At 41.8% G+C, this 64,833-nt stretch overlaps 2 protein-coding genes across 2 annotated transcripts in view; one reads left to right on the top strand and one right to left on the bottom strand.

Annotated features, from left to right (window-relative positions):
* Positions 1 to 11,077, top strand: part of LOC108711698 (intercellular adhesion molecule 3) — a 17,040-nt gene extending 5,963 nt beyond the window's left edge. The window contains exons 3-6 of the mRNA XM_018253668.2: positions 1,299 to 1,616; positions 7,384 to 7,668; positions 8,544 to 8,810; positions 10,136 to 11,077. Coding sequence (XP_018109157.1) covers positions 1,299 to 1,616; positions 7,384 to 7,668; positions 8,544 to 8,810; positions 10,136 to 10,251 — 986 coding nt within the window. The 3' untranslated portion in view covers positions 10,252 to 11,077. The remainder of the gene's footprint in view (positions 1 to 1,298; positions 1,617 to 7,383; positions 7,669 to 8,543; positions 8,811 to 10,135) is intronic.
* Positions 11,078 to 20,526: 9,449 nt separating this feature from the next.
* On the bottom strand, positions 20,527 to 59,350 carry LOC108711697 (intercellular adhesion molecule 5). The gene is made up of 8 exons (XM_018253666.2): positions 58,726 to 59,350; positions 45,240 to 45,518; positions 42,605 to 42,922; positions 39,931 to 40,218; positions 30,336 to 30,599; positions 26,565 to 26,807; positions 23,088 to 23,351; positions 20,527 to 21,445 (listed from the first exon to the last, which is right to left on the bottom strand). Exons 1-8 carry the CDS (start codon positions 58,802 to 58,804, stop codon positions 21,228 to 21,230), a joined length of 1,953 nt encoding a protein of 650 aa, XP_018109155.1. The 5' UTR covers positions 58,805 to 59,350; the 3' UTR covers positions 20,527 to 21,227.
* Between the last annotated feature and the right edge of the window lie 5,483 nt (positions 59,351 to 64,833).

The raw sequence follows: 64,833 nt of genomic DNA, 5'->3' as shown, positions 1-64,833 counted from the left end.
TCAATCCGACGAAAAACGCTGATGGAGCTCTACTCTTATATGCCTTTGGGCTGGAGGGGGGTGGACAAATAAGTCCCCCGAGCCCTGCGGCCTTACCTCCTGCAGTCCTTTTGGGCCTGTCCTAGTCCCGGGATGAATTCCTGAAGAAACCAAAGGATTGCTTTGTGCCTTTTGGCCAAACCCAAGTCCAAGAGCTTTTATGGGTGTAGCCTTTTTTAAGGCTAAGGCACTTTTTGCACTTGGGTGATGGAGTACTTTCAGGTTTAATAAAAAAAAAAATTAGTCATACTGAACTCTTTTACCCAGATGAAGGGAGTGTTGGGCAACTACACCTATCTGCTGCCATGTAGAATGAACAACAGGACCCCAGAGGTTCTTGCAAATAAAACAAAAGAGGTTTTGTTGAAGCCACAAAACAGTAATAACAATAAACAGTATGGTATCTGGAAACCTGTTATCAAGAAAGCTCCAAATTGCGGAGAGGCTTCCATAGACTCTATTGTATCCAAATAATCCAAATTTTTAAAAATGATTTCCCTTTTCTCTGTAATAATAAAACAGTATCCAAAGTAAGATATAATTAATCATTATTGGGAGCAAAACCAGCCTATTGGGTTTATTTAATGTTTACATGATTTTCTAGTAGACTTAAGGTATGGAGATCCTGATTACAGAAAGATACGTTATTCAGAAAACCCCAGGTCCCAAGTATTCTGGATATCTGGTCCCTTACCTGTAATAACAATAATAATAATAGTAATAATAATAATAATAATAATAATAATAATAATAATAATAATAACAACAGATTAATGAGGTAGTGTTGTTGATGTTAGATACAGTCTCAGGTAGAGCAGAGCAAAGTGACACCACTGTGGAGACACTGGGTAGATAATTGTTGGCCTGGTGATAATGTCTTGAGGTAGTCCAGGAGCAATTGTGAGGACATGCCTTTAAGGCTACCAGCTAGTGATCCTGATCTCTTCAGCAGAAATGGTTGAGGGAGTAAAATACTAAGCTTGAATCCCTATTCAGTGCTGCAGTCCCTTCACTTTACTGGGCCTTGTCGACACCAGGTTCCCTAAACACATCCATGTGGGTCTGAAGATGGAGGCCAAAAAGGAAGAACCTCCCCTTTCTCATCACTATATTAAAGTGTTACAGGAGGTGGTCACTACCATGTATATGTAAATAAGATATAGAGGAATGTGCCTCTTCTGTCTAGCCCTAATTCTTCTCCTCGTTACTTGGGGACAACCCACTCTCTCCTCTTCTACTTTTTCTTGATATCATTCCAGAGATTCCCCGTTTGGTGACAGCAGACATGGAGGACAATCTGGAAGAAGGGAAATCATACAATGTCACTTGTACTGTACATGGAGTTGCACCTATTCAGAACCTCATGGTCACAGTTTTGAGAGGGGAAGAAGTGATTCACCAGAAAACATTTGAGGATGACTCTCGAGTTGGCAACATTACACAAGTAGTCACATATCCAATCACAGCTCAGAGAAGTGACAACATGAAGAATTACTCCTGCCAGGCCACCCTTGCACTGGGAACAGTCATTGGGAAAGTTACAGTAAAGTCATCCAGTGTCAATGTTAGGACATTCGGTGAGTACAAACATGGTGGAGGGACAGTGCTTCGGCTTTATAATATTCTTTCCTCTTCCCAAAATGAAAATCAGACCAGTTCAACATTGTGTTAATAGTTAGTGATGGGCGAATTTCTGCGTTTCGCGTCTGGCGAATAAATTCTCGGAACTCCCGGAAAAATTTCCCGGCGAAGATTCCCAGGTGTCAAAAAATTTTGGATGCGCCTTTCGAAAAGTCGATTGCGTCGAAATCGCTGCGTGTCAACACTATTCGGACGCCCATTGACTCTAATGCCGGTGTCAAAATTGACGCAAGCGACTTTTCAGGCTTCAATTTTTTGACGCAGTTTCGCAAATTTTTCGGCAAATCGAAACGGGAGAAATTCGCCCATCACTATTAATAGTGTATTAATGAATTTTCTTTGTTCCTGAATTATTTTTACTTCTAATCCCACTGCATTTCCCTCACTGATATAATGGGCTCCGAAAAAACACTATATTTTCTCTATAAGAAAAACCATTTGTATGATATAACTGTACACTATAGTTTTGGCACTCTGACGGTATTTTTAGTAGTACCATTTTGACCTCGTGTAAGACAAAACTCAGTAAAGGAAAACCTTTAGTAATAGTCAGGCAATTTATTCATACATAATACAACATAACAGTTTTGTCTGGGTAAGCTGTTGGAGTAACACACAGAATGTCAGCCAAGGACTTACCAAAGACCCACCTCTTGGTCCAGGCGTTATATAGCTTTCAGAAGGCATTTACAGTAATTGTGACAAGGGGTTCACGGAAATACCATACATGGTCTGGCGAGGAGACTTACTGGCATATATATTATACATTCCTGTAAGATGTGCAGTTTTGCAACATAAGAGTTTCCTGGTTCCAACTGTCCACAGCCTCGAAAACATCTGTTGGCTAAACAAAGCCATTGTGATACAGACAGCTATTGAGCAACACTTCTGCAAAAGGGCATAAGAGACATGCTGACACTATGCTGACACTCTTCTAAGTAACAGAGTGGAGATCATTTATTTGTATATTTGTATTTGCCTAGTATAAGTTATATGAGTGACCATTGTCCACAGTAGACCATTAGCCCTTATAGTCCATCCTGCCTTGGGCCCTATAGCGTTATGGCGTCATAGAGGGCGGGGGTGACAACTATCAACCCTCTGACACTAGCCATTCGTCCGTCTTAGGAATTAGACCGTTCCAGATATATATTATAATAACAACTCTTACCTAGCTATATAGAACCCCACACTAATCTAAACATAACATGACACCATTTCTTTTTAAAAAGCAAGTGGTTGGGAAAAACCTCTTAACTAGAAGACTAAATAAAAAAGTGAATTTTCTCCAAAATCTGTTATTAGCTTGCCTATGACATCCACCAAGACAACTCCATTTTATATTAATATATTTATATTTTTTCCCTATTAATAACTGTGTAAGGAATACTCACTGCCGCCGCTCTGGTCTGACATCCTCCATCTTTGCCGGCTTATTTTGTTCAAAAACAAAATTGACACTATCAGAAGGGACATTACACTATTCAACCCCCCTAGACCTCCACACTCCCCAGTCTCTCCTGTGCTCCTTCACCCCTGTCACTGATGAGGAAGTCTCAAAGCTTCTGGCCTCTTCTCACCTTACCACCTGCCCGCTTGATCCAATTCCCTCAAAACTTCTGCGCAATACCAATCCTTGTCTAATCAAAGCCTTAACTCACCTATTTAATCTCTCACTCTCAACTGGACTGTTTCCTTCTCAACTAAAACATGCTCTTGTCACCCCCATTCTGAAAAAACCCTCTCTTGATCCCTCCAATCTTGACAACCTCCGACCTATCTCTCTGCTCCCTTTCATCTCTAAACTACTTGAGCGCCTAGTCTACAACCGACTTACCTCATTCCTCTCTGACAATAACCTGCTGGACCCCCTACAATCTGGTTTTAAGCCACAACACTCCACGGAAACTGCCCTGACTCGACTAACTAATGACCTTTTAACCGCTAAAGCCAACAATCATTTCTCACTACTAATACTGCTTGATCACTCAGCTACATTTGACACTGTAGATCACCCTCTCCTCCTCCAGTCCCTCCAGTCGCTTGGCCTTCGTGACACAGCCCTGTCCTGGTTCTCTTCTTACATCACCAATCGTTCCTTCAGTGTCTTCTACAATGGAGTATCATCTTCTCCCCTACCTCTTTCTGTTGGAGTTCCTCAAGGCTCTGTCCTGGGACCATTACTATTCTCCCTCTATACTTCCTCCCTTGGCAAATTAATAAATTCGTATGGTTTCCACTACCACCTCTATGCTGACGATACTCAGATCTATCTCTCATCTCCTGATCTCAACCCAGAACTCCTAACTCGCGTCTCCTCCTGCCTGTCCGCTATCTCTACCTGGATGTCGCAACGCTACCTTAAATTAAACCTCTCTAAAACTGAAATGTTTCTCTTTCCTCCAACTAACACCAGTAACATCCCGGAAGTATCCATCATAGCTAACAATTCCACTATCACCCCCTCTCCCCAGGCCCGGTGCCTTGGGGTTATCCTAGATTCTGCCCTGTCATTCACTCCTCATATCCAGTCACTTATTAAATCATGTCACTTCCACCTAAGGAACATATCCAAAATATGATCATTTATCACCCAAGACGCCGCCAAAATTCTTATTCACTCTCTCATCATATCGCGTCTAGACTACTGTAACTCTCTTTTAATTGGCCTCCCCCCTCCAGAGACTGTCACCTCTCCAGTCCATAATGAACACTGCTGCGAGGCTCATACACCTCAGCAACCGCTCCTCCTCTGCCTCGCCATTCTGTCAATCCCTGCACTGGCTTCCATTACCTTTCAAAATCAAATTCAAATTAATGACACTGACTTTCAAAGCACTTCATAACTCTGCCCCACCCTACATCTCTGAACTCATCTCTATATACTCATCCACTCGCTTACTACGCTCCACTACTGACCTGCTACTCAACTCTTCTCTCATTACCTCCTCACATGCTCGCATTCAAGACTTTGCAAGGGCTGCACCCCTCCTCTGGAACGCTCTCCCAGGGTCTGTCCGACTTTCTCCCAACCTTTCTGCTTTCAAGAATCTGAAAACGCACTTCTTTCGAGAAGCCTCCCCTCACTCTGCTTAACTACCAAACGCAACACCACATACAATACCACATTTCTCACCCACTTAATTCGATCTTGCCCACTCCCACACCTTGTGTATTACTCTCTTCCCTTTAGACTGTATGCCTATGCATAGAGCCTTCCTCACCTTTTTGTCACCAGTGATCCCATGCGGTCCGATCCATCACCAGCATCATAGCGTCTTGACGCCAGCATCAGTATGAAAGCCAGTATCACAACGCCAACGTCATGACCTCATCACATCGGTTTTGACGCAAAAAGAGACCTATATAAGATTCCAGGACACTTCAGACTTTGCCCAAATATAGGTTCCACTTGTGTGTTCCTGGGTGTGATCTACTGTTATTCTAATGGATTCCTGTGTATTGACTTGTATCTGCCTGGATTGACCCTTTTGCCTGGACTTTGTTTACTCCTTTGCTTAACCCCTTTGGATACCTCGAACTGTTCTGGACTGTGCTTCCTCCTTGGTCCACAAATCCCTTTCGGAGCCTTTGGGCCCTGACAATAACATTGGGATCGACCCAGGGGCGCTCCACCAATGAGACGAGTTGAGCCACTCGCCTGAGGCGTCAGCGCCCCCCCCTAGTTGCCAGGGGCGGCAAAAATGCCGCTCCTGGTAACTAAGAGCCAAATTTCCGGTTTTCAACGAAAATGCACTCTCTGCAGTAGCGACGTGCACCTCCAGCGCTTAAAAGGTGAGCGCCGTGAGGAGGGGTGGGGGTGGCAAAGGAAGGCCGCCTCAGATGGGGAAGAGGCATGGATCGCCGCTGGATAGACCATCATTTTTACTGGCCAGGCCCGTAAAATACCGGCCAGGTGGAAACCCTAGTCTAGAGCTGCCCAGCCCTAAATTCTTCTCATCTGAAGCTCTGGTTGTTTTGTTATGTACTGGCTTCTATTACAAGTCTTCCTTCCCATGATGCATACCCAGTCCAAAAACTGGACTCCATATATATATATACAAATCTCCAACTGGTCCCACTCCAGAAAACGTAGTATTTATTTCAAATGCATAGAAACGATGACACATTCAGTGCATATATGCAAAATGTTCATAGCATGTCTGTAGAAAATTCTGTATAATGTTCTGTGCCGTTCCGCAATAGCAGTGAGTAATAAAGTTCGTCTTGTAACTTATCTGTACAGAGTTACGAATCGTTGCGACGTTTCGGGGGCATCTCGCACCCTTTCTCAAGCTCAAACCTGCTAGGAAAGAAGACGGAAGTGACATACATGGTTGCCATGGAGACCCGCTCTATATCTTTGCGTGCCTACATGGGAATCAAAGACGTACACTCACATTTTAGTTTCTATAGAGTATTGCATGGCAACCAGTCGTAATACTACCTATAAGAGATCTGAGAAATAAAAGATCTAGGCTGCTTACATCCATATTTACATGTTCACATAAACCTGGTGTGTCCTTTCTATAGGGAATGATGGAAATCAAAGTCCCTATTTAGTCCTTTCGGAAATAATGAGTTGAATCTGTGTATCTACTGGAACTCAGCTTTTTTTAAGGGCCAGAACTCGATCACCTCCTATTTTTAAAGGTGGAATATGTTGGATAATTCGATACCTGAGGTCGTCAGCCGAATTTGCCACTTCTAAGCAGTGTCTAGACACTGGCAAAGTTTTATTCCTGGTGTTGATGGTTGATCTGTGTTGGGAGAACCAATCACGCATTCGCCAGGCGTATTTTTGCCAGGGCTACGCAAATTCACTAAAATTTGAAGTTGCGCTCAGGGGAAGCGTAAGGTTGCGAAGTTGCGCTAGCGTTAATTCGCCAAGCAAAGCGAAGTTACGCTAGCGATGCTTAATTTGCATACGGCGCCAAATTGAAGTTACAATGGAGGTATATGAAGCAGAACTACACAAGCCTGGGAAACCTTCAAAACAGCAAATAACATTTTTATTTTGCCCTACACATGTGCCCACTGTATAGTTAAGTTGCCATGAGTCAGGAAATGTAGGGGGGAAGGAGGGGAGCCCCAAAAATTTTTTCGATCTTTTTCAGCCTATCACCCATAAAAAAAGAAAAAACGCCAGCGTTTTTTGGGACTTTTTTGAAAGCAATCCCTATTATCTACTCTATTGCACTTTGCCTGGTCTGAGGCGGCGAAGGAAGTCTGGCGTAAAAGGCAGCGTTCAGAAAAATGCGCGCGTCAGTGAATTTGCGTAGTTACGTCTGTTGCGCAAATTCGTCAGGTGTAAGGGTGCTAAGTAACACTAGCGAATTTACGCCAGCGTCCGTTAGTGAATCGGCGAATTAACGAAAATGCGCTATGCTAGCGAATTAACGCTGGCGTTAGGCGCTTCGTCCTTTAGTGAATTTGCCCCTAGGTGTTTATCTCCATTCCCCAGCTTTGTTCCTGTTAAGTATAGCACCAAGTAGAGCCTCTTGTAGGCTGGTAGTCCACATAGGGCTACCAAATAACCAATTATAGGCCATATTTTGGAACTCAGGAGACTTTTTCATGTTTGTGTTGCTCCCCAACTCTTTTTACATTTGAATGTGGCTCACGGTTAAAAAAAGGTTGGGGACCCCTGCTTTAGGCAATAAACCTCTACGACTTGTCTATATGTTATATTCTGCATTTTAGGACTACCAAAAGCACCAAAAACTAAGACTAGTCGATGGATAGAGATTGGAACTGAGCTCATTTGTGAAGTCTTCAATGCTTTCCCCCCTGATGATGTGACAGTGACAATGCTCTTCAACAATATATCCCTTAATGTGAATAAAAGCAAGAAGGTTGATGGCACAGTGATAGGACTCGCTACGATACCTCCCGGGTATTTCCCTTCCGCTAACTCTTATCAACTTCATTGCAAAGCTGAACTTCTGGGTCTGTCTACTGAAGAAACTATGGATATTTACATCTATGGTAAGTTACCAACAATAATGATTTCTCAGGGTGTGACTTCCTCTTCTTTACAGACTTTATTGCTGTGAGTATACACAGAGTAAAGCTGGCCATAGACAAACTGATAAAATCATACGAAACATTATTTGGTGCACGTATGTATCTCGGGATGCCATCTGACCTGATTTTTTTCATCTGGATTTTTGGAAGGGATTTCCAATTTAGGAAATCTGGACAGGACATTGAAGTGAATGACATGGCGATCAGTCAATCAATGATCGGTTTGTCATCAGTCCTGCCCCTGACATCACCCACCCCACCCCCAATGTCAGCTGCCCTGCCCCTGACTTCACTCGCCCGCCCCCCTACAACATTGACCAACCCACTGTCCGTTTTCACCAAAAAAAAAAAATGTGGCAACTCTATGGGGGTTATTTACTGAACTCAGAATGCAAAAATCACAAAAAATGTGTGATTTTTTTTTTTTTTTATAAAATCACAATTTTTTTCAGAATTTATTAAACCCAGAGGATGGAAAAGTCCGGATCTGAAAATCCGGCATCTCAGACCTGTCGAGGTTGCATATAAGCCAATGGGAGAAGTCCCGAAGATGTTTTGATGTGTGCTGGGTTTCGTGCAATACCTCAAACTTTTTGGAGCTTTCAGGCAAAAAGCATATGAAATCAGAGTTTTCGGGTGGAAAATCCCCAAAAAATTGTGAAAATCAGACTTTTTCCCGCAAAGCAAATTTTAGGGAAAATTAATTAATAATAAAGCATAAAAAAACCGAGCGGATTTGATTGGCGGTTTGTAGCAGAAAATATTGGGATATATTTAGACTATTATAAAAAACACCCCTGTATGTATCATAACCCTTTATTTTCTTTTCCCTTCAGAGTCTGCAAAAATCAATCTCACTCTCCTTAATACTGAAGTGCTTTTGGGTGGAACCATAAGAGTCTCCTGCGTGCTAACCAATGATCATCCAGATCAATACAGTATAGTCATTAGTTTAAATGGGGAACACGTCTGTGAAAACCCAAAGTGGGACTGTAATGCGACTATTAAGGAAACATCCTCAATGGCAAATGTTACCTGTAAAGCTTTCCTTAAAATGAATCAGACCATCACCTATACGACTCAGCAATCTATCACTGTCAATGGTAAGTATCTATTAAAGGGGAACTCAAGACAACATTCATGAATTCAGCATTGTCACAGATTTCAAAGTTATTTATAAACGTTATTGCAGTTGAAAGCAGAATCTTTGTGGCCTGTGCTATCATTTGCATTGCTCAAGCTGGATAAATGAACCAATAACAATATAACAATAAACAGCTCTCCTCCAGCCACAACCCCCCCACGTTCCCATAATGCCTTGCAAGTTCTGTGAGCCTCAATTCAAGTTAATGTAAAATTGTTAAGAGCACTCTTCTATGTATTTTCCAGTTGCAGCTGTATTTTTTGTCTACTTTTTTCTTTTCTGAACAATTTTACATTAAAGGGATCCTGTCATCGGAAAACATGTTTTTTTCAAAACACATCAGTTAATAGCGCTACTCCAGCAGAATTCTGCACTGAAATCCATTTCTCAAAAGAGCAAACAGATTTTTTTATATTCAATTTTGAAATCTGACATGGGGCTAGACATTTTGTCATTTCCCAGCTGCCCCTGGTCATGTGACTTGTGCCTGCACTTTAGGAGAGAAATGCTTTCTGGCAGGCTGCTGTTTTTCCTTCTCAATGTAACTGAATGTGTCTCAGTGGGACATGGGTTTTTACTATTGAGTGTTGTTCTTAGATCTACCAGGCAGCTGTTATCTTGTGTTAGGGAGCTGCTATCTGGTTACCTTCCTATTGTTCTTTTGTTTGGCTGCTGGGGGGGGGGAAGGAGGGGGTGATATCACTCCAACTTGCAGTACAGCAGTAAAGAGTGATTGAAGTTTATCAGAGCACAGGTCACATGACTTGGGGCAGCTGGGAAATTGACAATATGTCTAGCCACATGTCAGATTTCAAAATTGAAAATAAAAAAATCTGTTTGCTCTTTTGAGAAATGGATTTCAGTGCAGAATTCTGCTCGAGCAGCACTATTAACTGATTAATTTTGAAATTATTTTTTTTGACAGTATACCTTTAAATTGTTTTGAGGGTTTATGTTTCCTTTAAAACTGGTGATTCAACTTTAAGTTAAAGGGATCCTGTCATCGGAAAACATGTTTTTTTCAAAACTCATCAGTTAATAGTGCTGCTCCAGCAGAAAACCCTTGACATAAGCGCAACTTGTTGAATTCGGCTGGGCCCTGCCGCCCCTGAATTCCTGACCCCCTAGGCCTGGCCTTGCCACAAATCCGGGCCTGGTTTCCTACTGTCCCATTGTACTAATCCTATTGTCCCTCCACCTGTTAACTACTGACCTATTTATCTGTCTCTTTTATATGTGTCTTCTGTGTAAATCTAAAATAACAAATGTATTTTATTTTTGCAGGTAAAAAGACATGGGCCTACATATATATTAAGGCTAGTGTATTTATTGGATTGACAGTAGCAGCATTCGTAGGGACAGCTGGGATAGTCGTATATCTGTGCAAAAGGAAAGGATAAAAGGCTTCCTACAGAATAACAAACCAGCAGGACCCTCTAATGGAGAACAGACTCAACAACCAGTTGAAAACCATAAAGGGAATCAATTTAGAATGATGTACAGTCATTTATTTTTGTAGTAAGGAAAGGGAATTCAGCATGTAACCCTATGAAGAGAGCATCGGCCCTGGGGAATGTTCTTACCGGGAGAGAAACAGGAGACAATTATCCCTGGGCTTCATTTTCTACCGCGCAAGAACTAAGAAGTTGTGAACATGGAGAAGCTTCAATCTTCCTGTTTTCCCTGTGTAGCTCCAGCAATAACAAAAACCATTGATATGTCTTATTAATACACCAGGCAAAAAGTATGTTCAGCCCAAACCCTATTCACAGGGGCAATAGCTTCCTATATCTTTTATTTCATATATATGTATAATATTCATGGGGTGCCATTATTACCCAGTGCCCCCAATTGTATAGAATTTGCTAATGAATATCATGATCCCATTACCCAATCATGTTGGAAATATAACTGACAGTGTTTATCAGCATTCTGGTTGACAATGAGTTCTACTACATATATGAGACCTGTTATCCAGAATGCTCGAGATCTGGGGTTTTCCAGATAAGGGATCTTTCTGTAATTTGCGTATCTTACATCTACTATAAATATTAAATAAACCCAATAGGCTGGTTTTGTCTCCAATAAGGATTAATTATATCTTAGTTGGGATCAAGTACAAGCTACTGTTTTATTATTACAGAGAAAAAGGAAATCATTTTTAAAAATTTTGGATTATATGGGAGTCTATGGGAGAGGGCTTCCCCGTAATTTGGAGCTTTCTGGATAAAAGGTTTCGGGAACACACTCCCTTAGTCAAAGGCTTGCAAAATGAATCGTACATGTGCATTATATACAATTAGTCTATGGCGACCCCTGTTGGTCGTCATCATTATTACTGCTAAAAACATTGTTTATTTGTTTCAATAAAAATGGAAATGCTCTGTTAAAATTGAAATCATAAAAAGGGGGAAGATTATGTGCTTTGGATACTTTGTATAGTGGTTACTTGAAGTGTTGACCTCTATGTTGGTTCAAATACTTTTTATTAAAATGAATATAAAACTAATTGACCCCCTTTTTATGTTTTCAATTTTAACAGAGCATTTCCATTTTTATTGAAACAAATAAACAATGTTTTTAGCAGTTATAATGATGACGGCCAACAGGGGTCGCCATAGACTAATTGTATATAATGCACATGTACGATTCATTTTGCAAGCCTTTGACTAAGGGAGTGTGTTCCCGAAACGCGTAAGGCCATGTATCTCTGCAAAATCTTGCAATAAAAACCTGCCTTTTACCGGAGTGCCGTCCGCCTGTTCGTTTATCATATACTGTAGTTTCACCTGAATGTAGAAATATATACAGGTATGGGACCTGTTATCCGAATGCTCGGGACCTGGAGTTTTCCGGATAATGGATCTTTCCGCAATTTGGATCTTCATACCTTGAGTCTACTAAAAAAGCATTTAAACATTAAACCCAATTGTTTTGCCTCAAATAAGGATTAATTATATCTTAGTTGGGATCAAGTACTCGAACCTTATGCTCCAGGCTCCCAGCACTTGCACCCCTGGTACTGGATGGAGACCAAAGATAAAAAGCATGTGCTCCCCCTCATTATAATCTATGGTCTAGAACTGATCATGACTGGGGGCAGCTGGGAAATTGACAATATGTCTAGCCCCATGTCAGATTTCAAGATTGAATATAAAAAAATATGTTTGCTCTTTTGAGAAATCGATTTCAGTGCAGAATTCTGCTGGAGTAGCACTATTAACTGACTCATTTTTTAAAAATGTTTTTTTCCCATGACAGTATCCCTTTAAGGCAATATTGGCAGCAAAACTAAAGGGTAGCCGCCTGCTTGGCCCTACAAACATAGATAGATTGCACTGGGACCGATAAAGATTTTTTAACTTGGCCGATCAATTTTCTGACAGATGTCGGACGAAAAATCGTAAGACGTTTGATTGCTCGAATCCCACTAACCGCACGATAATTTGATGGATTGGTCGGACTTCGCTAAAATCAGTCGCTCGGCAAAGAAAAATCTTTGTGTCTATGGGGACCTTAAGGCTGAAGCTGTAAGCTGACACTTTTCTAGAAACTTAAGGGGAAACTCAAGAGGGAAATGAACTGTACATTCAGCTACTAATATTTAAGATCATGGTATAACTGGCCTTTAATAAAGTAATCCACTGGCTGGTGACATATCTTACATATCACATATCGCTGCTAATGTAAAGCATGTGCAAAGGGTAAAACAGTTGATTTTTGCTGCATTACTTAGCCTGAAGCCCATATAATTGATTTAAGCTTGTAAAGGTCTTTCATGAGCAGCTTAATCAGAAAGAAATGCCCAGGATTAATGGCAGATCATTTTAAGATAGGAAAGCAGCCAATCGGGTCATCAGTTGGTGCTAATTTCAGTTTGTGGCCAATAATGATTTTCATGAGCCAGATAAACAGCAGAAGGCTTATTCTATTGGAAACTGGCATGAACTGTATGATACACTGACCTGTTTCGGTGCAGAACGAGGCAGGGAGTAGTGATGTGCAGGTCCAGAAATTCTCAACCTGCACCTGACCCTAAAACAACTTGTGAGGACCTGCACCTGACCCAGCCCACGGTTCCACATTTTAAGGATTTTTAGGATTTTAGGATCACTCTTGCCTGCCCCATCTCTGATGTCACAAAGGTGGCGGGCCAGGGTGGCGAGCGTCTATAAATAGACGCAAAAGGCATTGGGGTACTGTTGGGTCGAGGATGGGACGGAAGCCCGAACCTGCCTGACCCATAGGCTTCGGGCCGACCCCAGTAGTGGTGGAACTACTGGGGGTACAGGGCGGGGGTGCTATCACCAGGGCCATCAGGTCTGCCGGTGGTTTGCGCGAATGCAAATCAGACGAAAAGGCCCCATACCCTGTAGTTGCGTTACTGGCCGGCCCGCACATTCAGGGCTGCCTTCATGGGGGCACAAGGGGTACTGTTTTACCAGGCATGGGGCTAAAGGAGGGGGTGGCTGTGCTGCACTTTCGAAATAGCTGGGCCCCCCTTTAGAGCGCCGAAGCCGTGCCGCACCTGCCGAAGTCCCGAAAAGCCGAAGTCCCGCAGAGTCGAAGTCCCGAAGTGTCAAAGTCCAGAAGTGTCAAAGTCCCGAAGCTGCGAAAAGACCCAAAGTCACAAAAGGAGCCGAAGTTAAGCCATGAGTTCAGTTCTATTTTATTTAACCCCTGGCCACCAATGTATTATTTTAATATTATTTTAATACTCTATATGTTTTTTTCAAAATATTCAATGGGGGCCCCAATGTTTCTTTTTAACTTGTAAGGAGGGGCCCTGTTGCCAATGTTTTTTTTAAAAAACTTTTATGCAGGGCCCTGGCGCTAACATTTTTTTTTTTACGTATGGGGGACCCTGACTACCAATGATTTTTTAAAAACTTTTATGGGGGCCTCTAGCGCCACAGTTTTTTTTAACTTATAAGGGGGCCGTCGTCACCATTAATGGATTTTTATAACCTGTGTGCAGAGGGCGATTTTCCTGTTTTTAGTGCTGACGTCTGTGTGGCCTTTTTACTGTGGTGTGGGGTGGGCAGGATCCGGGGTGCGGTTTGGGGGCTCAAGGCCCCGTGATTTCTAATGGTCGGCCCATCACTAGCAGGGAGGCCTGGGAACAGGGCCGGATTTAACGAAGCGGCGCCCCAAGGCCGCACGATCCATATCCTTCCTGCTTCCGGTTGTGCCGTCCTGTGTCCGCAGGGTCCTAGCGCCGGCTGTGGCGCTCGCTGAGGCAGAAGCGCTGGGGAGCGTTAAGTCCCCAGTGCTTTAAAGATGCGGCTGGGTGGCGTGCCGCCCCAAAAATTTCGCCGCCCTAGGCCCGGGCCTATGTGGCCTCGCCACAAATCCGGGCCTGCCTGGGAATAGATTTGAAGAAAGTGAATCAGAAGGAAATAAAAAATGAAAATATTCGAAAGCAGTGATTTTAGCTTTGTAACAGAAATGTTTATTTATAATAAAAAAAAAATACCGAATGCAGCACATACAAACCATATGTACAAGGAAGGCACACATACAGAAATGAGAAAGAGACATCCCCCTGCCTCCTTATTTATTCACATTTCTATAGAATTGCGCTATAAGTGACTGTACTTTACTCCCTGGAGCCTAAATATAAAGGCACAGCAAACCCTAGAAAGGACATGTAATTATTCCTATAATAATAAAATTACTGATGTCTGCCCTTCTCTTCTTCCTACTTGTGGGCTGAATACCACGTAATGATAAATCCAGGGACAGGGTATACAGGGACAACCGGCAATGTAATAATCTTCTACTGGGCCCTTTTATTCAACTGAAAAATCACAGTCTGGTGCAGTTATGTCCTTCTACTGAGCACAGAGATGCCACCGCACTTAACAAATATCAATACTATGCAAAAAAGTAGGGATGCACCGAATCCAGGATTTGGCCAGGATTCGGCCTTTTTCAGCAGGATTTGGATTCGGCCGAATCCTTCTGCCTGGCTGAACCGAATCCGAATCCTAATTTGCATATGCAAATTAGGGGTGGCGAGGGAAATCACGTGACTTTTTGTCACAAAACAAGGAAGTAAAAAATGTTTTCCCCTTCCCACCCCTTATTTGCATATGATTCAGTTCGGTATTGGGCCGAATCTTTCGCAAAGGATTCAGGGGTTCGGCGCATCCCTACAAAAAATGTTTGACCATAACAGCATGAAACAGTAACCAATAAAACCTGAGTTTCCAAAACTGCAGTTTTGCTAAATAAGTAACATACCAGTTAGTAGGTTTTCTTGCTAAAGTAAAAAACAGTAGGGAAGTAGTTAAAGGGACAGTGTCCTCTCATGATCACACAAGCATCATCCAATGGGCTAACAGAAAAACAATGTTAATATCATTGGATGTGCATAACAATGTGGCAGCCCCAGTGATTCTTTCGGGTTCTTCTCTCTTAAAAATTAAAAGATATATACATAATAAATGCACTTTAGCAAACACACATACTTGTAATACATACAATAAATAAAGAACTATCTCTGTACACTGTGAATACAGAATATTTCAGCTTTTCAACAGGCAGAATGGGCATATAATACTAAAGGGGTTGTTCAGCTATACATTAACTTTAGTATGACGTAGAGAGTGATATTCTGAGGCAGTTTGCAATGGGTTTTCATTTTTTATTATTTGTGGCTTTTGAGTTATTTAGCTTTCTATTCAGCAGCTCTCCAGTTTGCAATTTCATAAATCTGGTTGCTAGGGTCAAATTACTCTAACAACCATGCATTGATTTGAATAAGAGACTGGAATATGAATAGGAGAGGGACTGATTAGAAAGAGCAGTAATATAAAAGTAACATTAACAATACATTTGTAGCCTTACAGAGCATTTGTTTTTAGATGGGGTCAGTGACCCCAATTTGAAAGCTGGAAAGAGTCTGAAGAAGGCAAATAATTAAAAAACTATAATAATTAAATAATGAAGACCAATTGAAAAGTTGTTTAGAATTAGTGTGATATAAAGGGCGGCTGTCATGATAATCCCAGTCTAATTGCTGTCTGTTGTGTATTTAAAGGAACAGTAACGTCAAAAAATAAAAGTGACTTAAAGTAATAAAAATAGAATGCAGTGTTGCCCTGCACTGGTAAAACTGCTGCGTTTGCTTCAGAAACACTACTATTGTTTATATAAATAAGCTGCGGTGTAGCAATGGCGGCAGCCATTCAATGGAGAAATGGCTCAGGTTACACAACAGATAGCAAATAAGCTCTGTCTGTCGAATGCTGTTATCTGTTATCCATTAGTTAACCTGTGCCATTTAGCCGTTTTTCAATTTCCGCCATTGCTCCACAGCAGCTTGTTTATATGAACTATAGTAGTGTTTCTGAAGCAAACAGATCAGTTTTACCAGTGCAGGGCAACACTATATGATATTTTCATTACTTAAAACACTTACTTTCAAACACTTAAATTTTTTGGTGTTACTGTTCCTTTAAAGGAACAGTAACAACAAAAAAGTTTTTTAAAGGAGAAGGAAAGGTTAAGCCTTATCAGAAAGGTCCACCTAAATATACCAGCAGGCCCAGACTTGTGGAGAGGCCACCAAGGCCCAGGCCTAGGGCAGCAGGCTTTTAGGGGGGTGGCATGCTGCCCAACCACACCCACACTGTTTCAGAAACACTAGGGATGAGCAGGAGATACAATAGTTTTTTAATCTCCCATGCTCCAATCCCTATTGCTTTGGTCCCAATGATGAAAATCGAGCAAATAAAAGAGAGGGGATAGGGGCGACAAACGACAGTGGGCCTTGGGGGCCCGCTATGAAAATCTGGCCCTGTATACCAGTAAAGCCTCAAAGTAATGCTGCTCTGAGTCCTCTGTCAAAAGAAACAAAGCATTTCTTTCCTTCTATTGTGTACTCATGGGCTTCTGTATCAGACTTCCTGTTTTCAGCTTAAACCTCCTTGCCCCGGGCGTGAGCATGCTCAGTTTGCTCCTCTCCTTCCCCTCCCTTCTTCTCTGTAATCTGAGCCCAGAGCTATAAGTGAGCAGGGAGAGACTAGGGCAGGAAGTGATGTCACACCAAGCTAATATGGCAGCTGCTATCCAAAACAACCAGAGAGCTACTAGAGCTGTTTACTTAGGTATGGTAAACATTCTACAGAATAAATATAGCATTCTAGCTTGGACTATTGTGGCTAATCTATTGGCAATAAACTGCCTCCATAGCTTTTCTTCTCCTTTAAAGTAATTAAAATATAATGCAGTGTTGCTCTGCACTGGTAGAACTGATGTTTTAGCTTCAGAAACACTACTATTATTTACATAAACAAGCTGCTGTGTAGCAATGACCATTAAAGTACAGGATACACAGTAGATTCTCTCTGTAGCATCCCATTGTATTCTAGTACAGAGCTTGTCTGTTATCTGTAAGTAGCCTGTGCTTTTTCTCCTTTTTTTAGCTTAAATGGCTGCCCCCATGGTTACACAATAGCCTGTTTACATAAACTATAGTTGTCTTTCTAAAAAAACCAAAAAACGTTTATTTGTTGGTGTTATTGTTCCTTTAAACTATCTGAACATATATAAGTGCTTATTCTGATTAACTGTCTTGCTAGGTTAAGTTTTGAAAGGTGAAGTAGCCTTTTGGCATTTTGTTTTTTTAGTTTTCAAAATATTAGCTATTATTAAACAACATCGCCATCTGCAGGTCATTATGGGTATAGACACGGGTGTAATTATCATATGCGCACTCAAGGGCCCATGTCTAGGGCTGCAGATTTGGATCCCTCGGATGCCTATATGGTAAAAAAAAAACCTGCTGCTGGATGATCCTATATACTAATCGAAGGCCTATCTATGTCCCGAGTGGAGGGGAGGCAGATGCGCACGCAACTTCGGTTAGGATCTATGAGATGCGCGCGCAACTTCAGCCGAAAGACATAGATGCGGCCTTCGATTAGCAGATGTGCTGGAAGGTTAGGATCAGAACAGGTTAGGATCGGGGAGGCAGATGCGCTGGAAGATTAGGATCTAGGGAGGCAGATGCGCTCACCGTCTCCTTCTGCCTCCCGCCGCCTCTTCTTTCCTGCTCACTCAGGCGGCGACCGCTGGAAGGTTAGGATCTAGGGAGGCAGATGCGCTCACCGTCACACTAGGGGAACCGGTTGCGTACCTGCACGAAAGTCTGTATAAGCGTCGGCCATCTTGCTACTCCTCTGCGACTTTGTCATCCGCCCACTGCCAAATCCGCCCACTAAAGTCTGTATAAGCGTCGGCCATCTTGCTACTCCTCTGCGAGTTTGTCATCCGCCCACTAAAGTCTGTATAAGTGTCGGCCATCTTGCTACTCCTCTGCGAGTTTGTCATCCGCCCACTAAAGGCTGTATAAGCGTCGGCCATCTTGCTACTCCTTTGCAAGTTTGTCTAATGGCGGCGCTAGCGTCACTCTAGGAGGGGAACCGGTTGCGTACCTGCGTGGGTGGCCATTTTTAGCAAAACGGGCTATATTATCTCCAAAAAATATTGATGTTGACATGATAAACAACCAAGTGATTGCATTACTTCCTGGACAAAGCTGTACTGACTGTATTGATTCTGAAGACGAAAGTGAGAAACTTAATTTCCCATTAGAATATTTAAACACTATCAACCCTGCTGGATTACCACAACACAATCTTATACTCAAAGTAGGAACAATAGTCATGCTGTTAAGAAACCTTAACACTAAGCAAGGTTTATGTAACGGTACACGGTTGGTTGTGAAGAGCATGAGACAAAATGTTATCAAGGCAGAAGTGCTTACAGGATCCCATAGCGGTGATACTGTTTTGATTCCCAGAATTGACCTTACCAGTTCTGACCAGGAATTACCTTTTAAACTTAAACGACGACAATTCCCCATTAAGGCTGCATTTGCCATGACAATCAACAAATCACAAGGACAAACATTGGATAAAGTCGGCATTTACCTATCTGAGCCTGTGTTTGGTCATGGTCAACTTTATGTTGCATTTTCAAGAGTGCAGCGTTCATCTGATGTTAAAGTCAAGATTTTAAGTACACCTCACCAGGGAGAACTCATTCAAGGACAGGAGAACATTTTCACAAAAAATGTTGTTTATAAAGAAATTTCTCAGTAACACTTTACTACCAATAAACTCAAAATTTAAGAATTCTAATAGCAGATAGGTAATAACAAGCAATAGGCACAGATTCACTCTACATCCCCACAAATTAGCGTCGCCAGTTGCTGCCTGGGGATGCCGAGTGAATCAGCACCCATCGCATTTTGCTGCCTCACTGTTGTTACCATTCTTTCATTAACGATTCTTTAGAGAATCGGGGGTTTACTGGTTTCCTACTAAATCTGGCAGCAGGGGTGGAGGGAAGGGGTTCATCAATCGGCACACGGTGGAAGTGGCATCACGTGCTGACGTCACATGGGGGGTGATTGCAATGCCTAGGCCAGCACTGGCCCTGAATGGGCTACTGGCTACAGACTGACAAAAGAAAGTTTAGTCAGCTTGTAGTTTATTTCCTGAGTAAAGAAGCAGAGGTGATAGTCCATCCTATACAGACATAGATCCTGAAGTAGGGGGCTATTCTTTAGGGGTAAGTTATCACTTCACAGAAGTTCAACACTGGCAAATCTTGATGCAGCATCATGAAACTGTCATACAGGAATGGGACACCTTATCTGGGCCTCAAAAAAGCCGGAGCAGATTTGCCCCAATATGCATACCTCCCAACATTTCGGAAGTAAAAAGAGGGACAAAAATTTTTGTAGCGCGGCAAATTTTTTTGACCACATCCATTTTTGTGGCCACACCCCGTTATTACCATGTTCATTTTACAAAGTTTGGCAGGTTATAAAAGTTTGAAAATATTTCTCCTTATCTAAACTGTTAAAATTACTTATTTTCTTATCTCAAAATTGTTACAAAGTATCTTAGTTGCACCTGTTAGCTGTACTGGCCTCTCTGCCAAAAGCCAATTAAGTTAGAACTTTTGGACACAATAAAGATCTTTACACTTTGAATTGGTGCCTGCTGGAAGTCTGCGTTCATTAAGTGCCTGCTCCTTTTAACATTTTGGTTCATCCGCCCCCTATGCTGAGGGCTCAGAGCAGTGCACCTGGGCCACTTCCCTTACGTGGTGAGTAATTTGTTTACCACATTGAAGTACCCACACTTCAGATGACTTCTTGTAAGTTAGAAATGTTGTTTCTTTTTCTGGCTGTTCAGTGCAGAGAAAAGAGGGACTTTCCAGTACAAATGATGGACTGCAGGCTGTTAAAAGAGGGACTGTCCCTCCAAAAAAGGGACAGTTGGGAGGTATGCACTGTGCACATGATCAGTCCCAAGTCTCTGGCTAAAGCTATCATGTAGTAGTTGAACCATACCTCCCAACATTTTGGAAATAAAAAGAGAGACAAAAAATTATTTTGCATGTAGTGCAGCAATTTTTGACCACACCCATTTTGTGGCCGCACCCCCTAATTACCATGTTCATTTTACAAAGTTTGGCAGGTTATAAAAATGTGAAAATATTTCTCCTTATCTAAACTGTTAAAATTACTTATTATCTTATCTCAAAATTGTTATAAAGCATCTTAGTTGCACCTGTTAGCTGTACTGGCCTCTCTGCCGAAAGCCAATTAAGTTAGAAACGTTGTTTCTTTTTCTGGCTGTTCAGTGCAGAGAAAAGAGGGACTTTCCAGTACAAATGAGGGACCTCAGGTTGAGCTGTCAAAAGAGGGACTGTCCCTCTGAAAAAGGGACAGTTGGGAGGTATGCAATATGTATGGAGGAGACAGTGTTTACTCTAATGGTAACATCACACTTGGCTAATATAAATTGAGATGGAACAAAACTGAAAACTCTTACTAAGGACTATCCAGGTTTGACCACTTGACTGATATAAATGAAAATCACGCTAAATACAATGTGTCCTTTAAACTGTCAGTGCAGTTTGAACAATGAAAAGATCCTCCTATGAAGACAAACACAGCCATGAAACATAACGTAACATTATGGGGTGGAAATAATATATATATAGACGGTGACATTCACTGACGAAATGAAAACCATAATACCCGGAGACACAATGATACTGATATGGAGGAGGAAGAGATTTTTCAGTGCACTTGACTTTCTCCTATTTCCTGTGGATTGCCAGGGATTGCGCAGACAGATTATGGCTCCTCTCAGTACAGGTGATTAAGTCCCTTTAAGATTGATACGGCCACTCTAGCCCTTTTAAAAATGGAAGTCCTATTAATGGGGATATTTGGCTTCAAATGAACTTCAGTTCAGCAGGTAGCACCACTGTATCCATTTATATAACCACAGGCAACTTGTACTGGTCTCCAGTCTTGGAATAGCCGCCCCACTATCAATGAGAGTTATACAGTCCCAGTATCTTTCCCATAACCTTCAGTGGAGTTACAAGGTGCCTTTATTGGGTCCATCTCCTCTTCTTGTAGCTTCTCTTGTTTTGGCCTCCATAAGCTGTAAAAGCCCTTTTTGCCATTTTTCCATTTTCTACACCATAAGCTTATTATTATTGCAAGAAGCAACACGCCGCCTATGGTACATAGGATGATTACTAGCAGAGCATTATCTGCATAGGAGGAAAAAAAAACAACATAAAGGTAAATAAAAAAATATTCTAAGGTATTACACACTGCTCATAATGTGTTTTGGGAAGGGAGTGTGACTGTGGGATAGCAGGTATAGTAGGGAGAGATGGTGTCTATAGTAACAGTGGATAATAGTCTCTGGGAAGGGAGTGTGACTGTGGGATAGCAGGTATAGTAGGGAGAGATGGTGCCTATAGTAACAGTGGATAATAGTCTCTGGGAAGGGAGTGTGACTGTGGGATAGCAGGTATAGTAGGGAGAGATGGTGTCTATAGTAACAGTGGATAATAGTCTCTGGGAAGGGAGTGTGACTGTGGGATAGCAGGTATAGTAGGGAGAGATGGTGTCTATAGTAACAGTGGGATAATAGTCACTGGGAAGGGAGTGTGACTGTGGGATAGCAGGTATAGTAGGGAGAGATGGTGCCTATAGTAACAGTGGATAATAGTCTCTGGGAAGGGAGTGTGACTGTGGGACAGCAGGTATAGTAGGGAGAGATGGTGTCTATAGTAACAGTGGATAATAGTCTCTGGGAAGGGAGTGTGACTGTGGGATAGCAGGTATAGTAGGGAGAGATGGTGCCTATAGTAACAGTGGATAATAGTCTCTGGGAAGGGAGTGTGACTGTGGGATAGCAGGTATAGTAGGGAGAGATGGTGTCTATAGTAACAGTGGATAATAGTCTCTGGGAAGGGAGTGTGACTGTGGGATAGCAGGTATAGTAGGGAGAGATGGTGCCTATTGTAATAGTGGGATAATAGTCTCTGGGAAGGGAGTGTGACTGTGGGATAGCAGGTATAGTAGGGAGAGATGGTGCCTATAGTAACAGTGGATAATAGTCTCTGGGAAGGGAGTGTGACTGTGGGACAGCAGGTATAGTAGGGAGAGATGGTGTCTATAGTAACAGTGGATAATAGTCTCTGGGAAGGGAGTGGTGACTGTGGGATAGCAGGTATAGTAGGGAGAGATGGTGCCTATAGTAACAGTGGATAATAGTCTCTGGGAAGGGAGTGTGACTGTGGGATAGCAGGTATAGTAGGGAGAGATGGTGTCTATAGTAACAGTGGATAATAGTCTCTGGGAAGGGAGTGTGACTGTGGGATAGCAGGTATAGTAGGGAGAGATGGTGCCTATTGTAATAGTGGGATAATAGTCTCTGGGAAGGGAGTGTGACTGTGGGATAGCAGGTATAGTAGGGAGAGATGGTGCCTATAGTAACAGTGGATAATAGTCTCTGGGAAGGGAGTGTGACTGTGGGATAGCAGGTATAGTAGGGAGAGATGGTGTCTATAGTAACAGTGGGGATTATAGTCTCTGGGAAGGGAGCGTGACTGTGGGATAGCAGGTATAGTAGGGAGAGATGGTGTCTATAGTAACAGTGGGGATTATAGTCTCTGAGAAGGGAGTGTGACTGTGGGATAGCAGGTATAGTAGGGAGAGATGGTGCCTATAGTAACAGTGGATAATAGTCTCTGGGAAGGGAGTGTGACTGTGGGATAGCAGGTATAGTAGGGAGAGATGGTGCCTATATATTTATTTTTCATAAAAGCAACAAAGCAGGAGGAAGAAGGAGATTCTATGAGCCACAGCAGTCCTCATTTTTGGTTCTATATCATTACTTACTTGTTACATTAATCACCAGATCTACTGACTTTTCTCCATGTTGATTTTTGGCCAGACATGTGTAGGTGCCGTCATGGGAAGACGAGGCTTCTGGGATAATGATCACACTCTTATTATTCAAGTAATCTACAGTGGCACCAGCAGGAATCACCCAAATATACTGAGGTTGAGGGATACCATCAGCCCAACATGTGATATTTAGGGCCCCACCCTTAGAGATACTAGCTGTTGGTATGACAGTAATGTTAGGAGTAGCAGGAGGATCTGTCAGAGAGAAAAGAAAGTACAATGAGCACAATATATAATACGGTATCACAGCAGCTAAGGATGAAAAAAAAAGTCCATCAAGTTGAAACCGACAGTATAAGAAATTATAATTCATTGCCCGTCATTCATTCACAAGTACAGGAATGAGCAAATGTGGACTTAACAAGGGTCTGAGTATTACTTACCCTCACCTGTATTATTACACACACACTTGCGTGGTAATATTGAATCAAACCCAGAGCCATCTGTTTCATGAATGTCCCACCAAAACCTCTAGTTCACTCTATAGCAGTGATCCCCAACCAGTAGCTCGTGAGTAACATGTTGCTCTCCAACCCCTTGGATGTTGCTCCCAGTGGCCTCAAAGCAGGTGATTATTTTTGAATTCTGGCTTGGAGGCAAGTTTTGGTTGTATAAAAATCAGGTTCACTGCCAAACAGAGCCTCAATGTAGGTTTAATCCATATAGGGGCTACTAAATAGCCAATCACAGCACTTATTTGGCACCCCATGACCATTTTTCATGCTAGTGTTGCTCCCTAACCCCTTTTACTTCTGAATGTTGCTCACGGGCTCAAAAGGTTGGGGATCCCTGATCTATATCAAGCCTTCTGTAACTGGGACACCCCTGCTCTGGCATCTCAGAGTATTATTACACAATAATGCATCGGTGCTGCCCATATTGATGTCGTTCAGAATGTTCTGGAAAGCCCAAGTGCCGTTGTTTTTTTTTGTTTATTAGCGGAGCACTAGTCATATTGTCTGGCAATACCATTCATGCTAGGCATATAAACAGACAAGGATGGCATTAGGGGTGCCGCAAGGCTGTATTTATATACGGGGGCTATACTATATATAAAAAAAGTATAACACTTGTAAAAAAAATTTCCCCCACCCACTGACGGACCCTTCGCAAAATTTGACCACGGAGGGGGGGGGGATTTCATTTGCAATTAGTACATACAGTTAGGTCTATAATTATTTGGGCAGAGACAACTTTTTTCTAATATTGTTTCGGTACATGGAGTTGATTTGAGAGGGGGGGTGCAAAAACAGAAAAAAAACATCCGAGAATATTAGGAGTGGCAAAATCTACAGTTTGGTAAATCCTGAGAAAGAAATCACTGGTGATTAGTGATGGGCGAATTTGCGCCGGGAAATTCGCGAAACGGCAAAAAATTCGCGAAATGGCGGCGGCGTCTCGTTTTTGACGCTGGCGCCCATTTTTTTTACGCCGGCGGGCATTTTTGATGCTGGCGTACGCTTTTTTCGACATGGCAAATTTTTTTGGTAGAATTTTCGTGGGCGTTTCGCAAATTTATTCGCTGGCAGCGAATCGCGCAAATTCGCTGCAAATTCGCGCCTGGCGAATAAATTCGCCCATCACTACTGGTGAACTCAGCAACACAAAAGTCCTGGACATCCACAGAAGACAACAGTGGTGGACGATCTCAGAATCATTTCCATGGTGAAGAGAAACCCCTTCACAAGAGCCAAACAAGTGAACAACAGTCTCCAGGAGGTGGAGTTATCCATATCCAAGTCTACCATAAAGAGAAGACTGTATGAAAGTAAATACAGAGGGTGCACTGCAAGGTACAAGCCACTCATAAGCATCAAGAATAGAAAGGCTACATTGGACTTTGCTAAAAAAAAAACATCTAAAAAAGCCAGCACAGTTCTGGAAAAACATTCTTTGGAGAGATGTAACCAAGATCAACCTCTAGCAGAATGATGGCAATAAAAAAGTATGGAGAAGGCTTGGAACAGCTCATGATACAAAGCATAGCACATGACTTGGGGGTGCATGGCTGCCAGTGGCACTGGGACACTAGTGTTTATCCATCATGTGACACAGGGGGGAAGCACAAGAATGAATTCTGAGATGTTCAGAGACACTGTCTGCTCAAATCCAGCTAAATGCAGTACATTTCATAATGACCCAAAACATACAGCCAAAGCAACCCAGGAGTTTATTAAAGCAAAAAAGTGGAATATTCTTGAATGGCCAAGTCAGTCACCTGATCTGAACCCAATTGAGCTGCATTTCACAGACTAAACTTGGGACAGAAAGACCACAAACAAACAGCAAGTGAAAGCCGCTGCAGTAAAGACTTGGCAGAGCATTAAAAAGGAGGAAACCCAGAATCTGGTGATGTCCATGAGTTCAAGACTTCAGGCTGTCATTGCCAGCAAAGGGTTTTCCAACCAAGTATTAGAAATGAACATTTTATTTTCAGTTTTTTAATTTGTCCAATTACTTTTAAGCCCCCGAAATGAAGCGATTGTGTTAAAAAAAGGCTTTAGTTCGTCACATTTTTATGCAATGTTTTTGTTGAACCCACTGAATTAAAGCGGAAAGTCTGCAGTTCAACTGCATCTGAGTTGTTTTATTTAAAACTCATTGTGGTACAGAACCAAAATTAGAAAAAAGTTGTCTCTGTCCAAATATTTATGGACCTAACTGTACATCACATGCAAACTCTACTGTGCATGTCCAGTTTCTGGGGGGGGGGGGGGGTGTTAGGGGCTCTGAATACAGCCCTGGGGGCCGGTCCTGTCCTGTCAGGGGCCCTTTAACAATTTACGGCAAGAATAAAACCTGTGAACAAGAGACTGGGATTGGAGTGGGAATAAAAGGAGGTCTAGCAGGCCTCGGGCATGTTTGGGCCACTGTATAAGGGGTAAATAAATTTGCATTAAAGATGAGCCTATATTTAAAATTGCCACCCAACACTATTGGGAGGGCTTCTACTCTGGGGTGCCTAGATGGGTAGTGGGTTAATAGCCTGTGCCAGTATGAAGCGACCCACATTATCATTTCTATTGCTGGACCTGAGCTTGAACAAAGAAGTGGCAGGTACAGTAAAACCAGAAGCCCAGCCTGCCCTGAATCTTACTGGCTCTATGTGGCTAGTATCTGTATCATGGTTGCCGGAAGGGCCACTGCAACAGTGCAGAACCCCAGGGTCCGATAATCCAGTACCTAACAAGAAACACAGACCTAATGGTTATAATGGGAAAAGTAGACTTCCCCTTTAATAACATTAATTAAGACTTGTAGGTGCTGTTCATAAGTCTTTTGTCCATTTCACGGTTTTACCCACAACCTCACAATGGAAGCAGCAACAGATAAAACAGAGACAGACATAATAGACAGACAGACAGATATCCCCTTCCTTTACACAGGGAATTTATAATGACAACTTACATTGCACTTCCACCTGTACAGACTTGCTTACATTTCCATACTGGTTAGTAGCCAGGCACTTATAATGTCCAGAGTGTGTTCTGTCTATTTTAAATAGTTTATCAGTTGGAAGGTTTCCTCTATCACTGCTGCATGTGACGCTGGGTGGTGGGTTCCCATCAGCCTGGCATTTAAAGGGACCATTGTCTCCTTCTTTCAGGACAAACTGATCTGGGCACTGATTATTCTGGAACAGCGGGGCATCTGGAACGAACACAAAAAAATGATTAAATCTGATCAGACTTAAACAGCTTAAACCTCCTTGCCCCGGGCGTGAGCATGCTCAGTTTGCTCCTCTTCACCCACCCTTCTCTGCTGTAATCTGAGCCTAGTGCTATAAGTGAGAGACTCTTCCTCAGGCAGGAAGTGATGTCACACCAAGCTAATACTGCAGCTGCAATCCTAAACAAACAGAGAACTTCTAGAGCTTTTTACTCAGGTATGGTAACATTCTACAGAATAAATATAGCATTCTAGGGTGCACTATTGCAGCTAATCTGTTGGCAATAAAATGCCTCCGTAGCTTTCCTTCTCCTTGAAGTCAATAAAGGAGCAACTACCAGATTAAATATCACCACTAGGGTCAGTGATCGTAGCAGCTGTACAGCCATTTACATTTCAGACTGAAGAGGACAACCAAAAAAAAAAAAAAAAATTATAATAATGTTGGAAGTTCATCTATAAATTATGTTTTAATACATGATGGATCAGATAACAGTTTAAATTCCAAGCCTGAGAAATGCAGAATGAAAAAAAAAACAATTAGAAATATCTAAAAATAATTAAAATGAAGACCAATTGCAAATGTCTATCCTTAAAGGGATACTGTCATGGAAAATTTTTTTTTCCAAAATGAATCAGTTAATAGTGCTGCTCCAGCAGAATTCTGCACTGAAATCCATTTCTCAAAAGGCAAAAATTTTTTTTATATTCAATTTTGAAATCTGAAATGGGGCTAGACATTTTGTCAATTTCCCAGCTGCCCCAAGTCATGTGACTTGTGCTCTGATAAACTTCAATCACTCTTTACTGCTGTACTGCAAGTTGGAGTGATATCACCCCCCTCCCTTTCCCCCCCAGCAGCCAAACAAAAGAACAATGGGAAGGTAACCAGATAGCAGCTCCCTAACACAAAATAACAGCTGCCTGGTAGATCTAAGAACAACACTCAATAGTAAAAACCCATGTCCCACTGAGACACATTCAGTTACATTGAGAAGGAAAAACAGCAGCCTGCCAGAAAGCATTTCTCTCCTAAAGTGCAGGCACAAGTCACATGACCTGGAGCAGCTGGGAAATTGACAAAATGTCTAGCCCCATGTCAGATTTCAAAATTGAATATAAAAAAATCTGTTTGCTCTTTTGAGAAATGGATTTCAGTGTAGAATTCTGCTGGAGTAGCACTATTAACTGATGTGTTTTGAAAAAAACATGTTTTCTGATGACAGGATCCCTTTAAGGGTAACGACAGGTAATTTGCAATTGGTTTTCATTTTTTTCATTTTTTTAATGGTATTTGAGTTATTTAACTTTTTATTCAGCAGCTCTCCAGTTTGTAATTTCAGCAATCTGGTTGCTTGGTAGAGATGTCGCGAACTGTTCGCCGGCGAACTTGTTCGCGCGAACATCGGGTGTTCGCGCTCGCCGGAAGTTCGCGAACGTCGCGCGACGTTCGCCATTTTGGGTTCGCCATTGTTGGCGCTTTTTTTTGCCCTCTCACCCCAGACCAGCAGGTACATGGCAGCCAATCAGGAAGCTCTCCCTGGACCACTCCCTTCCCTATAAAAACCGAAGCCCTGCAGCGTTTTTTCACTCTGCCTGTGTGTGCTGAAGAGATAGTGTAGGGAGAGAGCTGCTGCCTGTTAGTGATTTCAGGACAGTTGAAAGTTTGCTGGCTAGTAATCGTTTTGATACTGCTCTGTTATTGGAGGGACAGAAGTCTGCAGGGTTTGAGGGACATTTAAGCTTAGGTAGCTTTGCTGGCTAGTAATCTACCTTCTACTGCAGTGCTCTGTATGTAGCTGCAGTGGGCAGCTGTCCTGCTTCTGATCTCATCTGCTGACTGCTGCAATAACAGTAGTCCTTGTAAGGACTGCTTTTATTTATTTTTTTGTTGTTTTACTACTACTACTACTACTACTACTATAAGAGCCCAGTGCTATTAGTCTAGCAGTGTTGGGAGTGGGACTGGTGTGCTAATCTGCTGCTCCTAGTAGTTCAGCAGCACCAACTTTAATTTTTTTTTTTTAATATTCATTTTTTTTTATTTTACTTTTTTTTATTTTACTACCGCTGTAGTAGTGTATAAGTTGACCTTTTAGGCATTATTTGCCCTGTAGGCATTATTTGCACACACTGTTTTCTTCAACCCGCCATCGAGCTGTGTGACCTTGTTTCCCATTCTGTCTAAATATCCATAATATTACCGTCTCCAGAAAAAAACACCGGAGTCACTTTTTCAAGCAGCATTCATATATTTTACGTAATCGTATCCACCGCTGTAGTAGTGTATACGTTGACCTTGTAGGCATTGTTTGCCCAGTTTTTTTGGCCGCAGCCACTGAAGCACAGAGGCCAGAAAAAATATGCCATATAAATGCTGAAAATAGTCATTTTTTGCCATACGTTGACTCAACGTATATGGCAAAAAATGACTATTTTCAGCATTTATATGGCATATTTTTTTCTGGCAACTGTGCTTCAGTGGCTGCGACCAAAAAAATGCATATTTTCTGCATTTATATGGCATAATTTTTTCTGGCCTCTGTGCTTCAGTGGCTGCAACCAAAAAAATTTATATTTTTCAGCATTTATATGGCATAATTATTCTGGCAACTGTGCTTCAGTGGCTGCGACCAAAAAAATGCATATTTTCTGCATTTATATGGCATAATTTTCTGGCCTCTGTGCTTCAGTGGCTGCAACCAAAAAAATTTATATTTTCAGCATTTATATGGCATAATTTTTCTGGCAACTGTGCTTCAGTGGCTGCGTCCAAAAAAACTGGGCAAACAATGTCTACAAGGTCAACGTATGGCGAAAAATTACTATTTTCAGCATTTATATGGCATATTTTTTTCTGGCAACTGTGCTTCAGTGGCTGCGTCCAAAAAAACTGGGCAACAATGCTACAAGGTCAACGTATGGCAGTTGTTTAAAGAGAACAGTAGATTACTAGCCAGCAAAGCTACCTAAGCTAAAATGTCCCTCAAATCCCTGCAGACTTCTGTCCCTCCAATACAGAGCAGTATCAAGCAGATTACTAGCCAGCAAGCTTACTATCATCTGTCCCTGAAATCACTAACAGCTCTCCCCCTACACTATCTCTTCCAAGCACACACAGGCAGATTTTTCAGATACATTTTTGCCCTTGATCCCCCTCTGGCATGCCACTGTCCAGGTCGTTGCACCCTTTAAACAACTTTAAAATCATTTTTCTGGCCAGAAATGTCTTTTCTAGATGTTAAAGTTCGCCTTCCCATTGAAGTCTATGGGGTTCGCAAACCGTTCGCGAACCGCTCGCATTTTTGCGCAAGTTCGCGAATATGTTCGCGAACTTTTTTTCCGACGTTCGCTACATCCCTATTGCTTGGGTCCATATTACCCACTTGTCCAGGCAACTGCCACAGAAACGAAGGGGGGGCAACTCTCGCCTTGTTTTCAGGGACAAGTAAGCTGATTTTATGTTGATGTTCCTTAAAGTAAGATGTTATAACTACAGTATGTACTCACAGTGCACAGTGATGTTTTCCTTTCTCTTCTTATTTATGGTTTTGTTCTCTTTAAGAAAAGCTTCACAGGAGACAACGGACTGGGGGGATCTTCCATTCACAGAGACATTGCACGTGGTTTGGCCTTCACAGATCTGCTCCCCGTTCCTTCTGATTATTACTTCGTATCGATCTGGGTGAGTATTATTTAACCTGCAGCTGACTATTACGGTTTCATTCAAATGGACTAAATCAGGAGAGACGCTGAACTCGATATTTGGGGACTCTGGGAAAAGGAAAAAGAACCAAAGGCTGTAATTGTGAAGTCACACTTAAATGATGTAGAGGTCTTAGCACAGAATTATATAGAGAAGTCGTTTTTACACCCAGGGAATTCACTGCTTTCCTGATTGTGAAGTTGTTCCCTTTAGGGCAGGAGTCCCCAAATTTGTTTTAACCTATGAGCCACATTCAGATGTAAAAAGAGTTGGGGAGCAAGCATGAAAAAAGTCCTGGGAGTGCCAAATAAGGGTTGTGATTGGCTATTTGGTAATCCCTATATGGACTGATAGTCTACAGGAGACTCTGTTGGGCAGTACATCTAGTTTTTAAGCAACTAAGAATAAGCACCTGCTTTGAGGCCACTGGGAGCAACATCCAAGGAGTTGTGAGCAACGGGTTACTCATGAGCCACTGGTTGGGGATCACTGATCTGGCCCTATAGGCAAATAGGAGCCACTACCATGGGCCTCTTCATTTATAACAGCTGGGGGGCAAGGCAGGGGTTGGTGGTGTTGTGCCCAGGAGGAAGATGCCAGCAGCCGAGGAGAGGACAACCAGTAGACACAAGCATCTAGACAGCTTGGCAGATAGAACTACCTATATTTACAGGTATTGCTGATTACTAAATGTATATATATATATATATATATATATATATATATATATATATATATATATATATATATATATATATAAATACATGCAAAGATCCGCTCGTTTGGTGAGGTCGACAAAAGAGCGGGCCTCTCCCAGATATGCCCACCCTAGGGCCCAACGATCAGCTCTCAATAACAGGAATACAGGAGGATCACATCAACGAGCCGAGGCAGACTTGCTCTGATGGGATTTTGAAACCTGCCCAGTTGATATCTGCCCAATTTTCGACCAGATATCGATCAGGGAGGTCCGTCAGAGGGCCCCATACACAGATCAATAAGTTGACATATTGATCTGATTGTACTGCGGGGAGAATAATAATGTATCTTGTCAATACCAGAGGCAAGTCTATGAGTGAAGTGAAACAGTTCACAGACATAGTACATCTGTGCAAGGTAAAACAGTTCATTCAAATGACAGATGAATAGCGTGAAGCAGTTCACACAATGAGCAGATGCTGGAGCTAGATAAAGCAGTTTGTGTTTCTTCTCCTGAGGTGAAAAAATAAAGCAATGTATGTAGCCATACCTCCCAACATTTTGGAAATAAAAAGAGCAAAAAAGTTGCTGCACGTAGCACAGAGAAATTGTTTTGGACCACGCCCATTTTTGTGGACACCCCTCCTAATTACCAGGTTCATTTTACAAAATTTGGCAGGTTATGAAAGTTTGAATATATTTCTGTGTTTTTTTTCCAGTTATTACAGTTTTGCTAATGAAGGTGAATTGCCCTTTAAGCTGTGAGTCTAACTTCTCCCAAGGGACCTGTTCTCTTATATTGTCACAATTACTTATTTGCTTATCTCGAAATTGTTACAAAAGTATCTTATCTGCTGCTGTTGCTGTTCTGGGCGCTCTGCCAAAAGCCAATTAAGTTAGAAACATTGTTTCTTTTTCTGGCTGTTCGGTGCAGATAAAAACTGGACTTTCCAGTACAAATGAGGGACTGCGGGTTGAGCTGTCAAAAGAGGGACTGTCCCTCTAAAAACGGGACATTTGGGAGGTCTGTGTAACCTATGTCTGCACTGCTGGCTCTCACTCTTTAAACACTTTAGAAGAAGTGAGCTGATTTACAGACCTTTGAAGAAACATACAAGGCCTTGCCGGGGGTAGGAGTCTTGGCTTTTGCTATATTGTTGGCAGTAACAAACACTTTCTTTAAATGCAATTTGAAACACAAAAAATGTGTGCCCTTTGTTCGCCGAATAATTTGTGAATTTCCCGCGAAATTTGCGAAACTGCGAAAAATTCACGAAACAGCACCGGTGTCTCGTTTTTGACACTGGAGTCTCTGTTTTTTTTACGAGGGCGCACATTTGCCAGCGAAAATGTGCCGGCATCCAAAAAACGGACGCAAATTTTTGGCGACAAATTTTTGCGCCGGTTTCGCAAATTAATTAGCCGGCGGCTAATCGCGGGAATTCGCCGCAAATTCGAGCCTGGCGAATATATTCGCCCATCACTAGAAAGCTGCTTATGATTCTCTTTTATCATGCAAAAAAAAAGAATTAGGGTCAGAGATATCCTTTAATTATAAGAATCTTTCAAATATCTTTTATTAAGATTTCATACAAGAACAGGGGATTGCTATCGTTAATTAACATTGCAGAAAGTATGTTGCACAGGATATAAGACATCAACATCATGCAGTATTATTCATGCGCTTCTCTTGGTGCCTAATCGTCCCCTACTGACTATGCGTCATAGTGTGAAAGTGTGTGTGGGAGTATGTGGAGGATGGGGTGGGGGAGGCAGGTGAATGCAACATGAGACACCTCTCGGTAGGTTTGGTTTGTCATGCTATCAGCTGAGAATATTCTTGACTCCCTTTGAATACAACCCAAGTGAACCATTGTGCAGTGTAATTTCTGACCTGTTTGTCAGTGTGTGTTGATCGTTGTTCAAATTGTTGGATCTCCTCTACCTTCAGCAACCATTCACGGGGTGTTGGTGTTTGCTGCTTTTTCCAATATCTGGGTATCAGTAGTTTTGCGGCGTTTAGCAGATGCGGGAGGGCTGAATTGTGAAAATGGAACTTGTCTTCCGTGGACATGTGAAATAGTAGGGCGTAGGCCGGGTCGTTTAGGTTTCTGTCCCCAGCTACATTTTGACACACCCGGAGGACCGAGTCCCAGTAAGGCTTGATCAAGGGACACGACCAAAAGATGTGGAGCAATGAGCCTACATCACTTCTGCATCTCCAACAGATGTTTGTTGTGTTAGGGTATATTTTATGGAGCTTCTGTGGCGTGTAGTACCACTTGGTCAGAATTTTGTAATTCAACTCTTGAATCCTATTGCACCTGGAGCTGTAAGATAGAGTACGTATCATGTCTATTGTTTCTTCCTCTGTCAGGTTTAGGTTCAGGTCTTTAGACCAGGTGTTAATAAACGGGAGTTCCATGATGTTTTGCTCGCCTGTGGCAGCCTTATAAATTGTAGATAGGGTATGTCTTGGAGTAGTTAGCGCTGTGGCACAGCTGTTCAAATTTCGAGAGTTTTCTGCCAAAGACCTGTCACCTCCTAGTGTACAATAAAAATGTTTAAGCTGACTGTATTGGAGATGCATCCGTGGGGTAAAGGAACATCGCTGGTCCAACTTCTCTCTCGTGACCATGGTGCCTTTATCTACGAGGTGAATCATTTGTAGGTGATCATCTATGAGCCACGGTTTGTAGTCTTCTCTGTTTAGTGCAGGCGGGAAGTCCGGGTTATTTGTGATAGGTAACAGAGGAGAGGGAACCTTCGCCATGTCCTGTGCTCGTTGGATGCTGTCCCATGTTTCAAGCGTGTGATGTAGCAGGGGGTGTTTTCTGGTGAAGAGCCGTCTATGATTCCTATTTATCCATGGAATATGGAGCAGGTGAGTTGAAGTCTCTTGCTGTTCTATTTCGATCCATAATTTGTTGTCCAGGTGGTGTGACCAGTCAACTATCCTGTTGAGAATGACTGCCTTATAGTAGCGGTGAATGTCTGGTAGGGAGGCTCCGCCGGTGGACCTATGCCTAGTTAATATCTGTTTGCGCAATCGGGGTGATTTGTCAAGCCAGATGAATCTGTTGATTGCTGTCTGAAATTTGTTCAGCCAATTATTCGGATACTGGACCGGGAGGGCTTGAAAGAGATATAGCAATCTGGGAAGCACGTTCATCTTCACTACATTCATGCGGCCCGAACCATGAGAGTGTGTTGGATCTCCATCTCTTCAGATCTGATTCTATTTTTTTGTATAGATTGGTACAATTCAACTCTCCCCACGCGTTGTGGTCCTTTGACATAATAAGGCCCAGGTAAGTGATGGTGGATGAAGCCACTTGTAAGGAAATTCTGGGACAGCCTTGAATCTTTGCGATGTGGTAGTGAAATGTTGAGGGCCTGTGATTCTTTTGATTGATTTTTGAAGTTGCTAACTTTCCAAATTGGGATAAGGTGTTGGTTAGGTTTGGTATTGTGATAATTGGTTGGTGACGAAGAATAATAAATCGTCAGCATACGCCGCGTTTTGTGGTGTCTGCCACCCACTTGGACTCCTCCAATGTCTGGATTATTTCGGATGGCAATTAAGAGTGGTTCGAGTGTCAATACGAATAGCGTGGGAGATAGAGGGCAGCCTTGTCTAGTGCCGTTTCTGATGGCAATGGGGTTGGATAGAAGGTTATTAATTTTCACTTTAGCAGTGGGGTTATGGTATAAAGCTTGGATCCACTTTAGCAATCTCGGGCCAAAGCCATATTTCTGAAGGCATTGGAACATAAATTGCCAGTTCCACCCGATCGAAGGCTTTTTCTGCGTCTGTCGAGAGAAGAAGCATTTGCCGGGACCTAGTTTGTGCGTAGTGTAGAATATTAATTAACCTATTGGTATTATCTCTCGCCTCCCTATGAGGTACAAAGCCAACTTGTTCCGGGTCGATCAGGTGCTCGAGAATTGCTGTATCGTTTCATTATGATTTTGGCTAATAGTTTCGCATCGTTATTGATCAGCGAGATTGGGCGGTAACTGCCGGGGTCAGTCGGTCTTTATTAGGTTTCAGTAAGAGGGTTATCTGTGCCTCAAGGGACTGGGGTGAGAACTTAGCTTCCGCCTGTATATCATGAAAGCCTTGCACAGGTATGGGGAGAGCAGGTGCTGGAATTCTTTGTAGTATGACATCGGGAAACCCGTCTGGTCCTGGGCTTTTACCAATAGGAGTTGTGGAGATGCACTTAGTATTTCTGCAGTCGTGATGTCTGATTCAAGTTGTGCTTCCATATTTTCCGGGATTTTAGGCAAGTTGTGTTGGTCTAAAACTGGGAAGCAGTAGCGTGAAAAGAGATATCATCCGTAGCGTGGGTAGGAGCGATCTGGTACACTTTCGTAAAGTATTGAACAAACTCTTCCGCAATTTTTTCATTAGTGAATGCGAGGTTCCCCGCAGTAGTTTTAATTTTGGGGATGTAGTTTTTCGCTAATGTTGTTTAAGCGCATTTGCCAGCAGCTTTCCACATTTGTTTCCATGCTCGTAATAGCGATGCTTAATCAGTGTCTGTATTCTGTTAGTGTACGTAGTTAGTATATCATTGAGTTCTCTTCGTGCTTCTAATAATTCCTGTGCCGTACGTAGGGCTTGTGTTTGTTTGTGTTGAGCTTCAAGGAGTTTAATTTTGGCCAACGATGCTTCGACCCGCTGGGTGTGTGCTTTCTTCGTCTGGTTCCTATCTCGATGAGGGTCCCCCGTATGACACATTTGTGTGCTTCCCAACATATCAGTGGAGATATGTCAGGTGTCCCATTTTCCTTGAAATAGTTGCGAATATTTCCGCCAATCTCTTCCACCAAGTCGGGATGTTTTTAGAAAAGATTCATTCATTCGCCATGTGGATGAGGCTTAGGAGTACCTGGGAGACTAAGTTGTATTGAGATGGCTGCATGATCCGAGAATGTTCTTGAGGTGTACCTGAGAGTTGCCAAAACTCCGTAAGAGCATGTTGGGATACAAATTATATAGTCTATGCGGGTATATATTATTATGCCGTGCGTAATAGTAAGGTTATCTTTTTCTGTGAAGTGTTGAGTGCGCCAGACATCTACTAGCAGTAGGTCGTGAAGTTGTTTCCGGATCCTAAATGGGGTCGCTGGGGGTATGCTAGATTTTCCGGCGGAAACAGTCGAGCTGTGGTTCCAAAGGGGTGTTGAGGTCTCCTCCTAATAGAAGCCACCTTTTGTGAAGTGATGGAGAAGTTGCTGATACGCTGGAGTTCTTTGTCTTGGTCTTTGTTTGTAAGTAAACGTTGGCCAGGGTGTATTGGCGGCAGCCTATGTGCCCCGTGATAAAGACGTATCTGCCTTTAGGGTCTACTTGGAACCTGATACGGAAAAGTTCAAATTCTTAGAAAGGAGAATTGCCACACCTTTGGTTTTGGTGTCTTGTGGAGCACTAGTGTAGATTTCCGGGAAGTATTTGTTGCGCCATTGGGGAATGTCCCTTTTTAAAATGAGTTTCTTGTATAAAAAAGGGTATGTTTAGTTTTGTGTTTCCTTAGTTCAGCAGATAAGAGAATTCGTTTTTGTGGAGAGTTCAGGCCATTGGCGTTATAAGAGGTTATTTCTGAGTGAGTTGCATCTTCTGGGTTTGGTCGGAGGATAATCTCATGTTGCCGCTAGTAATAGTCGTTCCAATGGGTGGGGTGGGAGGGGGGTTGGAAGGTTAGGAAGTATGTGTGTGGTTCCTGCCGGGTAGTTATCTAGCATTATGTGTGGGGTAAAAATACTCTACTACCTGATGGGGGGGTTACTCTCCAAAAGGGAGTAAAAGAAGATGAGTTTTGAGTGTGATCAGGGGAGATGACAAGTAGCAGATGATACAGGTTACGTTTCCACGTTCAGGACTCGTTAGCTAAGTGAGAGTGAAGGGTCACTAGGGAGCCTGGTTGGTATGGTTGTACTTGGATGTATTATGACCGGTGGGGCCACTCTCATAGTCAAAGGCAATATCTTGCAGTAAGATAGCGTCAACAGAAACATAGAACCATCAAACAGAATACATTAACATATTATTTCGAAACCATATAAAATGCTTGGCAGAGTATTTTAATACTATCATATTTTCTACCTTGCAAAAGATAGCAGGGTATTAAGAGAAGCATGGCATTGCTGTAAGCCAATTTTTCTTCCTAATAGGCATAAAGAGATAAAAAAAAAAAAAAAAAAAAAAAAAAAAAAAAAAGGGGGGGGTGTTAAAAATTAGTAAGGAAGGGAGGCACCATAGTGGTGTACTCAGCATTCGTACCATGCATCGTATGCGCATCAGGAATTAACATAAGATGATGCAATTCAATGTTTACTCGTTGGAGGAAGGAACCTCCTCTCCCCATATCGATGACACCCTATGTTTAGAGCAACAACACAACAAAATATTAGTGGATATTGCAATGGGGAATATAGTAGGAGAGTAAGTATATCCGGATTCAAGAGCCAGGATCCATACCCTGGTGAAATGGGACCTGTGAAAGGAGCAAAAAAAAAAAAAAAAAAAAAAAAAAAAAATGGGCCACAGAGTATACAGACCTTCATACATATATGTTAGGTATCTAATAAAAAGCCAACAACAACGCATTTTCAGTGCACACAAGATAGTACAAGACAAAACTCATTGTCGGTTCCCATGACATGTTGGGGAATTGCATCGGTGTGTCAGTTAGATTATCGAAACAGAGTCTTGATACGGAGCAGTTGTAAACTTCTGTAGTATACCCATCTGTACACAGTTATATTGTGGGAAGGGGGATCAAAAAAAAAAAAAAAAAAAAAAAAAAAAAAAAAAAAAAAAAAGGGGGGGGGGGGGAGGAGGAGAGAGTCCCCATAGTTAGAGCGACAGTCTTGCAATCTTTTGATGCATCCAGGGGAGGGGAGAAATGATTAAATACACAAAGAAAAAAAAAAAAAAAAAAAAAAAGGGGGGAATTTAATAATTATAGAGTGCGGTCCAGCAATCACGTTTAGGTAATAGGCCGGGCGGTGACATGAAGTTCCTAAGGCATAGTCTTAAACAATGAAAGTTCGACACTAGTGCCTGTGGCATGTTTTGCCGGTATGTAGAAAGCGATGGGAAAAATTATGGGCCAGCACACTCCCCAAAAAAAAAAAAAAAAAAAAAAAAAAAAAAAAAAGGGGGGAAAAAAGGGGGGGGGGTTAATGCCATATGCAGCAATTCATACGTGAAGCCACATGCCCAGTCTTGTAAATAGTGTAACTTGTGTAAACTTAGCGTGCGCCAAGACTTAACTGAAAACTTTAAAGAGAGAATGTAGGCTAGACTAGGGAGCCATGCATAGTCTCCTGGTTGAAACCTACTCACGGCTGAGGCCCTCATTTGTTGAAGCTCGTGGCAGGAGCGGGCTGTTCACCATAAACATACTTTTGCCCATTCTGTGAGGTCCACCGGGGTGTACCTGTGCCCCGAAAGAATGCTTTCTCCGTCATCCGGCTCTCGCAGACTGTAGTTTTTCCCATTATGATGCGCTACGAGAGAGAAAGGGAATCCCCACTTGTAAAGGTATGTTACGGTCCCTCAGCTTACTGGTGACTTCGCGCAGTAGTCGTCTCTGGGCAATGGTGGTTTGTGCCAGGTCCTGAAACAATTCTATGGAGTCTCTCCCATCTGTAGGCTGGGGGTCTCCCGAGCTTTGGAGAGAATACGCTCTTTGGTTGTGAAGCTATGGAGAGGCAGCACAGGATGTCTCTGGGCTTGTCTTTTCTGCCCCATATACTCTGTGGAAGCGGTCCACTGCTATGTCGTGGGTCTAGATTCGGGCCTAGCAAGCCATTAAACAGGTGAGGATCCGTTGTTTGGCTTCAGTAATTTGCAGGTCTTCCGGAACTCCTCGAATGCGTATGTTATGGCGTCTGTTTCTATTCTCGGCATCCTCTAGCCCTCTCCGTAAGAGGAATAATTGCCTCGTATGCAGACGGATTGGTGGAGTCATGTTGGGCCTGTTCTGCTCCGTGTCCGTTTGACGCCGCTTCCATTTTCACGAGTCGCGTGGAGAGTGCTGAGAGCTCCGTTTTGATTATCGCCGTCTCGCTCCTCTGCGCGTCCTTAATGTCCGCCAGTAGTTGTAGAAGGTCTGCTTTAGTGGGAAGGGTGGCCATGAAGTCCGACAGTTGTTTAGCGGGTGTATTTCTGTCTGGTGGCGAAGCTGCACGTGATGAGGCCTCGCTGCCGTCCTTCCATGTTGGGCTCTTGGGTAGCCGTATCTCCCTGCTTGCCAAAAAAATCAGCGATTTCCTTGGGCTTTTTTTTGCGAATTGCGGTCGCTGGCTAAGTGGGGTGCTAGTCCCTTTTGTTTTCTGCCCATCTTCACCTTTTTAACAGTCCAGAGGCTGATTTACCGAGTCCCGGTGTGGAGAGCCTAGATTTATGCGTCTGCTCTCACCGCCATTAGGCCACGCCCCCAATTATAAGAATCTTGTGCCTTACTACAGACAGAAGAAAGTGTACAGGACACCATTCAGCTCCCCCTGCCTAGTGTAAATGATCCCATTGGGGTAAGACTAAAATAAACTATTACGGCAGCATTTACAATAATCTCGGCACTACAGCTATCTGTGTTCATTTGTAGGGTTTAGTTACCCTTTAAACTCCAAAAGTTTGAACATCCCCCCAGTAGAAGAAATGTGTCGATATGGCTGTTGTCTTACCATAAATGTGAATATCCATGAAAGCTTCGGTGGACAGACTGAGAACTTGAGCTTTGCAATGAAGCCGGTAAATATCTAATGAAGAAGCGGCGTCTCTAGGAATTTCGGCAAATCCTAACATGCTGCCATTCATCATATTCGTAGTCACGTTGAGGCTTGTTTCGTTGAAGAACATGGTCAGGTTCAATAGCTCAAGGGGAAAGGCATTGATGACGTTACACTTGGCAATATACTTGGTGCCAACCTCAATCCACTGATCAGACTCAAGCTTTGGATTCTCTGGCAGAGCTGAAAGAAGTCAGATGAGTGTATCATAGGCAGGTAAAGTATCACACGGCCCTTGTCTGTTGCCTAAAATAATCTATACACCTTTATTAAAAAGATACAATTTACATGAAAGGGCTAGTTCACCTTTAAATCATCTTTTAGTAGAAATTCAACGACAATTTGCATTAGGTCTTCTTTTTTAAATTTATTTGGTTTTTCAGGTATTTATCTTTTTTTCAGCAGTTCTCCAGTTTGGTATTTCAGCAGCTACCTGGTTGCTACGGTGCGATTTACCGTAGCAACCAGGCAGTGGTTGGGACATGAGATGGGAATATGAATAGAAGAGGGTCTGCATAGAAAGATAAGTAATAAAAAGTAACAATAGCAATGTCATTGCAGCCTCGCACAGCAATCGATTTTAGCTGGCAGGGTCGGTGACCCCCACTTGAAAGCTGGAAAGAGGCAGAAGAGGAATGCAAATAATGAAATTAAATGTGAAGCACCCCTTTAATTATGTTTAACCCTTTTTCAACTTATCTTTTGATTCAGACTCTTTCTCTATTCATATTCCAGTCTCTCATTCAACCCACCACCTGGTTGCTAGGGTGTATTAGACCCTAGCAATAAGATAGCTGCTGAAGCTCCAAACTATAGAGCTGAATAACACTGGGTTCTGCCAAAACATCCCCAATGAAGGAAACCTTATCAATTAATGAATTAGTGTTTTAATATGAGACTCGCTTTCTCAGCCACAGGGGTATAAAAGACTGTGAGGCAGATTTACTGAAGATAATACTGAGGAGAGATTCCCTGCGATTTGATCTTTTTCCCCCTGACTCTTTCCAGATTTCAAATGAGGGTCACTGACCCCAGCTAGAAACAAATGCTCTGTAAGGCTTCACATTTATTGTTATTGCTGCTTTTTAATGATTCATCTTTCTATTTACTCCCTCTGCTATTCATATTCCAGTCTCTTATTCAAATCAATGCATGGTTGCTAGGGGAATTTGGACCCTACCAACCGGATTGCTGAAATAGCAAACTGGAGAGCTGCTGAATAAAAAGCTAAATAATTCAAAAACACAAATAATAATAAAAAAATGTAAACCAATTGCAAATTGTCTCAGAATATCACTATCTACATCATGCTAAAAGTTAATTCAAAGGTGATTTAACCCTTTAAGCATTAAATAAACTCAACAGGATTGTTTTGCCACCAATATGGATTCATGTACTGTTTAATTATTGCAGAGAAAAAGGGGAAAAAATAAAAAAATTTAATCATTTGCTTAAAGGAAAACTATACCTCCCAAACAATGTAGGTCTCTATTAAAATATATCACATAAAACAGCTCATATGTAAAACCCTGCTTCATGTAAATAAACCATTTTCATAATAATATACTTTTTTAGTAGTATGTGCCATTGGGTGATCCTAAACAGAAAACTGGGATCATAGGATTCAAGGTGCACACAAATAAACCAAACATGTTGGGTCACATGAGCCAATTAACAGACAGAGTTGTGTCTTTTGCTTCCACACTTCTTCCTGTTACAGTTAGAGCTGCAGTATTTCTGGTCAGGTGATCTCTGAGGCAGCACACAGACCATCACATAATGGTGGCTCAAGGCAAGAGATGTAAAAGGGCAAGATTTACTTAAATATATATTCCAGTTTGGTAAGATTATTTAATTTGCCAGAACTATCTGTTGCTTAAGTGTTCATTTTGGGGGTATAGTTTTCATTTAAGATGGACTCTATGGAAGACGGCCTTCATACAAGTCAGAGCTTCCAGATAATGGAACCAAACCTGTATATAATAATAAATCAACCCCTTTGTTTTACAATAGCCCCAGATGCCTGCCATACACTAATTCATTCACTAGGCTTGCTGTCCAACATCTATGGATCTGGTAGCTAGGGTCCAAATTCCCCTAGCAACCATGCATTCATTTGAATAAAAGACTGGAATATGAATAGGAGAGGCCTGAATAGAAAGATGGGGAATACAAATTAGCAATAACAATACATTTGTAGCCTTACTGAGCATTTGTTTTTTTTAGATGGGGTCAGCGACCCCCATTTGAAAGGCAAATAATTATAAAACTATAAAAAATAGAATTGTCCATTCTATAACATACTAAAAGTTACCTTGAAGGTGAACCGACCCTTTAAGAGGACATTCTGACCCATGACTTTCCCTTCAATTCCTTCAGTAGGATCATGACTAATTCTTTAAATCATTTCCTTAAACATCCCACCCTAAAAGTCTGATAAGTGCTAAATGTTAATTCTAGGGAAGCCCAGATCAGTATCTTTGAGTCAAGCCTTCAAAGTGTGGGAGCCTCCTCAGTGCTGCCCCCTAGCAGTCTAGCAGGTACTGCAGCCTATTATGATTGTACTCACTGAATGTCCCAACAGTGACACTGGATGACTGTACTGTAACTTTCCCAATGACTGTTCCCAGTGCAAGGGTGGCCTGGCAGGAGTAATTCTTCATGTTGTCACTTCTCTGAGCTGTGATTGGATATGTGACTACTTGTGTAATGTTGCCAACTCGAGAGTCATCCTCAAATGTTTCCTGGTGAATCACTTCTTCCCCTCTCAAAACTGTGACCATGAGGTTCTGAATAGGTGCAACTCCATGTACAGTACAAGTGACATTGTATGATTTCCCTTCTTCCAGATTGTCCTCCATGTCTGCTGTCACCAAACCGGGAATCTCTGTAATGACGGCAAGAGTTAGTGAGAGCAGCCAGTTTATTAGGGCTCATTTACATATATATCATCATCATCATCATCATTTATTTATATAGCGCTGTCTATATATAAGTGCAAAGATCAAAATCACACATAAGCTATTCCTAAACCAGTCACATGCGTTTATACATGTACCAACTCTGGTTCAGACTACTTTGCTGCATCAAGCACACGGTGCAAAGTGAAAGGGAGCCATGGAATAGAGAAGGTGTTCATTTAAGGGGTCTCCCTTGCACCAATACATTCAAATGACTTGCACCTTATGAATACATGCAACAGTTTTTACTCCATCAAAAAATAATAGCTCAAACAAGGCAGGCAGCCACCCTGAGATACAATGGCAGGTTAAATAAGCAGCCACAATAACAATCTGTAGTGAGAGGCACCACGTTTAAAGGAATAGTACCAGCAAAAAATGAAAGTGTTCTAAAGTAATTCAAATATAATGTAGTGTTTCCCTGCACTGGTGAAAGTTGTGCATTTACTTCAGAAACACTACTATAATCTATATCAGGGGTAGGGAACTTGCGGCTCTGGAGCCTCATGTGGCTCTTTATCCTGCTTGCTGGGGCTCTGTCTTGCGGCTTTACCTGTCACATCATCTATACAGCCGTCACGCTTGCTGTCGGCTTCTTCAGTGTGCAACCGTGGTAAGCTAACAGCTCACTGCGGTCGCACACTCAGGAAGCCGCCGGCAGGTGCGAGGGCTGTATAGACGTCCCAGGAGTGACAGGCAAGACCGGGCAGCAGCAAGATGATTCATCCTGGTCCTTACCGCAGAAGTCACATTAAACAGATGAGAACACTAGCATTTAATAGGGCTATTCAGTGTTTCATTTATTTCAAGAAAGCCTACACATCCACACTGCACTTCTGTTTGTTGTATTCTGTTGTTGTAACAATTAAAATTAAGAAAAGGTTAAAACTTTTAAGAGTTTATAAGCTGTGTTATGTTTTGCGGCTCCAGACTATTTTTCTTTAGTGGAAGACGGGGCAGAATGGCTCTTCTGATAGTAAAGGTGCAGTCATTCAAGCACATGATACACAGTAGATAACAGATACATACTACTATAGTTTATATAAACAAGCTGCTGTGGGGCAGCCATTCAAAGCTGAAAAGGAGAAAAAGGCACAGGATACATTGCGGATAACAGATAAGCTCTGTAATGGAATACAATTGTATTCTGCAGAGTGCATCTGTTATCCGCTATCTATCCTGTGCTTGAATGACTGCCCCCATGGCTACACAGCAGCTTGTTTATATAAACTATAGTAGTACTTATCTGTTATCTACTGTGTATCCTGTGCTTGAATGGCTGCCCCCATGGCTACACAGCAGCTTGTTTATATAAACTATAGTAGTACTTATCTGTTATCTACTGTGTATCCTGTGCTTGAATGGCTGCCCCCATGGCTACACAGCAGCTTGTTTATATAAACTATAGTAGTACTTATCTGTTATCCACTGTGTATCCTGTGCTTGAATGGCTACCCCCATGACTACACAGCAGCTTGTTATATAAACTATAGTAGTACTTATCTGTTATCTAATGTGTATCCTGTGCTTGAATGACTGCCCCCATGGTTACACAGCAGCTTGTTTATATAAACTATAGTAGTACTTATCTGTTATCTACTGTGTATCCTGTGCTTGAATGGCTGCCCCCATGGTTGCACAGCAGCTTGTTTATATAAACTATAGTAGTGCTTATCTGTTATCTATTGTGTATCCTGTGCTTGAATGGCTGCCCCCATGGCTACACAGCAGCTTGTTTATATAAACTATAGTAGTACTTATCTGTTATCTACTGTGTATCCTGTGCTTGAATGACTGCCCCCATGGCTACACAGCAGCTTGTTTATATAAACTATAGTAGTACTTATCTGTTATAGAGAAAGCAGACCCCATAGTCCAGACCCCTCAGTTCCCCAGGCCCCCTGCGACTGCAGGGCCTTCTTCCTCTATAGTTACCCCACTGGAGTTACTGTTTTATTAAGCAAGGTCAGGTGACCCACTGTAACCAATTATCTGACTGCTTTTATTAGTAAAACTGCATTCACTAGTACATACCAACTGATGACCAGTTTGCTCCTGCTGTGACAACCACCTAAAATGACAGTTTAATAGGGAGGTGCCATGTACTAGCCGGAGCTACCAAGCAAATACTTTTTTTGACAAATAAAGTGCCATCAGACTAACTGCCCAGTGGTTGCTATGGGTTACTGGAGAGGGACAAATCTTTGCCCCGTGCACAGGAAACTGTTTTGGGTAAACACTTGCCATAAGGAATTACTTTGACGACGTTATCAACAGAGTTTCCGTTTGATAGAACAGTGCAGCTTATGTTTGATGCTCTCCAGTCATTAACTACTTCTCCAGTTCCAACTTCAACTTGGACAGAAATCCAGCCAGGTCCTTTAGATACATTCCTCTTTGTTAAACGTGATTCCCATCCAGCTAGAGAGCAGTTGTGAGTGCAGTTTAACGGAAGCCAGCTTCCAAATGGAGCATATACATCTCTATTCCCAGCGTTCCCCTGGCATGTCTTCTGCGACGCATCTGAAAACAGATTAAATAAGAAAAAAAAGGAATTGAGCCGTAAGGTCCAGCTACCCGCATGGAAACTAAAAACAAGAAAAGCTTCGTTAAATTGAAACACGAAAATATATGAGTGAGAGAATTGATTGCTACAGAAATTAACCCCCCCCCACACACACTAGTGTAGAATGTAATTTCAATGGGACAGCGACCATATTCCTCCTGTTTTCTACATGTACCCCTTCATCTTGCTGTGCCTATTTATTTGTATTTATTGCAATGTCTGTCCCCCTGTTTGAAAAACACAACTACTGTAAAATGAATGTGCATACAGTAATACTATATATAATCAATAATATACCCCTACAGGGAACTCTGAGTATCACTCATGTATTATAAGGGATAATGTACCCCCTACTGTAAATGATAAGGATATTAGAAGTCACTAAGGGGTTCTGTGACCATATAAAGGCACAAGGCTGCAGGCTGAGTTATACAGGGAACTCTGAGTATCACTCATGTATTATAAGGGATAATGTACCCCCTACTGTAAATGATAAGGATATTAGAAGTCACTGAGGGGTTGTTCTGTGACCATATAAAGGCACAAGGCTGCAGGCTGAGTTATACAGGGAACTCTGGGTATCACTCATGTATTATAAGGGATAATGTACCCCCTACTGTAAATGATAAGGATATTAGAAGTCACTAAGGGGTTATGTGACCATATAAAGGCACAAGGCTGCAGGCTGAGTTATACAGGGAACTCTGGGTATCACTCATGTATTATAAGGGATAATGTACCCCCTACTGTAAATGATAAGGATATTAGAAGGGGTTCTGTGACAAATGTATGTATGTATAGCTTTATTTGTAAAGCACTGTTAAGGTATAAAGATCCAAATTATGGAAAGATCCATTATCTGGAAAACCACAAGTCCCAATCATTCTGGATAACAGGTCCCATACCTGTATTTGCTCCACAAATACCATACCTCCCAACATTTGGAAAATAGAAAGTGGGACAAAAAGATTTGCTGCAGGGAGTATGGCAACATTTTTTGACCATGCCTATTTTATGGCCACACCCCTTAAACACTATATCCGTTTTACAAAATTTGGCAGGCTATCGAAAGTTTGAACACATTTCTGGGGGTTTTAGGGTCTGGTTTTATGTGTTATTACAGTTTTGCTAATGAAGATACAGGTCACAGTTTCCCCAAGAGACCTGCTTATCTAAAATAGTTACAATTGTTTCTTTGCTTAGCTTAAATTGTTACAAATGTATCTAAGTGCACCTGCCACTTATTCTGGGCTCTGCCAAAAGCCTCTTATTTAATTAAGTTTTGGAAAGTTTGTATCTTTATCTGACTGTTCAGTGCAGGAGATTAAGGGCCCTTACTGACGAGCGGTTGAAGCTGCGCTCTCCTGCATTCCGTTTTTCTGTGTTCAGTCACAGGGGAGCGCAGGAATAGACGCATTAGGTTTTTTTCAATGGGGCAGCTTCAACCACTCGTCAGTAAGAGCCCTAAAGAGAAAGTCGGGACATTTCAGTAACAATCCAGGACTGCAGAGCTGAGCTGTCAAAACAGGACTGTCCTGCAAAAAACAGGACAGTTGGTAAGTATGGAATACAAATTATATAAATACATTGGTATGTATCGATCCACAGGGCATGTTTATATTGCAGATAAGCTCTGCAGAATACAATGGGTTTAGTCCTTACACAGGAAGATAAACAGGAATCTAATATTAATCATGGACAGAACTGTAGAATGAAACCTTTCCCACATAAAATAGGGAATTTGTTGGCAAGAAATAGGGGCTGAATGAAAAGGGATTTAGCATATCTTGAACAGCTGATCAGAATACACTGTTTTAGGGCTCTTAATGACAATCGTTTTTACCTGCGCTCCCCTGCGTTCCGTTTTTCTGCGTTCAGCCGCAGGGGAGCGCAGGAATAGACGCATTACATTTTTTCCAATGGGGCTGTACTCACACAGGCGCGTGTAGGCGCCGAACGCAGGTTGAGACGCGACATGCTGCATTTTTCCTGCGTTCGGCGCCTACACGCGCCTGTGTGAGTACAGCCCCATTGGAAAAAATGTAATGCGTCTATTCCAGCGCTCCCCTGCGGCTGAACACAGAGAAACGGAACGAGGGGGAGCGCAGGTAAAAACGCTCGTCAGTAAGAGCCCTTAGTCTTGTTCGTAACCTAATTACACATAAAACTATCCATATGCAAACAAAGTAGAGAGAAGTGTAAATGAGTTGTGAAGCTTGAGGCTGACACCGGAAATCTCACATAGCAGCAGCAGCTGGTTCTCTAGCAGATACACAGACTGGAGCGTGAGAAGCAGAGAGGAGCTTGTCTCTAGTGCCGCTCCGTGTAGATTGCTTACGCAATAGGAAATAATTGAGGGTCCTGACTTAAAAGATATATGGACTCCTAAAATTCTAAAATGCGTTATTATGTTAATTCATAAACCACAGGTATGGGACCTGTTATCCAGAATCCCCGGGACCTGGGGTTTTTTTCCGGTCATTTGGATCTTCATGTCTAAAATCTACTAGAAAATAATATAAACATTAAACCCAATAGACTGGTTTTGCTTCCAATAAGGATTAATTATATCTTAGTTGGGATCAAGTACAAGCTACTGTTTTATTATTACACAGAAAAAGGAAATTATTTTTAAACATTTGGATTATTGAGATTAAATGGAGTCTATGGGAGACAGCCTTTTCATAATTCGTAACTTTCTTGATAACGGGTTTCCGGTTAACGGATCCCATACCTGTATTTGATCACAGCGTTTAGCTGCATAAGGGAATATTTTTTATTATACACCCCCCAGTTATTAATTTCTAGTATTAGGCACAACTGAATATTAGGCCTGACCAGAGGCCCCTGACTTCAAATGACTGGAGAGATATGACAATTTAAAGGGACACTACAATATAGATGGCAAGAATTAAAGGGACACAATAATCAGACGCTTTTGTTTATTTCTCAAGTGCACGTCATCACGGTGTTGTGCAAACGCCATGCGAAATGCCTCAAGACTCTCCATCTCTTTTTTTGGGTTGAGACTGAGCTAGACTCTCAAGACTGGCAAACCGGAGACTGACTCATTGAACCAGAAAATTTGCATTTAAATGACTATAACAGCTAAAGAAGAAAAACAAAATAAAGTTTCCTGTGCACTTTGTTTTTTAGAAAAAAAGCAAGCACTTTTAATATTGATGATGGGTATCGCATTAAACCGTTCCAGACACCCCGCTGGGTTTGTAGGAAATTTTAAAGGGGACATATAACAATGTGAAATTGATCAGAGCAATTCTGCAACTTACATTATTTTTTCCTTGCATGATAATAGCAGTTTTACACTGATAAAACCATGGTTTATAACATGTGTGCCCCCAACAGAAGCTTTAATTCATGATGCAGAAGGCATCTCCTTGGTAAAAAATGCATGGATGCAGGAGGCATCTCCTGAGTTTAGGGTAGGACTACATGGACGTTTTCGGCACGATTCGGCGCGCTGCAACAAAACACCGACGTCAAATCCCATGTGACAGAAATAAGGTAAGTGATGGAAATGTCGGATGAAGTCACAGTGTTGATCCGACGCAACACGACTGTCGATGCAGGTGCAGCGTGCAGCATCTGCATCCGACAGTCGTGTTGTGTCAGATCAACGATGCGACACCATGTGACAATGCATTCACTTACCTTATTTCCGTCGCATGTGATTTGACGCCGGCGTTTTGTTGCAGCGCGCCGGATCACGCTGAAAACGTCCATGTAGTCCTACACTTACTTTCCTCGGTTCTATCATTTAATTTTAGGGATGCACAAATCCACTATTTTGGATTCAGCTGAACCCAGAATCCTTTGTGAAAGATTCATCCGAATACTGAACTGAATCCGAACCCTAATTTGCATTTGCAAATTAGGGGTGGGAAGGGGAAAAACATTTTACTTCCTTGTGTCCAAAAGTCACACAATTTCCTTCCCAACCCCTAATTTACTTATGCAAATTAGGATTCGGATTCGGTTCAGCCAGGCAGAAGGATTCGGCCGAATCCGAATCCTGCTGAAAAAGGCCGAATCTTGGCCGAATCCCGAACCGAATCCTGGATTCGGTGCATCCGTACTTAATTTAAGAGGAGGAGGCGTTTTTGTTAGAACTGTGTGATATTAAAGAGAACCTATAACCCCCTTTTTTGACATGAGCTTATTCAGTATGTAGAAAAAAGGTACATAAGCACTATCCGAATTGCAATAAAGAAATATAAATGTTTTACACAGATAGACCTGATACCACAGATTAAATGAAATCCATGATACTCGTCTAAATCTCTCAGTCCCCCATTAGGCTCACAGTGTCACACATCCCCCTCCAACTTTATGAACTGATGGATTCACCAACGTTTGTCTGGTTTCCAGAGAATCAATGATGGAGGGGTTGTATACACTGTGAGCCTAAGGGATGCTGTTTTGTATAAGTATCATGCTGTCCTTTCTATAGAATTGGGTGCGTCTGTGTAAAAAAATACATTTATTTGTGGCAGTACAGATGTTTATGCATTTCCTACATAACCGAGCTGAATGAGGTCATGACATAAAGATGCCACCCCCTTAAATGAGAACTAAAGCTTAACTAAAGAAGTAGCTAGAAATGTTGTACATGATGTTTTGTGCTTCTGTACCAGCCCAAGGCAACCACAACCCTTTAGCAGTAAAGATCTGTGTCTCCAAAGATGCCCCAGTAGCTCCCCATCTTCTTTTCTGCTGATTCACTGCACATACTCTGTGCTGCTGTCACTTACTGAGCTTAGGGAGCCACTCACAATATACAGTGCACATAGAATAGAAATATCACAATATAAGGCTGATTAGTAATTAATACACATAATTACTACATGGCAGCACAGAAACCAGTGCAATTAGCATCAGAATTGAATAATCAGCAAACCTGTAGCATCAGCTTATATTACAGGGGAAGCTCATTTTCTGCTGGATAATTAGTGACGAGCCCTAAGCTTAGCTTCTCAACAGCCAATCAGAGCCCACTGAGCATGTGAGTGTCACAGACACTTTCCAAGATGGTGACCCCCTGTGACAAGTTTGAAGTCCTGGATCATTGCTGCTATTGACAAGCTCAAACTTTAGCCTCGTGCAATAAGTTCAAGTATATAAAATATGGTATTTTTATCCATGTTCTTTTTTAGAGTTCAGTTCTCCTTTAAAGGAACAGTAACGTAAAATAAAAAAAGTGTTTTAAAGCAATTAACAATAATATACTGTTAGCATGCACCAGTAAAAGCTGTGTGTTTGCCTCAGAAAGACTACTATAGTTTATATAAATAAGCTGCTGTGTAGCCATAGGGGCAGCCTGTCAATCTGGAAAAAGGACAAAAAGGCACAGGTTACATAGCATATAACATAAGCCCTGTCCAATACAATGGTGTTTCATGTATTGTATGCTATGTAACCAGTGGTGTAACTAGATATTACTGGGCCCCACGGCAAATTCATTTTAGGGTCCCCAACATTTCCAGAGGTTGTCCTGTTTTACCAATATATGTTGAAATTGCTCTTTATTTGGGCCTCATGGGACCCCCTATATCTCATAGGCCCCCTGCAGCCACAGGGTCTGCTTCCTCTGTAGTAACCCCCTGTATGTAACCTGTGCCTTTTCTCCTTGTTTCCTGCTTCAATGGCTGCAGCTAAGTTATACTATAGTATACACGCCAGATTTACCAGTGCAGAGCAACAGTACATTATATTATAATGACTTTGCTATACTTTTTTAGTTTTTATTGCTGCTTTTCCTTTAAACCCTGAGCCTTAATTCTCAATTAGTGAAACAAGAGACCCATTATCAACAGAACAGCATTTATACAACTCATCAATGCAATATAGTCTGTATCAAGGGCACATGATATCCAACATCATGCTGAGGATATTTACGATATACATATAATAAAATTTACTTTTAGTATGATATAGAGAGTGATATTCTGAGACAATTTGCAATTGGTTTCCTTTTTTTGTTATTTGTGTTTTTTTGAGTAATTTAGTGTTTTATTCAGCAGCTCTCCAGTTTGCAATTTCAGCAATCTGGTTGCTAGGGTCGAAACTACCCTAGCAACCATGCATTGATTGCTTGAATAGAAAGATGAGTAATACAAAGTAGCAATAATAATACATTTGTAGCCTTACAGAGCATTTGTCTTTTAGCTGGGGGTCAGTGACCCCCATTTAAAAGCTGGAAAGATTCAGAAGAATAATTCAAAAACTATAAAAAAGAAAGTTAAAGGTGAACTACTCCTTTTAACATGATCCTTTTTCAGTTTCTACTGTCATAAAGGCATGGTATTGCTGGCCAGACCTCATGGGAGCTGTGATGGTTTGTAGAGGAAATACAATATATCAGGAGATGTTATGGGAGCATTATATAGGATACAATAAAATGAACAGGAAAAGCCAGAGATACAGCGAGTTTCCCTTTGTACATTCCTCTTGTGTTTATATAATCCAAGCTATAGCCCCTGACTACATCACCAGGGAAGGGATACTAACGTGTCAAGATTTTGCTTTCCAATATATTTCTATTTCAAATCTTTGCACTCCCAATTAGTGTTGGTTTTCATTTTTTCTAATTTGTGTTTTTTTGAGTTACTTAGCTTGTTAGTCAGCCGCTCTCCAGTTTGCAATTTCAGCAATCTGGTTGTTAGGGTCAAAATGACCTTAGTAACCATGCACTGATTTGAACAAGGGATGGAATATGTATAAGAGAGGCCTAAATAGATGAGCAATAAAAGTCTCAGTAGTAATACATTTGTAGCCTTACAGAGCATTTAATTTTAGATGGTGTCAGTGACCCCCATTTGAAAGCTGGAGAGAGTCAGAATAAGAAAACAAATAATGCAGAAAATGTAATGACATTTAAATGACATTTAGGGGCCGATTCACTAACTTCGAATGAAGGATTCGAAGGTAAAAAACTTAGAATTTCGAAGTTTTTTTTTGGGCTACTTCGACCATCGAATGGGCTACTTCGACCTTCGACTACGACTTCAAATCGAAGGATTCGTAGTAAAAATCGTTCGACTATTTGACCATTCGATAGTCGAAGTACTGTCTCTTTAAAAAAAACTTTGACCCCCTAGTTCACCATCTAAAAGCTACCGAAGTCAATGTTAGCCTATGGGGAAGGTCCCCATAGGCTTGGCTAACTTTTTTTGATCGAAGGATATTCCTTCGATCGTTGGATTAAAAACCTTCGAATCGTTCGATTCGAAGGATTTTATCGTTCGATCGGAGGAATTATCGTTTGATTGAACTATCTGAGCTAAATCCTTCGACTTCGATATTCGAAGTCGAAGGATTTTAATTCCTAGTCGAATATCGAGGGTTAATTAACCCTTGATATTCGACCCTTAGTGAATCGGCCCCCTATTGTTTCTAAGCATTGTTGCTTAGAACTGGCCATTCTATAACATACTATAAGTTAACTTGAAGGTGAATCATTATTTTAATATGAGTCTTATTTATTTGGTTCCTGTTAGATATAGGTGTACAGTATATGGCCCTTTAGTACAATTACAGGGTTATGTAATATATAGAGCAAAGCTTGCAACAGTTATCACCTATAGCAACCAATCAGCAAGTAGCGTTTACTGACTTTTTCTGAAGGTGATATCAATGGTGGTGGGAACAATACAGGAAAAAGTCATCCTGGAGGAAAAGGCAGTTATACAGCATAGGGCTGCTCTACATGGGGAAGAACACAGCAGCCCTGCTCTCTAACAGCGTCCTCCCTAGTGACTGCACAGTGCAAGTATTTTATAGTAATAATAACTGGCACCTCAAACAGAAAAAGGCAGCTTATACCCAAGTGCAAACTTGTCGGCGGAAATTCATTGAGTTATACAATGGCTCTTCCTTCCTCCCCGGAGCCCTGATACGATCCAGCAGGAAGGGCGCTGTTTATTCGATGGCGACACACAATGCACTAACAGTCTCAGGGCCAGGGAAAAGCAGTCGGATAAAAGGTACATGATTTAAAGGCAGGAGAGAAGTAAATCATCCCTTTGGTATTTCCCTTACACAGTTCTCTGTCTTGACTACAAACACCATAAACCCATATAGCAGTACCCCCACCCCTGCCAACTCCAACTCCCAAATCATCCTGCACACTGTTGTGATTCTTAGAGAAAGATGTTTGTTTATTACAACAAGAGCAATAAACCTCTGGTCTTATGTTTTACGTTTAAGTCAGCGTATTGAGGAAGCCACCCCTGACCAGAGATCAAGGAAGAGAGAACAGAAGGCAATAAGATACTTTTTTAAAAACACAGAGTTTCAACTAAATTGTAACAAAAGAATTATAAAAAGGGGTGAAAAAATTCTCTTAGTAAAAAACCTTCAAAATATACAAGTCTCCTGTAACTTTATACACTCACTTACTAGTCCCTTTGAATTCTGTAGAGGTATAATTACCAACCAATATTATTCTTAGAAAAGAGATTTCCCAAAATTGCTTTTAAATAATTATAAAGTGCCAAAGTTTTTTTTAAAGTGCAATCTTGTGCATCAATCCCAATCAATTTTGTGCCAGCACACCAATCAATTAATTAATACATTTATTCAAAATAATTCAAATCATTCAGAGTATTATAAATTAATTAAGTAAAGTGCCTGTGCTTAAAATGTATGTATTCATAATTATATGAATTAAAAACAGTGCCAGCCATTCACGAGTTAAATAGCAGAAACGGAAAATAGTATAGAGGTGGAGTTGTCCCTAAGATTACTAACTGCTAACATTCGTAGGCACTTGTAAGAGAAAAGTGCCTACGAATTTATATTTCATAAATCCCCAGTGCCTTAGAAAAAAATGAGAATTGGAGAGAAATGACTGCAGCACCAAATGGCTACAATCCTTAAAAAAAAATTTCACTGATCCGTTGCTTAAATTAGTTAAAAAAAGAAAAGGATTCTTCAATAAATATAATATATAATTAGGACTTGCCGACGTGTTTCGCATACTACAGGTATGAGACATGTTATCCTGAATGCTTGGGACTTGGGGTTTTTTCAGAGTTCCTGTTTTCAGCTTAAACCTCCAGGGCTAGGGCTTGAGCATGCTCAGTTTGCTCCTCTCTCCCTCTCCTCCCCTCCCTTTTCCCCCCTCCCTCCTCCCCTCTCTGCTGTAATCTGAGCCCAGAGCTATGAGTGAGCAGGGAGAGACTCTGGCAGGAAGTGATGTCACACCAAGCTAATATGGCAGCTGCTATCCTAAAAACTGAGAGAGGTCTAGAGCTGATTACACAGGTATGGTAAAGCATTCTACAGAATAAATATAGTTTTATAGCTTGCACTATTGTGTCTAATCTATTGGCAATAATCTGTTTTGGTAGCTTTCCCTCTCCTTTAAGTAGGATCCAGTCCATGGGAAGCAGCTCAGCAGTCATAACAGGAGGTGATAAGGCCATTCCTCAGAAATGAGTCAGAACCAAACCATAGGCTGTTCTCCAATTCATAAACCAACACTCAATGTGAACCAATGTGAGAAGCAGAAATGGCACTTTCATTTGGGAAACGTCACTCTCTGGCCTTCTTACAAGTGACAGAATTATATTAAAGGGCATGTAAAGTCTAAAATAGAATAAGGCTAGAAATGCTGTATTTTGTATACTAAATATAAACATGAACTTACTGCACCACAAGCCTAATCAAACAAATAATTTATGCTTTCAAAGTTGGCTACAGGGGTGTCACCATCTTGTAACTTGGTTTTAAACATTCTTTGCAAGACTAAGACTGTGGCACTGCTCAGTGTGTTCTGGCTCTTTGCGATTCGTCATCAAACAAAGCTGCTTGAGTTCTGCATGGCTGGGAAAGTAAGGCGGGGGTCCCCTGCTTCATAAGTATGATGTTTCCCTGCTCAGCAGTTAGGGACCGTCTGACAATTCCTATCCACAGCAGTAAATGAAGGGAAAATTTCACTGCATACAGTCAGGTTTCTTATAAAAATGGTACACATTTTCTAATTAAAGTATATTGGAGATATGTTTCTTTTTCATTAAAGAAAGTAAAAATGAGATTTTATTTTTTTGCCTTTACATGCCCTTTAAATTGCTGTTGCTGTACATTCTCTCGCTTCTATAAGGAGGCTACTGATTTAACTTGCCCTTTCAGCCTTGCCTTTTACACTGGCTATGGCTTTCTCTATTAACTGCCATAGCCCTTCTGCAGGGTAATCATTCCCTTACTACAGAGCAAAAGTGCCATTGCCAAGCACAGTCCATGGGCAGGTAAAATGGCAGGGGATGAAGGGTTAATAGCCATTCACTATATTTCAAAGGAGAAGTAAAGGTTAAGGTAAAGTCCAGATTTTGACAGCTCAACCCGCAGTCCCGAATTGTTACTGAAATGTTCCAACTTTCTATTTGATCTTCTGCACTTGAACAGCCAGAAAAAGATTCAAAGTTTATAACTTAATTGGCTTTTGGCAGAGAGCCCAGAATACGTGACAGCTGCACTTTGATACATTTGTTACAATTTAAGATAAGCAAAGAAACAATTGTAACAATTAAAGATAAGCAGGCCTAATGGGAGAATTGAGACTTTGAGAATTCACCTTCATAAGCAAAACTGTAATAACACATAAAACATGGAACTAAAACCCCCAGAAATGTGTTCAAACTTTCCATAACCTGCCAAATTTTGGAAAAGGGACATGGTAATTAGGAGGTGTGGGCATAAAATGGGCGTGGTCAAACATTTTCACAACACTGCGTACTGCGTCTATTTCCAAAATGTTGGGAGGTAAGTTCTGCTGCTCTCCCTGTCCACGACCTTAGACTGCTGGATTCCTGTTTAATAGACTCACACCTGCCACGCCCCTTCGTGATGTCATCAGCGGGGTGGGCAGGTCTATAAATGGAGGGGGGATAGCGGGTGTGGGTCCGGTTTTCTCGACCTGCATACACTAGTGTCTGCCCAGGACGGCGTAAGGGATTAAATTTGGAAGCTCCGTATAACATGTACAATTTTTATGAAAGATGTACAAAAGGCCTGGCCACCACCAGGGGTGTACAACATAATGGTACCTCCTATTCTCCTATTCTTCATAATGGTACCTCCTATAGTTCTCCTTTAAAGGGGTGGTTCAAGTTCAGGTTCACTTTTAGTATGTTATAGAATGGCTTATTCTAAGCAACTTTTCAATTGTCCTTCATTTTTTATTTTTAATAGTTATTTTAAATGATTTGCCTTCTTATTCTGACTCTTTCCAGCTTTCAAAGGAGGGTCACTGACCCCAGCAGCCACAAATCTATTCCTCTGTGGGGCTACAATTTTAGGGGGTTATTTATCAAGGTCCGAATTTATCTCTGTATTTCTAATATCAAACTTCGAGCCACTCTGAATTCCCGAATGGACCTTTTTTATGAAGAAAAAAGCCTGGAAAAATAGTCGGGCAAACTTCGGAGCTTTCCCCGAAAACTCCGAATTGTTCGGAGTTTTCCACAAAAACTAAGATTTTTTTTGGAGTTTTCTGTGTTTTGGCACTGAAACCCCGAAATCATCGGTACGGACATCAGCACAGACACTGGGACCCTTCCCATTGACTTATACAGGACCTCGAGAGCTTTTAGATTTAATAAACCTTAATAAATCTCGAAAAATTCGAGATTGATAAATAACCCCCTTAATGTTATTGTTACTCTTTATTACTTATCATTCCATTTAGGTCCTCCTCTGTTCATATTCCTGTTTCTCTTTCTAACCAATGCCTGGTTGCTAGAAGAAATTGAACCCTAGCAACCAGATAACCAAAATTCCAAACATGAGAGCTGCAAAAAAAAAAGCTAAATAACTCAAAAACCCATATTAAAATCTAACTCAGTAACCCCTAGCAACCAGTCAGATGTTGGTTTTTCAGATGACCAGCAGTGGTGGATCCAGTCCCGGATTTGTGGAAAGGCCACCTAGGGCGGCAGGATTTTAGGGGGGCGGCATGCTGCCCAACCACACCCACATTGGTTTAAAAACATTGGGGATGCGCAAGAAATACAATCTCCATGAAAATTTGCACGAATAAAGTGGAGGGGACAGGGGCGACAAACGGCAGTGGGCCTAGGGGCGCCCGCTATGTAAATCCGGCCCTGGGTGCATCTATAAAGAAGCAGACCCTGAAGTTGTAGGAAGGCCCGGGAACAAAGGGGCCTGGACTCTGGGGTCTGCTTCCTCTATAGCTAATAAGTGACCCCCATCTGAAAGCTGTAAAGAGTCAGAAGAAGGCAAATAATAAAGAAACTATAGAAAATAAATACTATAGAAAATAAATAATGGTGACCCATTGAAAAATTGCCATTTTATAACATACTAGAAGTTAACTTAAAGGTAAACCACCCCTTTAAACACTGCTGAGTTTATCAGTCCAATTATACAGTGGGTATTGCAATATAATACACAAAAGCCATGAATATCTTGTAAATGATTTCCTTATAAACGGTGACTAGTGATGTCATCAGTTATAAACGGTGACTAGTGATGTCATTTTTGTCACATGACTCACTAAAACGTGTTTATTATAATAAATAAAGTAGCCCTTGTTGGAAAATAGGAGGATATTAGAAGTCACCTCGGAGTTCCATGACCTGTATAAAAGCACTCGACCTTCGGCCTCATGTTTTTATATGGTCATGAAACTCCTCGTGACTTATAGCATCCTTATATTTTACAAGAGGGGGCACTTTATTCACTATATAATACACAAGAGCAATGAATATCTTGTAAATGATATCCTTATAAATGGTGACTAGTGATGTCATCAGTTATAAACGGTGAGTAGTGATGTCGTTTGTGTCACATGACTCACTAAAACTTGTGTATTATAATAAAAAAGTACCCATTGTTGGAAAATATGAGGATATCAGAAGTCACTTTCTGCCTTGTGTTTTTATATGGTCATGGAACTCCTCGGTAACTTATAATATCCTTATATTTTACAATAGGGGGTACTTTATTCACTATATAAGGCCCTGTAACTTTATCCCCTGCTAAGATCTCCCTCATTCCTCTACCCTCTCTCTCTGCACTGGAATGCTGAGCTCACTATAAATAAACTATTACATGGGGCTGCCCCACAACAAGCAGAGCCCAACCCCAATACTCAGATGTAAAACAATATAAATGACTATTTACCTGCACAGCAGATCCCAAACATGAAGACTATGGCAAGGGAGAGACAGAAAGTGCCTTGAGTCATTGTCTGATTTCCCATGATGAATAATCAGTCAGGCTGAGAAGTGAGGGGCTAAATCCTGGCTCCTAGAGGTCAGAACCGACGGTGTAAGTGAGCTGCTGAGGCTGCAGTGCTTTCTCTACCTCACAGCCAATCTGCGCTGAATAAAAACGTGTACAATCCAACAGTGTGTTTATATCCAACTGTCGCCTGAAACAGTCAGCCAAGTGCCTGTACGACCTGCGTCTGTACAAATCGGAGGTGCAACTGTCGGATGTGACGGGAGGCCAATGAAAGAGAAGGAGTAGTGCCACCCAGAAGCAGCAGTAACAGCAATAGGCTGTGCCAGGGTCGGACTCTAGACTTAATAAGATCAGTCCCAGCTCCTGCCACCCTCCCTCTTCTTCATTAATTTAAAAAGCGATTTTCTCTGGGAATCCCACCGCCCACTCCATATAAGGCTGTATGAGGGAAGGTGGGGATATGAACCAGCAGTGAGTATAGGTGCCAGTGAAATGCTGTTCCTGCTTGATCCTCCCCTGTCGCTGCCCCTTTCTTTCCTGTGCCTCCCCCTTCTCACATTCTCCCCTCTGCTTGTGCCTAAATGAAGCCCCTGTGTCTGACTCTGCTGCCCCCTTACATCTCTCCTTCTGCTCTCTATGGGGGTTTCCCAGCCGCAGCATCATTGTCACTCACATACCTGTGTTATTTAGTTTGTTACTGGAATTTCCCCAGAATTTGTCTACTGGGGAATCACACACTGTGACCGACCCTCCAGCCTAATGCTTTATAGACTCTCTTTAGCATCTATATAGGGCTGCTGTAGGGTCAGTCCACACAAACAGATTCGGGGGGAGATTAGTTGCCCCAGCAACAACTGCCTTCCCCCTGCCCTCCGCCGGCTAAAATGAAAATCGCCTGCGGCAATGCACACGCGGCTCTTCGTTTTTCAAAGTCGCCCAAAGTTTCCTCGTGAGGCAACCCCTGTCCTCTCCAGTGTGACAGATTTACAGGCTTTACTTTCACTTCCACTGCTTGCTTAATGAGTTCCGGGAAAACAAGAGCTACTCATTGTTCAGTTCCTGTAACCTCCTCGTGGGACAGAAACCTTCCTAAGCAATGCATGCAGCTCCCGGGATATTCCTAAGCAATGCATGCAGCTCCCGGGATATTCCTAAGCAATGCATGCAGCTCCCGGGATATTCCTAAGCAATGCATGCAGCTCCCGGGATATTCCTAAGCAATGCATGCAGCTCCCGGGATATTCCTAAGCAATGCATGCAGCTCCCGGGATATTCCTAAGCAATGCATGCAGCTCCCGGGATATTCCGAAGCAATGCATGCAGCTCCTGTAATATTATTTGAAAGGGTCTATTAACAGAGGACATTACAGCCTCTGCTAGACTATATTTTATCTTTTCTTAGACAAAATGTACAGCATATGTTCACAGATGCATTCTGGGAGCTGTAGTTTAAGGATTTATGTATCTAACACTGGGGTCCTCTTGACCAAAAGCACTGAACACAATATACATACATATATATATATAAATATATATATACCTGTATATATATATACACCTTCTCTCACTTCCTTACGCTGTTTATCTATTACTTGAAAAAGAACCTGTATAGCCCCATCATGTTTCTCTACTATATGTTTGGCAACCGCTGATTTCAAGTCTTTCCTGTCTGTGGCTGATATATGTTCTAAGAATCTTGTACTCGCCATCCGTGTCGTCTTACCGACATATTGTGCACGACAAGCACAAGTGATCAAATCCACTATTCCCTTGGATGTACAGTTAAAGTACTGGCTGGTATTATAGGACAACTGAACTGGTAAAAATATTCGACGGTTTAACATAACTACAAGTTTTACACCTATTCCTCCCACATTTGTACATCCCCTTATATTTAAGCCGTGTTGATTCCGAAGTTTTAGTCTTAGAGGAAAAGAGGCTTTTGGAAATATGGGATGTTATATTCTTACCTCTCTTAAATGTAAATGAGGGTTTAGTGTCTATCACACTTCTAAGTGTAGGATCCTGGAGAAGTATCCCCTAGTGTCTACGTATGCTGTTCTTAATAAAGTGTGTATCTTTACTATAGGTGGTACAAAACCGCAACTTCTGGGGATTATTTCTAATATCCAATGTCCGTTTAGATTTACACTGTAATAGATCACTACGATTCAAAGACACTGCTCTATCATATGCATTTTTTACATCTTCAGTCCTATATCCCCTTTCGATGAACCGATCCCAAAGCCGCATGACTTGCTCCTGAAAAGCATCCCACGAGGAACAGACCCTACGTAACCGTATGAACTGTCCCACAGGGACGCCCCTCAGGCAGGAACTAGGATGTCCACTATTCGCATGCAACAATGTATTTCGAGTAATAGGTTTCCTATACAGATCTGTAACAAAGTTATTATCTTCAACCTTAAAGATCACATCTAAAAATGGTAGTTGTACGGGATCTGTTTCGTATGTAAACTGGATACCCCTAACTGCATGATTACAATATTCCACAAATGAAGCCAAGGAAGTCTCATCTCCGTCCCAGACACCTATGCAGTCATCGATAAATCTATAGAACCTAATTATTCTACGTTTGAAACAGTTATGCTCGCCAAAAATGTAAATCTTTTCCCACCAACCCATGACCAAATTGGCATAGGTTGGAGAAAACGAAGCCCCCATCGCTGCTCCTTTCTGTTGTAAATAGAAACGTTCATCAAACAGAAAATAATTAGAGTGTAATAAAAAATCTATACTCTGCATAATGAATTCATTTTGGGCCTTCGGAAGAACCTTACTCCAATTAAGCCAGAATTGAATAGAGTGCATTCCTATATCATGCTCAATGGACGAATATAGGGATGTCACATCTAGTGATGGGCGAATTTATTCGCCAGGCGCGAATTCGCGGCGAATTTGCGCGATTCGCGTCCAGCGAATAAATTCGCGAAACGCCCGCGAAAATTTGCCGAAAAAATTAGCCGTCAAATTCGGGCGCCGGCGTCAAAAACGAGACGCCGGCGAATTTGCGCGATTCGCGTCCAGCGAATAAATTCGCGAAACGCCCGTGAAAATTTGCCGAAAAAATTAGCCGTCAAAAAACGGGCACCGGCGTCAAAAACGAGACGCCGGCGCTTTTTCGCGAATTTTTCGCCGCGCAAATTCGCCCATCACTAGTCACATCCATTGAAAACCATCTGTAGTTTACGCCCCACTCTAAATCTAACATTTTATTTAAACACATAGTTGTGTCCCTTAAGTATGTTGGCAGTTTAATGACCAGGGGTAATAATAGTTGATCCACATATTTGGATAATCCCTCGGTCAAAGAACCTATGCTAGCCACAATGGGGCGACTTTTAACATCAAGCAGCGACTTATGCACTTTAGGCAGTGCGTGGAAAATTGGTATAATTGGATTTTTACAAAATAAGAAATCAAACTCTTTCTTAGTAATAATACCATCTCCCAGGGCTGACAGTTAGGGATGTCGCGGACTGTTCGCCCGCGAACTAATTCGCGCGAACATCGGCCGTTCGCGTCCGCCGAATGTTCGCGAACATCGCGCGACGTTCGCCAATTTGGGTTCGCCTTAGCTGGCGCTTATTTTTGACTTCTCACCCCAGACCAGCAGATACATGGCAGCCAATCAGGAAGCTCTCCCTCCTGGACCACCCCCACACCCCCTGGACCACTCCCCTTCCATATATAAACTGAAGCCCTGCAGCGTTTTTTCATTCTGCCTGTGTGTGCTTGGAAGAGCTAGTGTAGGGAGAGAGCTGTTAGTGATTTGAGGGACAGTTGATAGTAAGTTTGCTGGCTAGTAATCTACTTGATACTGCTCTGTATTGTAGGGACAGAACTCTGCAGGGATTTGAGGGACATTTTAGGTTAGGTAGCTTTGCTGGCTAGTAATCTACCTTCTACTGCAATGCTCTGTATGTAGCTGCTGTGGGCACTGATCTCTTCTGATCTCATCTGCTGACTGCTGTAATAACCCAATAGTCCTTGTAAGGACTGCTTTTATTTTCTTTTTTGTTTTTTTTACTTTGCTACTGTAAGACCCTAGTGCTATTAGTCTAGCTGTGTTGGGGAGTGGGACTGGTGTGCTGCTCCTCCTAGTAGTTCACCACTACCAGCACCAACCAGAGTCAAAATTGTTACAAAGTATCTTATTTGCACCTGTTAGCTGTTCTGAGCTCTCTGCCAAAAGCTAATTAAGTTAGAAACTGTTTTTTTCTGGCTGTTCAGTGCGGAGAAAAGAGGGACTGGTGTGCTGCTCCTCCTAGTAGTTCCCCACCACCAGCACCAACCAGAGTCAAAATTGTTACAAAGTATCTTATTTGCACCTGTTAGCTGTTCTGAGCTCTCTGCCAAAAGCCAATTAAGTTAGAAACTGGTTTTTTTCTGGCTGTTCAGTGCAGAGAAAAGAGGGATTTTCCAGTACAAAAGAGGGACAGGGGGTTGAGTGGTCAAAAGAGGGACAGTTGGGAGGTATGCAAGTGCCACCTAGCTGTGTAAGCTTTTTCACATTCTGTCTAAATAACAATAATAATTCCGTGTCCGTAAACATCACCTGAGTGATGTTTTTACAGCAGCAATAATATATTCCGTATCCACTACTGTATACGTTGCCCTTGCAGGCATTGTTTGCCCAGTCTTTAACCAAGTGCCACCTAGCTGTGTGAGCTTTTTCACATTCCGTGTCCAGAAACATCACCTGAGTGACGTAGTGTGAATTCTGCCCTTTACAGCACAAAACGCAGCGCTGTGTCAACAATGTATTTTTCAGATACATTTTTGCCCTTGATCCCCCTCTGGCATGCCACTGTCCAGGTCGTTGCACCCTTTAAACAACTTTAAAATCATTTTTCTGGCCAGAAATGTCTTTTCTGGCTTTTAAAATTCGCCTTCCCATTGAAGTCTATGGGGTTCGCGACGTTTGCGAACCGTTCGCATTTTTGGACGCACGTTCGCGAATATGTTCGCGAACATTTTTTCCGCCGTTCGCTACATCCCTACTGACAGTAAGAGATCTTTCAGCTTCAATTGTAAAAAGACAGTGGGGTCCGTATCCAGTACTTTATATGTATCTTGATCTGTTAGTTGTCTCAAAATCTCCTTTTCATAGACTTTAGCATCCAAAACCACCACAGCACCCCCTTTATCCGCACGTTTCACCACAATATTTTTATTATCACTCAATGTTTTTCTGTTCTCCAGGGCTGAGATTCATTACATTATTTTTACCCAGTTTAGTCCTATATTTCTTTTTATTTTTAATATCTAAATTCTCGAGATCCTGTTGCACTAATCTATAGAAAAGATCAATTTGATGACTTTTAGATTGAACCGGGTAATAATCTGAGCATTACAAGAGGGTGGTTGTGAGCGTTCTCGTAGATTTGTGTGGGTGACAGATAATTCAATCCCACCGGGATCTATATTCTCATGTAACAACTCCTCCAGTGTCTGTAACCCACATAAATCTTGAAAATCAAATTTAGATGAACAAATTACATCAACCGATGAAACCAACCTATCTTCCACTTCTGAGGTATCTGACTCTACTATCCCAGTAGAGACATCAGAAACGATTAGAGTTATTTAATATATTAGAACCACATTCTACTGACCCCCTTAACGATGGATTTATGGCAAAGTGTCTTTTTAAAGTCAAATTTCTGACAAATTTATTCAAGTCCAAGATAGTTGAAAAAGAATTGCTGGCAATCCTAGGAACAAAATTCAAACCTCTGGCCAGTAGAGAGTGTTCGCTATCAGTTAGAACATGGGAAGATAGATTAATTACATTTCCAAGGGCTTGATCTGTATCTGGAGCATCGCTCCCCACTCGTTCTCCGTTATGTAAATCGGGTATCGTGCTCGATAAATTGGTTACCACCGAGGTTTCCTGTAGTAACCCTTCGGTTTCCCTGGACGGGGGCCTCCTATTTCTCCTCCTTCCGCCCGCCTTGTGCATTTCTTATGCTGCGAGTCCCAATGGGTTCTCTCGTCGTATTGTCTCGGTTCCGGTATTTG

Source organism: Xenopus laevis, chromosome 3L (genome assembly GCF_017654675.1).
Source record: "Xenopus laevis strain J_2021 chromosome 3L, Xenopus_laevis_v10.1, whole genome shotgun sequence".
NCBI lineage: Eukaryota > Metazoa > Chordata > Amphibia > Anura > Pipidae > Xenopus > Xenopus laevis.
The sequence above is the reverse complement of the archived record's forward strand: the minus strand, read 5'-3'. Positions and strand labels throughout refer to the sequence as shown.

Coding starts and splice junctions, on each gene's coding strand:
- LOC108711697 (XM_018253666.2), bottom strand. CDS start 58,804: ATGGGAAATCAGACAATGACTCAAGGCACTTTCTGTCTCTCCCTTGCC. Junction 45,519..58,725: donor GTTTGGGATCTGCTGTGCAG/GTAAATAGTCAT, acceptor ATCTGTTTTCAG/ATGCGTCGCAGAAGACATGC. Junction 21,446..23,087: donor TCTGGTGATTAATGTAACAA/GTAAGTAATGAT, acceptor CCTCCTATGCAG/ATAATGCTCTGCTAGTAATC.